The sequence below is a fragment of the Archocentrus centrarchus genome, chromosome 7 (genome assembly GCF_007364275.1).
Source record: "Archocentrus centrarchus isolate MPI-CPG fArcCen1 chromosome 7, fArcCen1, whole genome shotgun sequence".
In the NCBI taxonomy this organism is placed as follows: Eukaryota; Metazoa; Chordata; class Actinopteri; order Cichliformes; family Cichlidae; genus Archocentrus; species Archocentrus centrarchus.
In genome coordinates, this window is record NC_044352.1 from 9,278,422 (window position 1) to 9,340,828 (window position 62,407).

The 62,407-nt window shown below is 39.8% G+C and overlaps 4 protein-coding genes across 6 annotated transcripts in view; 3 read left to right on the top strand and 1 right to left on the bottom strand.

Moving 5' to 3' along the window:
• The window catches only part of pan2 (poly(A) specific ribonuclease subunit PAN2), a 15,681-nt gene extending 8,556 nt beyond the window's left edge, over window positions 1-7,125 (top strand). For 2 of the 3 annotated variants that reach the window (XM_030734487.1, XM_030734488.1), the window contains exons 15-26: window positions 74-172; window positions 260-348; window positions 1,317-1,461; window positions 1,865-2,002; window positions 2,088-2,147; window positions 2,246-2,336; window positions 3,357-3,514; window positions 5,201-5,344; window positions 5,465-5,644; window positions 5,775-5,868; window positions 6,492-6,695; window positions 6,808-7,125. In XM_030734487.1, coding sequence (XP_030590347.1) covers window positions 74-172; window positions 260-348; window positions 1,317-1,461; window positions 1,865-2,002; window positions 2,088-2,147; window positions 2,246-2,336; window positions 3,357-3,514; window positions 5,201-5,344; window positions 5,465-5,644; window positions 5,775-5,868; window positions 6,492-6,695; window positions 6,808-6,842 — 1,437 coding nt within the window. In that variant the 3' untranslated portion in view covers window positions 6,843-7,125. The remainder of the gene's footprint in view (window positions 1-73; window positions 173-259; window positions 349-1,316; window positions 1,462-1,864; window positions 2,003-2,087; window positions 2,148-2,245; window positions 2,337-3,356; window positions 3,515-5,200; window positions 5,345-5,464; window positions 5,645-5,774; window positions 5,869-6,491; window positions 6,696-6,807) is intronic. The other variant, XM_030734489.1, reaches the window with a different exon arrangement.
• A 5,956-nt stretch (window positions 7,126-13,081) lies between these two features.
• LOC115783335 (PAN2-PAN3 deadenylation complex catalytic subunit PAN2-like) lies at window positions 13,082-17,425 on the top strand. The gene is made up of 16 exons (XM_030734118.1): window positions 13,082-13,360; window positions 13,502-13,618; window positions 13,745-13,864; window positions 13,956-14,084; window positions 14,236-14,536; window positions 14,724-14,830; window positions 14,938-15,036; window positions 15,133-15,306; window positions 15,504-15,638; window positions 15,732-15,791; window positions 15,939-16,029; window positions 16,111-16,262; window positions 16,352-16,495; window positions 16,593-16,772; window positions 16,912-17,005; window positions 17,226-17,425. The coding sequence occupies exons 1-16, from the start codon at window positions 13,082-13,084 to the stop codon at window positions 17,423-17,425; spliced, it is 2,382 nt and encodes a 793-aa protein (XP_030589978.1).
• A 7,763-nt stretch (window positions 17,426-25,188) lies between these two features.
• On the top strand, window positions 25,189-31,414 carry LOC115783339 (PAN2-PAN3 deadenylation complex catalytic subunit PAN2-like). Its single transcript, XM_030734122.1, has 22 exons — window positions 25,189-25,452; window positions 25,547-25,716; window positions 25,921-26,041; window positions 26,155-26,232; window positions 26,318-26,582; window positions 26,739-27,057; window positions 27,308-27,410; window positions 27,556-27,672; window positions 27,799-27,918; window positions 28,010-28,138; window positions 28,288-28,588; window positions 28,776-28,882; window positions 28,991-29,089; window positions 29,186-29,359; window positions 29,559-29,696; window positions 29,790-29,849; window positions 29,997-30,087; window positions 30,169-30,320; window positions 30,410-30,553; window positions 30,661-30,840; window positions 30,977-31,070; window positions 31,215-31,414. The coding sequence occupies exons 1-22, from the start codon at window positions 25,189-25,191 to the stop codon at window positions 31,412-31,414; spliced, it is 3,426 nt and encodes a 1,141-aa protein (XP_030589982.1).
• Window positions 31,415-34,133: 2,719 nt separating this feature from the next.
• spats2 (spermatogenesis associated serine rich 2) lies at window positions 34,134-58,343 on the bottom strand. The gene is made up of 13 exons (XM_030734179.1): window positions 58,223-58,343; window positions 55,618-55,892; window positions 51,340-51,419; window positions 49,032-49,140; window positions 48,499-48,548; window positions 47,984-48,206; window positions 46,832-47,011; window positions 46,536-46,671; window positions 42,119-42,177; window positions 40,346-40,455; window positions 40,024-40,126; window positions 38,158-38,306; window positions 34,134-38,079 (listed from the first exon to the last, which is right to left on the bottom strand). The coding sequence occupies exons 2-13, from the start codon at window positions 55,640-55,642 to the stop codon at window positions 37,819-37,821; spliced, it is 1,485 nt and encodes a 494-aa protein (XP_030590039.1). The 5' UTR covers window positions 55,643-55,892; window positions 58,223-58,343; the 3' UTR covers window positions 34,134-37,818.
• Between the last annotated feature and the right edge of the window lie 4,064 nt (window positions 58,344-62,407).

Here is a 62,407-nt window from a genome sequence, read left to right on the forward strand (position 1 = left end):
CACACACCTCATCAGTAAATGGTAGATGGTTACCCGTTCTGCGGGCTGACGGTGTCTCTGTTGTACACTGTAGGTGCAGACACGCAACATCCGATGTCTACCAGACGTTCTGGTCATAAACTGTGAGGTGAACAGTGCCAAAGAGGCTGAATTCTGGAAAGTTCAGGCTGAGGTAGGTGACATTTTGTCGTGTTTTAAAAAAAAAAAATCATCTACTTGTTTATTAATTACTCAATAGTTTGTGTTTCTGTTTTTACAGTATGCTTTCAATAAAGCCATGCAGAAAGAGGCGATGGAACCTGCAAAACCTAAAGAACCACCACCCATGCCCACCGAGTGGTGCTTGGAGTAAGATTCCTTTTTGTCTCAAATAAATAGATTTGTCAAAAGAAATATGAATTACTATATATATAATTAAATATATTATGGCTATTTTTGGACAGGGGAAAGACAACTTTGAGACTCAGGTGGAAGACTCGCCAGTTACACTGGGGTTGCTGGGGTAGTAGAAAAGCTTCCCACTGGCACGGCGCCAGTTTTGGATGAGATTCTTTATGAGATGCTAAAGGCTCTGGACACTGTGGGGCTGTCTTGATATGAATAGCAATTGATAGGTTCAGATCATTTTAATAACTCAGAGAACAAACACACAACTCTTTTCAAACTTGCGCAAGGAGGAGAGATCCGTTCCTTGAACTCAGCTCGCAGCTGAGCGGAAGTTATCTGTCCCAAAGGACGGCTTCCTGCGCAGCGCTTTTATTCGGACTTTCACAATAAGATCACGTGTGTTACAACAAACGCAGTTTACAGCATGTAAAAAACAACATTCTTGGCTTTTTCCTTACCATATATGGTAGTAAGTATCCTGTGGAATATGCATGTAACATGGCGTATATGAGACACGTATCCTGTGTGTATTCTCTGCAGGCTGTTTTCAGCCTGCAGGTAACTACAACTTCCTTTGTAAAAAATGTCACCACGTGTTTCCATTTCAAACATAAAAACAACAGTATCATATGTACATAAAACAATTTATAGAAAATATACAAACAGAAGATATGATAATTCATAATAAACAAAATGAAATTTATACCATAATTCCAACACAATTCTTTACATTTAAGTTGCTGGAAGGATCGTTTGTTTTTACTGTATGCTTGAATTTTGTTTAAAATGTTATGATATTAAATTCACCTGGAAGTTAATGTTCTCTCTCCTGTAATAATTTTAGCTGGAAAAATAAAAAATATTTTTTATCAGTTAAATGTATCTGGACAGCACTTGTAACTTTATTTTCACTTTACGTTTTTGTTTAGTGGAGAGGAAATTTGCAATATGGAAGGCATCACCTTTGACACGCGGGCAGAGGATCTGCGCCACATCTGGATCCCTGCCACTCTAAAGATGTCCATCAGCAAAAGTCAGGGACTGGAGATCTGCAGCTGGCCTGAGGGCGAGGAGGTGAGGACTTTAGATTTTGAGCTGATTTCTACAGTGAAAGAAATAATTTCAGTCTTTAGTTGTCTTCACTGTCCAAGTTTTCATCATAATTTTAAGATTTAAATGCATAAGCCAGATAATCCATCCCTCTGCACCGGTGACATGGATCTGTTACCCTATGGACCCACCACCTGCAGGGACCCAGTGTAAGCTGGGTGGCAGGCAAAGGCAGGGACCTGGGTGTTGATCCTTGCTAACTGGTTTTTGAAGTGTGGAACATCACCTTACTGGTGTCGAAAGAACCCGAGCTAGAACTTGAGCTATTTTACTTTATTTAGTCTATTTTATCATAGGTTGGGTTTAATGTTTTGGCTGCTGTAACAATGTGTTTCTTATGTTTATCTTGCATTTTATCTGTAACTAGTTAAGTGTTGCTGAAGAGGCCGAGGGAGCTTCTCTGTATGACTTGGTGGTGACGGTGCCACACATCCTGGATGCTCGCACGGGTGGTAATCTGGTTGCACACATCAAAGTGGGTGAGACCTACCATCAAAGAAAAGAGGTGAGTGAGGCTCCAAAAAGAAATTCTGAGATAAACTCACTTCTGAAAAAGTAAAATTTAAACATTTAAAATGATCTTACTTTAGGGAGTCACTCACCAGCAGTGGTATCTCTTCAATGATTTCCTAATTGAACCCATTGATAAGGTAAGTATCTTTCTGGTTGTTTATTTATTCTAATGCTAATGTGTGCAGTCATGTAAAAGGTATTACTTGTTTTATTTGTTTTTTTTTTTTTTCCAAAGACTGAGGCTGCACAGTTTGATGTGATCTGGAAAGTGCCAGCCATCCTGTATTACGCCAAGAGGAACTACCACACCAAATACGACCTCCGCAGTAAGTTTCAGCACATTAAACAATGTTGTAGGGGTCGGGCGCAGTATGTATGTGTCAGGCGGAGGCTCTGGCGAACCATGGAATGTCACCTCTCTGGTTGGAAAGGAACCTGAGCTAGTGCGTGAAATACCGACTAGATATACTTGGGTTCACCTTAATGCATTGCCTGGGCTCTGGAACCAGTCTCCTAGAAAGGAACTAAACTCTGTTCCATTCTGGATATGCCCGTGGTGAGAGGCAGCGCTGGGTAGGTATCCTCATATCCCCTCAGCTTGCTGCCTTTACTTTGGAGTTTTCAGTAGTAGACGAGAGGGTTTTTACTGGGCAGGGTCCTCAAGGGTGCTCCATCTGGTGACTCTGTCGTCCTATTGGGAGACTTCCACACTCATGTGGGCAATAACAGTGAGACCTGGAGGAACTGCCTGACTGATCTGAACCCGAGTGGTGTTCTGTTATTGAACTTTACCACTGGCATCAGGACATCCTAGGTTGCAGGTCAGTGTTTGATTCTGAGACACTCGGGTGAAGAGAGCGAGAACTTGGTCCCTATTGCCGGCAATAATTCAGACTCATTTCTGGTGGGTGTTGGATGCCACCAGGGCTGCCCTTTGACACGGATTCTGTTCATAATTTTATGGACAGAATTTCTAGGGTGGAGTCGGTGTGGTTGTTAGCACTGTTGCCTCTCAGCAAGAAGATCCTGGGTTCAAATCCATCTTGGCCCAGACCTCTCTGTGTGGAGTTTGCATGTTTTCTCCGTGCTTTCATGGGTTTTCTCCGGGTACTCCGATACTCCAGTTTCCTACCACAGTCCAAAGACATGATTCTTAATTGCCCTTAGGTGTGAATGTGAGTATGAATGGTTGTGTGTCTTTCTATATGTTAGCCCTGCGACCTATCCAGGGTGTACCCTGCCTCTCGCCCTATGCCAGCTGCCCCTACAACCCAGCCCCGGATAAGCGGAAAAGTATGAATGGATGATGGATGATGTACCTGCTCACGCTCTGCCATTTGTCTCAGTTAAAAATCCCATAGATGCTAGTGTGCTGCTCACAGAGGCATCACTGGCCCGGAAGCAGAGGAAGACGCATGCCACTTTCATCCCCCTCATGGTCAGTGAGATGCCGCAGGCTGGTGACCTTGTGGGTTTGGACGCTGAGTTTGTAACACTCAATCAGGTAAGTCTGACCACAATACTACTGTCTGAGTACATTACCCTGTAAAACAGTATATACACATGTAACCACATTAATCAGATGGTCTTGCTTACTTTACTGGATTAAATGGCCCTTCCTCTTCATACTCCATACTTCTACTTTGTGTGGCTTCTTATTTTTCAGGTTTGGATGGATTTCTTTCAAACATGAAATGCTGAAACTCTTCCTATCATAAAGGAGAACTAAATTAACACATCAGTGTTAACTTGAACTGGTGATGTGGGGTTTGAAAGAAGTTAGAATGTCAGCTATGTCTCATTGTTTTGTGGTTAGTGTAAGCGCTTTGATAGTAAAGAGGAATCCATGGAATTAAACCACTTCTGTTTTTACTGTAGCAGTCTAACTTCAGAGTGGTGTACACTTTGAAGTCTTTATTTGAACATGTTTACCTGTAAAAAGCTGACAGGAAACTACTTTACATAAATTTCAATGGTGTGGAAATTTATAGTGAGCTGGAGAAATTAAGTAATTTCTAAGCATTTATGATTAAACCAGGGTTACCTTTACTCAAATAATTAAAATATAGCTTCCAGAACAAAATCTATAACAATAACTAGAAACCATGACCTGGTTAAAAGTGTGAAGAACACCTCCAAACACAGTGAGATAGTTAATGATATGGTTATGCTTCCAGGAGGAAAAAATATTCCAGGATGGACAGGATTGGAAATGAGTATATAAGAGGGACCGCTCAGATTGAGTGGTTTGGGGACAGGAAAAGCCGAGATGGTTTGGACATACATTCAGTATACCTCCTCTGTATCTTACAAAGGATGTTGAAGATGGAGCTTCCAGGGAAAAAAAATTATCTATAAATATTAATTTAGTAATTACTTTAGTAATTTCCTTCTTAAAAATTTAATGGACTTTAATGAGCTATCAAGTTTTACACATTATAGTGCTGGATATATTGGCTAACTCATGCAACTAATCTAAGTACAGTGTGAAGTCCATGCAGTTAGTGTCCTCCTAGTTAAATGGACTCCTTTTATTCTTTACATTTCAAGCTGTATCCACAGATACATTTTTAATGCTCACAACAAACAGATGCAGGAGCTGGGGGTTGAACCACTGACCCTCTGAATGGTAGACAACCTGCTCTAAATCCTGAGCCACCATAAACAACAAGAGGATGAGAATTTGGTAACCAGTAAGAAGTGTAGTGTTCATCCAGGAGATATGGCTGGAAAAAAAAAATTGTATTACTGGCACTACTGCACACCATGCTGATTTGTAAATTATTTTAAAAAGAAATTCTGAGTAACTTCACACTTCTAATGTGTTCTTCTGCATGGTCGATCATGTATGATTGGAGAGTAAGATCACTGAAAAAAGGAAAGTTTAGTTTTCTTGACCTGAAAAAAAAATCATGCCTTTGTCGAGTTTTTAAATGGCCAATGGGCTTTATCCAAAAAATAATGAGAGTCACGAGAGAGTAAATGTGCCAATTTTGGTACTTGTCTCCACATGTGAATGATTTCTCTGTAATGTTAAAAAGTAATCTGCAGCATTGCTATAAAATACTTGGTCCCGTGGTTAGCATTTTTGCCTCACAGCGACGGCCTTGGGTTGGAGTCCCCTGACGGGGGGGGGGGGGGGGGGGGGCTTTCTACAGTTGCCTTGACCCCTGAATGTGTTCATCTCCAGGAGGAAGCAGAGCTGCGCAGTGACGGCACCAAGTCCACCATTAAGCCCAGTCAGATGTCTGTGGCCAGGATTACCTGTGTGAGGGGTCAGGGGCCCAACGAGGGCGTCCCCTTCATCGATGATTACATCTCCACTCAGGAGCAGGTGAGAAGCTGCACATTGAAAACACCGAGATGACCTAACAGGGCAAAATTATAATCTCTAAAGGATGCATTTGCTGTTCAGTTTTAATTTGCAAACACTTAAGTTGGTTTGCTCTTCCAGGTGGTCGACTATTTGACGCAATATTCTGGCATCAAACCTGGAGACCTGGATGCCAAAATATCCTCTAAGCATCTGACCACTCTGAAGTCAACCTACCTAAAGCTGCGCTTCCTCATTGACACAGGAGTTCGCTTTGTCGGTCACGGCCTACAGAAAGACTTTCGTGTTATTAATTTATTGGTACGTTATTTCTCAAAAGTTTAAGTCACTTTATTGTGTATAATTTAAAGTACTGTAAAGGCAAATTACCTCAGTTACCTCACAACTGATCTCTCAGGTCTGCTGTGTTTTTTTATTTCCTCTTTTTAAGGTTCCAAAAGATCAAGTTGTTGACACTGTCCACCTCTTCCATTTGCCCCGCAAGAGGATGATTTCACTGAGATTTCTTGCTTGGTATTTTCTTGGTAAGTTGAGGTGAAAATGTAGAACTTGTAAGCCCTTTGGGCTTGGGTCAAGCATCCGGGATAAAACTAACTAATTAAAATATGTGTATGAGTTAAAGAAGAGAAATGTTGAAGTAACAGCAGTTTATAGTAGAGACCAACAACTCCATAAAGTCACTTTATTTCAAACAGCTAATTGCTGTTTTCGATCCACATTCAAAGGAGATAAACCCTTAAACCTCACAGTCTTAGAACCAATAATATTAAGAAGAAGAAGAAAAAAATCACAAAGTCCAACATACAGGCAAGTCTAAATTCCAGATGGTAGTAGATTATAGTTCATTTATTATTTTTTTGAAGGCCTTTTTGAGTGTCAGGTACCTTTCAGTCTGAAATTATAGACATTTCAAGCTGAAACACTTAAAAATTTATAAACATATGTTCCTTTTATTTCACTAGTCATCTATTTGTCATCAACGCAGACTTGGAAAAAAAAAATGTTGACTTCAGCACCTGCACCTTGAATAATTTTTTGAGTTCATGCACTAACGCATCTGTGCTAATCCCTCATATCCACACTCTAATCTCAAGATGAGCAGTTTAGATGTAGTCATTTCTTATTGTCTTCTTCATTGTTTCCACAGACCTCAACATCCAGGGGGAAACCCACGACAGCATAGAAGATGCACGCACTGCCCTGCAGCTGTACAGAAAGTACTTGGAGCTGAGTCATGGAGGTGGGAACGATGATGTGAGGAAGGTTCTCAAGGGACTCTATGAAAAAGGGCGCCAGTTGGACTGGAAAGTCCCAGAATCGGACGCAGGAGATGGTCAAGGTAGCCCAAAAAGTACGACATTGCACTGAATTAGATGTAGACTGAGATTGCTATGTGAGTTTAGATGAGAGGGCTTCATGAGAAACAGTCTGAGTGGATTGATGCACTCTCCTTCCTTCCACAGGTGCTGCTGTGTTTCCCTCTGTGATGGGGCTGTGAGCAACACTGTGACCTGAAGATGCTCTTGCTTGTTTTTTTCAGATGGTGTCACATTTTATACTTCTTTGCTTTGTGTACAGTGCTCATGTAGATCTGTCTACTGTCCACTTCTGCTGTAAACAGAGCAAGTCAGTGACTGAAGTTTCAGTCATGTCTAAATTTATGCTTTTTAGGGCAAAGATTTTCAGAAAAATGTGATTGTATTTTAGGATTTTTTTTTTAAACATTAATATTTTTTGCATGTAAATGAATACATGAGTGCTTGTTGTTTGATACCAGGAAGTGGGAAATGTACATGAATACATGAGAATCTTGATTAAAAGAGAATAAATCCACGCTGCATGACTCTTCAGAGAAGTCTGTTCACATTCAACAAAGAACAATTTAGTTTGGTCTTTTCCCCATCTTTCTGTAAAGTCTGTGGCATTGTTAGTTTTCCAGGTAAAGATTTCCAGGTAAAAAGGCATTTTAAATTACACATTTCAAAGTGCAGAACTATTTAATTTCCTGTTTTTAGTAAGTTTTAGTACAGTTGACTCTGCTAAACTATAAAGTAATCAAACTCAATCAAAACCAGAGACTGACATTTATAAAACACAATGGATAGCTGAAGTAAAATGAGACAGACTAATTTACTGGCTCCCATAGGAGAAAAGAGAGTCCCCACAATCTGTCCTGCCATTTTAACCAAACCGCATATACATGGGCATGTATATTAATAAAGGTTGAATCGAGCTAATCTGGGATCTACAAGAATATCTTCTTTTCTCTATTTTTGTACAGTCTTTTGTTAGATTCAACTCATTGTGCGCACAAGGCACACAACGAAATGATCATTCCAGATCACTCATCCAGAGACGAGCATCTGCGGTCATGCAGCCAGAGACCATTAGGCAATGTGGTTTAAGTGTCTTGCCCAAGGACACAACGCAGCGCAGGGACAGAGGCTCAAACCTGCAACCTTCCAGCTGCAAGGCAAGCACCTACCCACTGCACCACTGCCACTATATGTCTTGTGCAAATGATGCTTATCACACCAGTTTTTGAGCCTGTGAGCTCTGGCCGAGTTGTCCGTGATTAAAGTGAGCACTTTTGTTGGCTGATGACCTCTGATCTGGAAAGAAAAAAGGGAATGCTGTGCGGTTGGACTTGTGATGTTTTAGGTTTCCCCCTCTACACTTTTTAAAACAACAAACCGAGACCTGAGTGAAAACTGCAGTGATTGGAAAACGATCTGTATCCATTTCCCCCTGCATCTGCTGCATTAAAGGGACAAAGGGTGGATGCTCATATTAAACATGGCCAAAGTACCAAATAATGTGAGTCAGAAGTTTAGGCTTCAGAATGCTCTCAATGTTAGTTTTCTATAATCTTGTTTCTGTATGATATAATCAAGAGTGGAGATCTTACGGTTATCTCAGGCACACAATGTCCATTTGGAGGGACTCGGTCCTTATGTTGGGAACAGCAGGTCTAAACTGCATAATCGATAAAGTAGCACAAATCAGTTCCACCTCTACCTACAGAGGTTTACTGCAGTAAATATACTGTTACAATATAAGCCTGATGAGCCATTTTTCTGCATGATGAATACCATCAAAACACGTTACTGTGAAAATTTGAGCACTGTTCTAAAAGTCCTTCTAGAAACAAGTTTTGCACTAAGGATGTATGTGTTTGAATCTAGTAAAGAGTCAGAAACTGACTTAGGATCTGACCTTTAAGACAGTGACAGTGGCACAGTGGGTAGGCGCTCGCCTTGCAGCCGGAGGGTTGCTCCTGTCCCTGCGCTGTGCTGTGTTCTTGGGCAAGACACTTAAACCACATTGCCTAACGGTAGTGCCAGTCTCTGGCTGCATGACTGCAGGTGCTCGTCTGGATGAGTGATCTGGAACTATCATTTTGTTGTGTGCAGAATGACAATGAGTTGACAATGAGTTAAAAACATGGGTCTGTTGACTTTAGCCCAAAGTTAGTTTTTAAAAAGCTTTTTCTCCCCACAAGTCTACCGCCATAATTTCTGTTGGAGGATTCTCACAAAGATTTCACTTCAGGATGTATTCATAACCCTCGACTTATATTTGTAGATGAAACATCTCTTGATGCTGAGCAAGGGCTGCTCATCAGTGATGCTACCTGGGGTCAGTGGGTATCCCAGGTTTTTAAACACACACCCTCACCCAGGTGACCCAGGCAGGGCTGATCGGAGCCCACCTTCAGCCTTGCAGCAGCTACACGAGTACTTGAAAAGATGCGCTTCCTCTTAGTGAAGCTCTCTGAATCACATTTTAATGATTCTAAATGTAATAGTGCCCCCTGCTGAATGATCTGTCCAGTCTTTAGGTTTCCACACAGGTGTTTTTAAATGTTCTCGTTTATCTGTTCATCTGGCTGCGCCTCTACTAATAAAACCAAACACACGCAGTCAGGATTACAAACTGTATGATGGTGTATTAGAGCCACTGAAAAATTAGCAGCTGGGTACAAGAAAGCTACAATTATGCAAGAGCAATTCTAGGATCAAACCTTTAGAGGGGCTTGGCCCCCAGTCATAATGTCACCCATACTGTGCCTTTCCTTTCTTTTGCCTCAGGTTTGATGACTAAAGACTCGATCACATTGACCTGAATTTTCCAAACTAAGTTAAAGAAAAAATAGCAAAGCAGATTAGAGAAGAAACTTTGTTTCAGTCTCTTAACCGCATAGATGCCACTGAAAAATCTGAAAGACACTGAAAAATCCGACTGCCACTCCATACACCTGGAGGAGAAGTAAACTGGTAAGAGACATCAAGAACACTAGACATTAAAACCTGGCTTCATTCTAACTTCAGAAGATAATAATTATGACAATGCATTATTATTTCTAGTTATTTTTGAGGATGCTAAGGTGAAATTTAGGGGTGCTTGAGCATCTCTAAAAGGGTCTGAACTCGCCAGTGCAATAATGTACCAACAGTACATAGAGGTTAAGTGAGATGAAACACAAATTTCCCGCTACACAGACTACAAACTACAACCGTATTTCCATTAAAACCACACCCGCTCCACCCGGGCCAACGCTGGCTGTGAAACTAATGTGCAGGGACTGTTTACAAAGTGCAACAATGAAAAAAAAAAATCATTATATATTCATTTCCCCCAAATCACTTTACATATCAGGGGAATCATGTTGATCAGACTACCATGCAAAATAAAAAATGTACTTCTGGATAATTTGGGGGTATTTTTTTTTATTAAATTATTAAATAAGTTCCTGCTGCATGGAGTGAACATTTTATTTAGTATTTCCTCATAACTCACTTTTCTCCTGCCTTTTTTAAAAATTTGAATTTACAGTAATGGACTACAGAGACTATGATGAAGCGCCATAACCAAATTTAAGGAAGTGACTCCATAAATATTTCCTTCGATGCTTTGTGCCAAACACAGTGGAGAGCCCCTGAATTTTGGCACAGTTGTGACCACAGTTCTTGCTGAATATGTATGTTTTGTGTTTTTGGGTGTTTTTGTAGATGGTCCTTACACACTAGTCTCGCAGCCAGCTGCACATGGAGACCAGTGCTGTTAGTTCAGGTCAGATGATGATTACTTTTAATGGAAACAAACTTGTAATTTGTTGGTGTTCTAATAATTATACTTACTAATTATTCAGTTATTGATCCCAGCAGCTTCAATCTTTGAATTTCTTTCCAACATAAATCAACGACTTAATTAAAAAAACATCTTTTTGGATTTTATTTTTCTGTTTTTTTTCTCATAAATTTGCTGCTTTTTTCTCGTAAATTTGACAGATGTTTGTCATAAATCCTGACCACTGTCTGCACCACTTACTGTGCAGAAGCAGCTCAACTAGGACAGAAACATGCAATAACTCTTTATAATACCTCTATAGTCGCTTTAACTGCTGTGAGAAAAGAATTCCCCTAACGTGGGATGAATAAAGTATTTTTTATTATTTAAACTTAGTGGGGTTGTCTACTTGTAGGTGATCTTGGTAGTTGTTGACCTTCTCAGTCTTCCAGTCTTTAAGGTCACAGGTTTTAGGTTGTTAATCTAGGTGTGAGTAGTTAGGGTCAGATAATCCCAGGTGGGATTTATTTGTCCCACCTGGTCTCCGACAATCCTGCCACACATGGGACATGAATGCTTTTACAATTGTTCTTCTGTTTCTCTCTGATTAATCTCTGAGGATTGGCAGCCATTTTTAAAAACATGATGGCGGCTGCACTTTTGCTCAGATCAGGTCAGATTATTTAAATCAAAGCTCTCAGCCTGCTTTCATGTGTCCCTGAGAGTCTTAAATCTTCATTTCTTTGGGACTCACAGGTTTCAGGCTGTTAATCAAGGTGTGACTCATTAGGGTCACATAATCCCAGGTGTGAATTATTTATGAGACGTTGCCCCGCTCCGTCTCCGATAATCCTGCCACAACAATGCTGTTACAGTTGTCCTTTTGTTTCTCCATGATTAAAGCCTGAGGACCTTTTCTGTGTTTCTTGGTAACTCAATGTTAGACAGTGTTAGGCTTGGCCAGGACTCCCTCGTATTTTAAATCTCAGTGGGATTTTCCTGGCAAAATAAATTTAAAATAAATTAAAAATATTAAAGGATGAATTAAAGGTGATTGGGACATTAGGTTCACTGGAAACGTATAACTACACGCACCTTTCCTACTTTAATCATATTCTTGTTTCCATCAGTGGTTTGTGTGATAATAACACGGACAAATTTATGACCTTTTGATAAAAAAAAAACAGCTTTTCTCAGGACATGTAATGTTGAATTTTGCAACTTTTTGTTGTCATTCAGCTGCAGCTAAACATAACAGGACCAAGTCTGTGTGAGTTGGGTGGATCTTTGACTCCAGTGGTCCGTTTGACATTGAATTCTTGAACAATTCTGTCCACGTGCACTTTTATATGTACGCATAAAAGTTGTCTGTGTAATGTGAGCAAAGGTCCTCTCAAACATGCATTATTTGAGGACCCTTAGAGTTCTTCTGAGTTTTTGCCTTTTGGTTGTGCCAAATGTGCAAACATCCCATAAACCAGCTGGATGAAGCTAAGCCTTCCCCTAAATGGGTTTTCAAAGATGGTGGGTGTTAAATCCTTCATAGTTTTGTATTTCACAAACATTTTTTTTTCAATATTGCATTGATAAATATGAATCATCAACCAGTGTATGCCCCCCCCCCCCCCCCCCCCCCCCCCCTCTCCAATGGCAGCCATTTTCAAAAAACAAAATGGCGGCTGCATTTTGCTCAGATCAGGTGTGTTATTTAAATCAAAGCTCTCGGATGACCTCTATTGTGGTTGCCTGCTTTCATTTGTCCCTGAGAGTCATTGAGCTTAGTCTCCATGTTAATGAAGGTGTGAATCATTAGGGTCACATGAGCCCAGGAGACGTTGCCCCACCACGTCTCCAACAATCCTGCCACATCTGGGCCGAGAATGTTGTTCCACCTGTTCTTCTGTTTTTTTTCTGAGGATCTTTCTTGTGTTTCTTCAACTTTCAACACTGATAATATTAAAGGGTGAATTAAAGCTGATTGGGACATAAGGACCTGGAACAGTATAAATATACAGGGTTTATTTCCTCACCTCATAAGGGAAAATCTTTAATTTTGTTGCTATCACAAAATTGTCATAGCTGGTCTATTACATAAACCACTTTGTACTTAGGACAAGTGTTAAAATCATGTTTCAGTTGTTGGAATTAATTTGTTTTTCATTTGTTTTAGTCACACAAATACGTGTTGGGTTAACGGGGGAGTTGTAAAAGGCTTTGCGAATGAAACATTTGCATCTCAGACATCTTCAGATCCAGGAACCCCGGCAAAAACTGCTGCCGGCTCAACCCCCTCCCACTCCCCCCCATTCGAACCTTATTGTCCAGGTCTTCCAAAGAATTCACACCTGTTTTCGTATGACCCCAATCACCCTCACCTTGATTATCACCCTGAAACTGATGACCCCAGTGACTTGCAGACGGGGGGAGGCTCGTTGACTCTAAGGACCACCTCCAACCCCAGTAGAGGTTAAATACCTGGCTCTCCCCATCAGGTTTTTAGAACTGAAGAAGTCCAGTTACCTTCATTTCAAGTGCTCAGGATTGAAGCTGCAAGTATTACTATTTCCAGAAGTTGCTGTTCCTCTGCAGCATTTTAGCTGAACCCAAGACGATTTTTGAAATTTCATATCTGGAATGAGTGAATACTGCGCCAGCCTTCACAGTACTATGGATGCAGATCTGGGGAGTGCAATGAACTGGTCTCCTGAGTGGCTTCAGGAGTGGACTCCTGAGGGGCTTGAGGCCTCCACGAACCCACACCTGAACCCAAACTTCCTCCAGAATCATGAACTGCAGCCCTTCTGTATGCCGCTGACCAGCACCGGGCCTCTGCTGTCAGACAGGCGCAGATGGACTCCTGCGAGGGACCCACAAATCCTGCACGCAGTGGAAACTGTTGGCTTCAACAGTTATGTGGAAAATCCTTGCATCTGCCCCTGGAAACAGGCATGTCAAAAACTTACAATGATGCCACTTTAAATTGTTCTTTTCTTTTATTTTTTTTACAAAATCCCAACATTTTAAATGCTCTGAAGACAAGTTTAACAAATCTGTATTGAACTTTTTTTTTCTGTGTTTTGGTTTCAGGTTCAACATAATATAAATCAGACGCCTGCTTATTATTTTTATAACAACCAAGTCCCTGAATCCCCAACAGAGAGTGATGAAGAGTCTCTCCACGTTGTCCCCAAAAAGTACAGAAAGGTTGGACTTGCTTAATGTCATTTAATGGGTTTCATAAAGATATACAATTGTGACATTCAGGTTTAGGTGTTGCTTTAAGCTCTGATTTCCAGAACATGTAATGAAGATGTCTTTGTTCTGTTTCAGGTCGCGATTAAATACTCTAAACGTGGACTGGAGGGCTTCAACTTCAGCAGTTACAACCAGACCATGTTTGCTGGCCTGGAGCCAGACATTCCCAGTGCTTACTGTAACTCCATGATCCAAGTAAGAAGCTGGAGACTCCCAGTGTATTTGGTGATTTCTTTAAAATGAAGCAATGTGTCTAACTTGTGTGGTTTTTGTGTCTGCACGTCAGGTGTTATATTTCCTGGAGCCGATTCGGTGTCTTGTGCAGAATCATTTGTGCCAGAAGGAGTTTTGTCTGGCCTGCGAGCTTGGCTTCCTCTTCCACATGTTTGATTTTTCAGGAGGAGATCCATGTCAGGTACTGTTCTTGTTTTTGTTTTTATTTCTGACATAACTTTTCAATCCATTGGGCAGGGCGGCCCTTAAATTGAATCCTTCTTTTATTGTAACTGAACAATAATCCTCCGTGGAGATTTCCCAGAGTAACCTTTTCTGTCTTCTTCCCTCAGGCCAGAAACGTCCTCCGAGCATTTCGAAACATCCCCGACGCCAAGGCACTGGGCCTGATCCTTTCAAACCACGAGGAGAGGACAGGAAAAGCTAAAATAGGTCGCTTAATCCAGAGATGGAATCGCTTCATCCTCTTGCAGCTCCACCAGGAGACGCAGGAGCAGGAGAGCGAGTCTGTCATTGGAAAGCTGTTTGGTTCTGAAGTTGAGAACAGAAGTTTGTGTGTCTGTGGCAAAGAAACGGTCCGCTCCCCCCTCACGTTGCTGTTCAACATGCGTTACCCTGAGCACAACTCTCAAGGTGAGTTTGAGAGCACTGAGAGCATGGATAATTGTGCTCTTTATTCCTATAAATAAACCAGCCCAGTGATGCTTCATAAACGTTTTGAATTGTTCTGTACTTAAATATTCTGTCTTTGAAGCTTTAAATGTGAATCTGAATATACTGGTGCATGTACTGATGTTCATTTTACTTTGACACTCTGCAGCAGAAACAATAAAGGAGTACGACTTTGCTGAGATCCTGAAGAAAAGCATCTGCCTGGAGCAGAGCAGTCAGGCATGGTGTGACAACTGTGAGAATTATCAGCCCACAGTGAGTTACAGCTTTTATTTACACACAATCAGCTCATCAATAAATGATAATAAATGATAGATTATTACCTGTTCTGTGTGTGATTATTTCTTTGTGTTACACCATAGGTGCACACCCGCAGCATTCGACATCTACCAGACGTTCTGGCCTTAAACTGTGAGGTGAACAGCGCCAAAGAGGCTGAATTCTGGAAGGTTCAGGCCGAGGTAAGTGACTGATTCACTTTAAGCACAACTTAAAAAACAAACTAATGACCGACCTGTTACTTAGTTACATCATTATTTGTGTTTCTGTTTTTACAGTATGCTTTCAATAAGGCCATGCAGAAAGCAGCAATGGAGGCCTCCAGCATGGGGGGCATCGGGTGTGGCACTCAGGCAGAGGATCAGCGTCATGTCTGGATCCCTGCCACTCTTAAGATGTCCATCAGCAAAAATCAGGAACTAGAGATCATGAGCTGGCCTGAGAGTGAGGAGGTGAGGACTTTAGATTTAAGATTTAAATGTTTCCAGATCATCTTTGCAGTTAAACCAAAAAAAAAAAGAATTATATCATCAAGTTAAGATTGCCCTAATTAAACTGGTTTTGGCTTTTATGTGTGGCTGCTTTAACACATGAATTTCCCAAATTTTGCATAAATAATATTGATCTTATCCTGTACTTGTGTGACTAGTTAAGTGCTGCTGAAGAAGGGGAGGGAGCTTCTCTGTATGACTTGGTGGTGACAGTGCCACACATCCTGGATGGCAAGGCTGGAAATCTGGTTGCACACATCAAAGTGGGCGAGACCTACCATCAAAGAAAAGTGGTGAGTGAGGCTCAAATAAGAAATCACAGTGTGAGATAAACTCACTTCTGAAAAGTTTAAATTTTAACATTTAAAATGATCTGATTGTTTCAGGGCGTCGCTCAACAGCAGTGGTATCTCTTCAATGACTTCCTCGTCGAACCCATTGATAAGGTAAAGATCTTATTGATTGTCTGTACGTGCTAAAGTTAATGAAAAGCTGAAGGATCCACAATAAGGATCTTATTGATTGTTTATTCATCCTGATGTTAACGTGCAGTCATGTGAAGGTATTTCTTGTTTTTGTTTTTCTTGGCACAGACTGAGGCTGTACAGTTTGATGTGAGCTGGAAAGTTCCAGCTATCCTGTATTACACCAAGAGGAACTACCACACCAAATACGACCTCCACAGTAAGTTTCAGCACATTAAACCGGAAGGATTTTACTTTCTGTGCATTGATGTACCTGCTCACTCTCTGCTCTTTGTCTCAGTTAAAAGGCCCGTAGATGCTAGCGTGATGCACACAGAGGCATCGCTGACTCAGAGGAAGACAGATGCCACTTTCATGCCCCTCATGGACAATGAGATGCTGCAGGATGGTGACCTGGTGGGGCTGGATGCTGAGTTTGTAATGCTCCGTCAGGTAAGTCTGGCTATAAACTATATATAAACTAATCTGTTTGCATTAATGCATCGTAACCAAACTCGACCCCTGAATGTGTTCATCCGCAGGAGGAAACAGAGCTGCGCAGTGACGGCACCAAGTCCACCATTAAGCCCAGTTACATGTCTGTGGCCAGGATCACCTGTGTGAGGGTTCAGGGACCCAACAAGGGGATTCCCTTCATCGATGACTACATTTCCACTCAGGAGCAGGTGAGAAGCTGCACAGGGAAAACACCAAAATATGATTTTCAAAGGATGCATTTGCTCATTTTAATCTGCTAATACTTGTGTGTCTGTCCTTTTCCAGGTGGTCGACTATTTGACACAATATTCTGGTATCAGACCTGGAGACCTGGACGCCAAAATATCCTCTAAGCATCTGACCACTCTGAAGTCAACCTACCTAAAGCTGCGCTTCCTCATCGACTCAGGAGTTTGCTTCATCGGTCACGGCCTTCAGAATGACTTTCGTGTCATTAATTTAATGGTATGTTAATTCTGCACATCTTCAACTCACATTAGTGTGTATGGTTTAAAGTTCTCTGAAGGAAAATTCAGTCACCTTGCAGGTGACTTTCTCATAGAGAAACCGTGATTTTAATGCTTTTTTCTATTTTGTCTTTAAGGTTCCCAAAGATCAAGTTGTCGACACTGTCCAGCTCTTCCGTTTGCCCCACAAGAGGATGATTTCTCTGAAATTTCTTGCTTGGTATTTTCTCGGTAAGTCAAGATGAAAATGTAGAACTTACTATCAAAACCAAAACCAAACAAAGCATCAAAGGAAGCACAGCTGGTGACCAAAGTGCTGTACATCTACAATAATCAGATAACATAAAACATAGAACAAAATGAGAGAATAAAGAAAGGAAACATAAAGTGATCTGAAGCTGGAAAGTTTAAATGTTGTCATTCCTGATGGTTTTCTTCATCATGTCCACAGGCCTCAACATCCAGAGGGAAACCCATGACAGCACAGAGGACGCATGCACTGCGCTGCAGCTTTACGAGAAGTACCTGGACCTTTTTTTTGGAAGTGGGAATAATTACGTGATGAAGGTCCTCTACGAACTCTATGATAAAGGCTTCCAGCTGAAATGGAAAATCCCGGATCTGGACATGAGCCGGCCACTTATGTACTGAGTGGACTGAATGCACTTTCCTTCTTTCCACGGGTGTTGCTGTGCTTCCCTCTGCGATGGGACTGCGAGCAACACTGTGACCCGAAGCTGCTCGGACTGCATTCATTACCTCATATTTTATATTTACTTGCTTTGAGTTAGTGACTCAACAGTTATAATTCTGTCTAAATGTAAGCATTTTTTTAAAAAGAAATTGATTCATATTTTATAATTTTGAGATATTTTTTTATAAAAGAAAAAAGAAAAAATGTTGCATGTAAATGAATGCATGCTGAGCACTGATAGATGCTGTTGTTAATGTAGCAGGAAGTGGGAAATGGGCATGAATATATGAAAATCTTGAATAAACAGATTGAAACCACAACCCATGGCTATTCAGAGAGGTCTGTTCATATTTAACAGTGAATTAAGTTTGGTTTTGTTCCTCAGGCTTCTGTGAAATCTGTTGCATTATTAATTTTCCAGGGAACATTTTTTTTTAGATATCTCAGAATGCAGAAAGATTTTTTTGTTTCCTGTTTTCAGTAATCCTGATATTAAATTTTTTTGTTAAGTATAACATGTAAACAAACTCAAGTAAATCAGGCAAAGATTTAGAAAATGTAGCTGAAGTAAGTCAGTAGTTTCTGGCTGTCTGGTTGGACTCCTTGTGATGTTTCAGATGTGTGTGTTGTTAGCAGCTCCACTAAACAAGCATTTCCTCTCTAAACTTCCATCCATCCATTTTCCATGTGAGCCAAACAGGGATACTTTTACACAGACTTCCTGCTCTGCTTACTTGCACCTCTACAAGCAGACAGTTATAGTTTTTTTCACCTCTCGTCTCTGGGTGATGTTGTAAGACTGGATGTCTCTAACACGGTCATCTGCAGCATGCAGCTCAGAGCAACAGGTGGTTGGAGCACCTGTGCTGGAAATGAGCAATTTATATTGTGACCCCTTGGAGGGGCCCAACCATTAGTTTGGAAACAAGTGATCAAAACTACATAATATATAAAAATAATAAAAGGTAGTTCCAGATCGATCTACTGCAACAGTAGAATACTGCTTAGTCCATTTCCTTCATAATGAGTACTTTCAGTACAAGTTACTGTGAACATTTGAACACTTTTACCAAAGTCCTTCTAGAAGCAGGTCTTGCAACTCAGAAATGCCTCCTGTTGTGGTGACACCCCAGCACAGAGGTCCAGTTCAGTCCTCATGTTAAAGTGGTACGATTATCAGGCCTGTCTACTCAACAATGCATTTGATCACTTTACACCCGGCTGCGTCAGGTTTGCTGTCTTCTTCACAAAGCCTTCCCTGCTACCTTGTCATAAGTACCCCTGCTGGTCGGCCCCAAGAATACTTAGAAGAACACTTTGGTTTAACAACAGGTGCCTTCCAAATGAAATGGATCTTAGCCGATGAAGAGTTTAAGCCTCGAGTTGTATTTTGATGCTAAGGAAATGTTAATTTCTGAGCTCAGAGCCTCCAACTAAGGATCTGATTTTTTTTTTTGCATCACTGAGAAGAGGCTTCTGGCACTGGCATAAAAAACTGCATGAAATCACCAGTCAACTATTACCACTATGACCCAAAAAAAGGTTTTAAAAAAGCTTCTTTCCCCCCTGGAAGTTAGACTTTGATCATCAGCTCTGCAAAGCTATCCTAAAGATTTAAGTTCAGGATACTTTAAATGCCCTAACCCATAATGACTGTGCTTCAGGTCCCGCATTGACAGCCCTCAAGTGGAAAGATGAGAAACTATGCTTGAATAAATGTGCTTCTTCTTTGTAAACCTGTGAGTCAGAGTTCTAAATGTAATGGTGCCATCTGCTGGATGATCTATAAACTGCTAATGTTTCCACACAGGTGCTTATAAATGCTCTCATTTATCTGTTCATCTTCAGTTATGTCTTTACTTAATTGCAAAGGACCAGGGAACATTATTTTTTATTCTTCCAGACATTACTTGGCATACTTTAAAAGGAACTGTAGCTAGATTAATATGAAGGGTGTAAGATGTACACCATGATCTCCCTGGCTCACGTTAAAGCCCTCAAATGTAATTGTGTGAGCTCCTGGTCAGTTTGCATGCACCTCTACAAACAAAACCAAGCAGACACAGTGAGCAGTGATCCAGGAGAAATGTTCAAAAATCTACACAACACTGTGATCAATCCCTTCCATTTGGATAAAATGGGCTACGCGATGGTTACAATGTTTGAGGAATATGGAAACCCCTACACAGCACACAGTCAGTAATAATAAAATAAACATGTACGACTGTTTTCTACAAGACGTGATCAGCTACGCAGTAAAGGACTTTGTACCAAATGAAGGCTCTGAAAACTGCAGTGAATTATTTGTACATTTCTGTTTATCCAGTACTTTAAATATACATCAGACTGTCCCTCATTTGATTATCACACCTTTGCAAAACTTCCAGAGGGTTCTCTCATCAGCGGCGTAGGAATGAGTTTACTACTGGGAGGGACACACACTGGAAACCTGACAGATTCATAAATACTCTGAGCAAAGCATAAAAAAAAATGCTATTTAATCTTTTACTTTCTTTCTACATAAGCATCAATAATGGGAAAGACTTCTTTGAACAGTCTAGTAGGAATGGGATCTAATAAACATGTTGCTGGTTTGGAGGAAGCAACTATTGAAGTTAACTCTGAAAGATCAATTGGAGCCAAAGAGCCTAAACAAATACCAGCAGTGCTGAAAGCAGCCGAACATGAAGATAAATCTTTGAGATGGTTATGAATCAATTTTTCTCTAATGTCTAAAATTTGATTTGTAAAGAAATCCATGAAGTCACTACTAGTTAAAGTGAAAGGAATACTCGGCTCTGCAGAGCTCTGACTCTTTGTCAGCCTGGCTACAGTGCTGAAAACAAACCTGGGGTTGTTCTTATTTTCTTCAATTAATGATGAATAGTAAGATGTCCTAGCTTTACGGAGGGCTTTTTTTTATAGAGCAACAAACTCTTTTTCCAGGCTAAATGAGCATCTTCTAATTTAGTGAGACGCCATTCCCTCTCCAGCTTACGGGTTATCTGCTTTAACCTGCACGTTTGTGAATGATACCACGGAGTCAGGCACTTCTGATTTGAAGCTTTCCTTTTCAGAGGAGCCACAGTATCCAAAGTCGTACGCAGTGAGGATGTAAAACTATTGAGGAGATAATCGACCTCACTGGGAGCAGAGTTTAGGTAACTGCTCTGCACTTTGTTGGCAAATGGCACTGAAGAGCACAATAATGAAGGAATTAGATCCTTAAACTTAGTTACAGCACTTTCACAAAGACTTCTACTGTAATAAAACTTATTCCCCACTGCTGTGCAATCCATTAATGAAAATGTTACTAAAAAATGATCAGACAGGAGGGGGCTTTCAGGGAATACTGTTAAGTCTTCAGTTTCTATGCCATATGTCAGGACAAGATCCAGAGTATGATTAAAGTGGTGGGTGGGCTCCTTTACATTTTGAGAGAAGCCAACTGAATCTAACAGTAGATTAAATGCAGTGTTGAGGCTGTCATTTTCAGCATCTACATGGATGTTAAAATCACCCACTATAATTATTTTATCTGAACTGAGCGCTAAATCAGATAAAAAGTCTGAGAAATCAGACAGAAACTCTGAGTAAGGACCAGGTGGACGATAGACAGTAACAAATAAAACAGGTTTTTGATTTTCCCAATTAGGATGGACAAGACTAAGAGTCAGGCACACATAAATGTTACCAGTGCATAGATGGTTGTTACAAATGCACACACAAATGTTACCAGTGCATAGATAATTGTTACAAATGCACATATAACTGTTACCAATGCATAGATAATTGTTGGAAATGCACACACAAATGTTACCAACGCATAGATAATTGTTGCAAATGCACACACAAATGTTACCAGTGCATAGATAATTGTTGCAAATGCACACACAAATGTTACCAGTGCATAGATAATTGTTGCAAATGCACACACAAATGTTACCAGTGCATAGATAATTGTTACAAATGCACATATAAATGTTACCAATGCATAGAGAATTGTTACAAATGCACACATAAATGCTACCAGTGCACTAGCATGTTTAAAAAAAAAAACGTTTCATTACAAATGTATGTGAGCTTGGAGGGGTCCTGGTGGTCAGGGGGCCTTAGACAGCAACATATGTCGTCTATGCCTCGGGCCGGCTGTGTTCATGGCAACGTTCCGACAGACCGTTTTACCTCATTCCAGAATTTCTGACTCCTGCTGCTGTCTCCCGCCTCCCGAACACTCAGAGCCGTTCAGAGGGGGGCGGGGGGAGCCCAGTGACATGACTCTGTGTTGCGCCTTGAAAATAAAAGCACGCGACTTAAAGATTTCAAAATCAAGTATTTTTCTCCTCCGCGGTGTAATTTTTGGGTGGTACAAATGCGCCTGCCTCCAGTATTGGAGACGGTTCCTACGCCTATGTCTCTTATTGTCAATATTTCATGAAGAAAATATAAATGAAGGTTTCACGCACGTTAATACAAATGAGAGGAAGCCGAACCGAAATAAACGTGGTTTTCTAACAGGGTGAACTCCTCTGTTAGAACAGCTGTACCGCCAGAGAAAAACACTCCTCGTTATCAGATCACGCGCAGTCCGTTTGCCATCTTTATGTTAATGCAGATAGTGGTTTTTGCGGAAATGTACTCATTACCCTTGTTTTGTCTGCAGGGTGCGTGAGGCTGCTGCATTTTAACATTTCAATACTTTGTGTAGAGAGAGGTTTAAAATCAAAAGAAACTACATGCAAATCACTGTGTGTGCCTCAGACGGACAGTGATATTTTAATTACTCACTGAAATCCGTGTAAAAACAGGACCAAGACCCCTAAACTCAGTTCATCTATGCCCGTTTTTCAATAAAATACTATATTATTATTACTGAAGAGCAGCTCAGCTCTAAACATGCAGGGTGAGGACTGCATGAAAATTTACAGGACAGAATCAAAGTTTTGGCACTGGTTTAAGAGGTGGAATACTTTGCAATAATAGTTTGCAATAAAGCATCTCTCCTGCTTCCGCCCGAGCTCTAAGATATATCTGTAACTCTAACTTTGAGTGTGTGAAAAATGGTAGAATTCAAAATTCAGAGAACAGCGAGAGAGCAAAGTTAGAGAGAGCGGGCAGCTAAGCCGGAGTAAAGATATAAAAGTTTAAATAAACACTGACTGTTTGCAGATAAATTGTCAGCTTAATTTCCTACGATCTTTAAATTTGACAGACTCTGTCACAAAGTTTAGTAACTTGTATTATTATTATTATTATATTGAGGCTATCAATGTGAAGCAAGCACTTTCCATTGCAACTCAACTCAACTTCCCTTTGTTTACATAATATATAATGCCAGTTCATAACAACAGTCTTTTCAAGGTGTTTTGTATTGTAAGGTAGCGACACAGCTTGATTTCAAAATGTTGTCCAGAGGTGTTTGAATATGAGCTTATCTGAGTCAGGGTGGCTCTAGCTTATTGTGAGTATGTATTTATAAAGTGTAATTTGACTGAGACAGAGGTTGCATTAAATCTTAACAGTCACCAGATCACAGGTGAAGGTGTGTTTTAGACACATGTGAAAGGAAAACGTTTTCAGAAAATAAAGGCTTTTATCTTTCAAAGGTCCTTTCAAACATGCATTATTTAAGGGCCCTTACAGGTCTTTTGAATTTTTGCCTATTGGCTGTGCCAGATGCAGAAACATCCCATAACACAGCTGGATGAACTTTAACGTATAGCCTGTTTGCCCTGTTGCAATGCTGAAATTTTGTAAATGCAGTTGTTTTTCTTTTTTTCATGGCTGCCATTTTTAAAAACAAGATGGCAGCTGCAGTTTTTGTCAAATCAGATGTGTCCGATTTTTAAATGAAACCTCACAGACATAAAATCCAGCAATGTGTGAATATCAGGCTTTTTAACTTTTTTTGATCAGTTGTGGTTGAAATTGCAACTAATCTGCTGCACAATTTCTCCAACAGAGTGACTGAACTCTGCTGCCACAAGCACAGAGGCAGGAAATCTTTCAAACCAAAATTCAAAAGAATTTGAAAAATATGTGCTGAATAAACCTATTATGTAACCTCTTGTGAGGTTGGCTTGTCGCAGGTGGCCCTGCGAGTCATTGAGCTCAATCTTCAAGCCTTTAGGGTCACAGAGTTCCAGCTGTTGACCAAAGTGTGAATCGTTTGACTCACATAAGCACACGTGTGAACTGTTTTGCCGCTGTGTCTCCAACAATCCTCCAACATAAAGGCCAAGAATGTTGCTCCACCTGTTTTTCTGTTGCTCCCTTATTAATGTTTATTGGATCAGACATTAATCCAGTCCCAGTCAAAGGTTTGGATGCACTTACCTATTCAAATGGGTAAGTGTACCATTCATTTGAACTCACCCATTCAAATGAATGGCGTGTGAAACTGAGTGTGAAACGGAATTGAACTGAATCAATCTTTTTAATGTTTGTTCAAGTTTGTAACACTGACAATATTAAGGTGTGAATTAAAGGGGACTGGGATATAAGGTTCACTGGATCAGTATACACAGGGTTTATTTCCTCATCTGATGAGTCAAAATTGAAACTTTTTAGTAAATAGTTTTAAAATTCAAAATTGCACGTCCTCATAGATGTGTGGGGCAAGCATGTAACAGGAAGTTGACCCAAAAGCACCGGCTGAGGAAAAGATATAAGAAGGTTTTCATCATGAAGTCATAAAACTGTCAGAGCTGGTATATTGCATTAGCCACTGATGGAAAAGAGAATATGATTAAATCAGTAAAAAATGTTTCAGTTTTTGGAATTAGGTTGTTTTTAGATTGGTTTATTCACACAGGTACAGTTTGTGTCAAAGGGGGGAGTTGTAAGAGGTTTTGCTAATGAAAACAATCACATTTACAAGGTTGATCAATGCCAATCAAACTGATAACAAACAATAGTTGAAACTATTTTAAATCAACAACCGGCTTAAACGTAATTGAATCAACCAATGACAACATTCAGCGTTGACTGTATGGTTTCAGATAGGGGCTTAAAAACGTTTTTAGTCACCAGGTGAGGAAATAAACCCTGAATGGATTAAAATGTTTAGCTAATTAAATCAATGTGGAACTCTGACATTAATTCAATCAATTTTCAGCCTTGATTAATACTGAAACACTGAGATCACTGCTGGAGTTTCAACCAATATTAAACATATTGAATTGCTACTAATATTTCAAAATACTGAACTTTATGTACACTCGGGATAAATGTTATGTATTTAACTTCAAAAATATAACTTGATTTAATTAATTGAATTGAAGTTTGTTAGTTTTAACATGTGTAACGTTGTTTTCCCACATGTGGCAGGTTTGTTAGAAACCTCAGACAAAACCGGTCCTGATTCAACCACCCAATTCACACCTTATTGTCCATGTCTTCCAAAAAATTCACACCTCTTTTCATGCAACCCCAATCACCCTCACCTTTATTACCACCCTGAAACTGGTCACTCTAATGGTCAACAACTCTAAGGACCACCTCCAACCCAAGTAGAGGTTAAATACCTGGCACTCCCTATCAGGCTTTTAGAACTGAAGAAGCCCAGTTGTCTACATTTCAAGTGCTCAGGATTGAAGCTGCAAGTATTACTTTTTCCAGGAGTTGCTGTTTCTCTGCAGGCTGATTTAGCTGAACCCAAGACGATTTTTGAAGTTTCATATCTGGAGTGAGTGAATACTGGGCCAGCCTTCACGGGACTATGGCTGCAGATCTGGGGAGTGCAGTGAACTGGTCTCCTGAGTGGATTCGGGAGTGGGCTCCAGAGATGTTTGAGGCCTCCGTGGACCCGTACCTGAACCTAAACTTCTTCCAAGATGTGGATATGGACACAGAGGAGCTGGCTATATACTTGAAGAAAGGGATGTTTTCTGAGCTGCACAGTGTAGTTTCAGAAATTGGTATCCCAGTCACTGCAACATATTTTGACTTACAGAAGGAAATGCTCTGGGTGGGAAACCAGAGGGTAAGAGTCATAATTATGCTCCAGTAGAGACTGTTTGATTTATAATCACATTCACTGTTGCACTCTGTAATATTTCATTTTGCCTTCTCTTAAGGGTCACGTGACATCATTCTTTGGAAAAACAATGCCCCGCTACTCTTCTTTTCAAGTGCATACAATTGATGACATCCGACACATTCGGAGTTTGGGGACAGGCGTGCTGTTCCTTTCTAAACGCAACCTCAGTTGTTACACTCGTGGAGGCGTCATCATGTTTGATTACCCGTAAGTGTCACACAGTACTTAAAGGAAAAAACAGGAAAAAAATACAGATAAATCATGAAAATTACCTATGTTATGATAATGTTCCTGCAAGGATCAATATTTTCTCCATTAATATGTCAACAGTTTATCCCTGTACTCACACTCATTGTAGAGGACCTGTGGCTGTGAAGCTTTATTGAATTAATGGTCATTGTTGCTTTGCAGGATGGAGAAAGGAGCTAATATGAACAGTCTCCTCATGACTGATAACAACACACTGCTCATGGGTGGACTACAAAACTATGTGACTGAACTTGACTTGAATACAATTCAAGAAACTCAAAAAGTAAGACACTTGATTACAGTTATAAAAATCCACAACTATCTTTGCATATGCCACTGGGCCACATTAAAGCACTGACTTCAGAGCGAGTGTCTGACTGTTTTTTTTCCTTCCAGTTTACTGTTGAGGTTCCTGGAGTGACAATAATGCGGCAGACCAATCGTTCCTTCTTCTGCGGGCACCCTTCTGGCAAAGTAAGTATCACATGATTCTGTCAGTTTGAAGAAGATGTTTGTCTGGTCTGCACCACACTCACACTGACCCTCTGTTTAAAAACAGGTGACTCAACGGGACTTGCGTACCTTGAAGCTGGAGCATGTGTTTAATGCATTTTCTGGCGGCCTGTCAGACTTTGATGTTCACGGAAACCTTCTGGCTGCATGTGGGTTCTCCAGCCTGAGTGGGTTGGCGTGTGACCGTTTCATCATGGTGTATGATCTCCGCATGATGCGAGCCCCAATCCCCCTTCAGGTGGACGTGGATCCCCTGTTCCTGCGCTTCGTTCCTACCTACAGATCACGCATTGCAATCATCTCCGCAACAGGTATGAAGGCTAAATGGCTTTAGAGATCTTTAGACATTTTTTTTTTGTAGGTTTAGACTTATATTTCTTGGTGTGTTTGGCCAATAAATATAATTTTTTATACTAACAAGATTTCTAGCTTTGCTATAACTCCATGAATTCTGTATCTTTCTCCAGGTCGAGGCCAGTTCTGTGAGCCTACTGGCCTCGCTAACACAGCGGAAGTTTTTCACATCAACACAAATGGCCAGTTACTCACAAGTTTTGATGTTTCATCTAGCAAACAAGCCTTAGGCTTTGGGGATTCAGGGGGATGTGTGCAGCTCTGGTCTGATGCTCCAGATATTTCGTTTAATGTTTACTCTCGGGAGGCAGAGTTTGCCCGGCCCTGTCTTGTGGACACACTGATTGAGCTGAACGGGAATCATGACCTGCAGCCCTTCTCTCTCATCCCCACGCCCACAAGGCCCACTGCCCGGGCTGAACCCTGCTCCAGGTAACGCAATTATTAACTTATGGCACATAACTGAGTCTAAAGAGTTTGCATTAGAACATTCACATTTATTCATTTATTTGTTTACTCAGAATTGATAAAAGCTTGCAATGATTATATTAATTTAACTATATGTTTTACACAAGATATAATAAGCTGCTCTCAGAAAGAGAGCTTTCCCATTTTGCTTTTCCTAACTGCTCTCACTTATTTATTAAAGGTTTCCATCTAAAAACACATTTCTATTCTGCAGAAAAAAAATGGTTCCTGCGAAGGGCCCAGAAATCCAGCACACGGTGGAAACTGTTGGGTTAAAGAGTTCTGTGAAAAGTCCTCGTACCTGCCGCCGGAAACAGGCATGTCAAAAACTTACAATGATGCTACTTGAAATTGTTCCTTTTTTTTTTTTTTTAATACAAAATCCCAACATGTTTCTTAAAGGCTCTGAAGACAAGTTTAACAAACAGTATTTAACAATGTTTTTCTGTGATTTGGTTTCAGGTTCAACGTAAAAAAAATCAGACGCCTGCTTATTATTTTTATCACAACCAAGTCCCTGAAAATCCAACAGAGAGTGATGAAGAGTCTCTCCACGTTGTCCCCAAAAAGTACAGAAAGGTTGGACTTGCTTAATGTCATTTAATGGGTTTCATAAAGATATACAATTGTGACATTCAGGTTTAGGTGTTGCTTTAAGCTCTGATTTCCAGAACATGTAATGAAGATGTCTTTGTTCTGTTTCAGGTCGCGATTAAATACTCTAAACGTGGACTGGAGGACTTCAACTTCAGCAGTTACAACCAGACCATGTTTGCTGGCCTGGAGCCGGACATTCCCAATGCTTACTGTAACTCCATGATCCAGGTAAGAAGCTGGAGACTCCCAGTGTATTTGGTGATTTTTTTAAAATGAACCAATGTGTCTAACTTGTGTGGTTTTTGTGTCTGCACGTCAGGTGTTATATTTCCTGGAGCCGATTCGGTGTCTTGTGCAGAATCATTTGTGCCAGAAGGAGTTTTGTCTGGCCTGCGAGCTTGGCTTCCTCTTCCACATGTTGGATTTTTCAGAAGGAGATCCATGTCAGGTACTGTTCTTGTTTGTTTTTATTTCTGACATAACTTTTCAATCCATTGGGCAGGGCGGCCCTTAAATTGAATCCTTCTTTTATTGTAACTGGACAATAATCCTCCGTGGAGATTTCCCAGAGTAACCTTTCCTGTCTTCTTCCCTCAGGCCAATAACTTCCTCCGAGCATTTCGGAACATCCCCGATGCCAAGGCACTGGGCCTGATCCTTTCAAACCACGAGGAGAGGACAGGAAAAGCTAAAATAGGTCTCTTAATCCAGAGATGGAATCGCTTCATCCTCTCGCAGCTCCACCAGGAGACGCAGGAGCAGGAGAGCGAGTCTGTCATTGGAAAGCTGTTTGGTTCTGAAGTTGAGAACAGAAGTTTGTGTGTCTGTGGCAAAGAAACGGTCCGCTCCCCCCTCACGTTGCTGTTCAACATGCGTTACCCTGAGCACAACTCTCAAGGTGAGTTTGAGAGCACTGAGAGCATGGATAATTGTGCTCTTTATTCCTATAAATAAACCAGCCCAGTGATGCTTCATAAACGTTTTGAATTGTTCTGTACTTAAATATTCTGTCTTTGAAGCTTTAAATGTGAATCTGAATATACTGGTGCATGTACTGATGTTCATTTTACTTTGACACTCTGCAGCAGAAACAATAAAGGAGTACGACTTTGCTGAGATCCTGAAGAAAAGCATCTGCCTGGAGCAGAGCAGTCAGGCATGGTGTGACAACTGTGAGAATTATCAGCCCACAGTGAGTTACAGCTTTTATTTACACACAAATCAGCTCATCAATAAATGATAATAAATGATAGATTATTACCTGTTCTGTGTGTGATTATTTCTTTGTGTTACACCATAGGTGCACACCCGCAGCATTCGACATCTACCAGACGTTCTGGCCTTAAACTGTGAGGTGAACAGCGCCAAAGAGGCTGAATTCTGGAAGGTTCAGGCCGAGGTAAGTGACCGATTCACTTTAAGCACAACTTAAAAAACAAACTAATGACCGACCTGTTACTTAGTTACATCATTATTTGTGTTTCTGTTTTTACAGTATGCTTTCAATAAGGCCATGCAGAAAGCAGCAATGGAGGCCTCCAGCACGGGGGGCATCGGGTGTGGCACTCAGGCAGACGATCAGCGTCATGTCTGGATCCCTGCCACTCTTAAGATGTCCATCAGCAAAAATCAGGAACTAGAGATCATGAGCTGGCCTGAGAGTGAGGAGGTGAGGACTTTAGATTTAAGATTTAAATGTTTCCAGATCATCTTTGCATTTAAACCAAAAAAAAAAAAAGAATTATATCATCAAGTTAAGATTGCCCTAATTAAACTGGTTTTGGCTTTTATGTGTGGCTGCTTTAACACATGAATTTCCCAAATTTTGCATAAATAATATTGATCTTATCCTGTACTTGTGTGACTAGTTAAGTGCTGCTGAAGAAGGGGAGGGAGCTTCTCTGTATGACTTGGTGGTGACAGTGCCACACATCCTGGATGATGACACAGGTGACACTCTGGTTGCACACATCAAAGTGGGCGAGACCTACCACGACAGAAAAGAGGTGAGTGAGGCTCAAATAAGAAATCACAGTGTGAGATAAACTCACTTCTGAAAAGTTTAAATTTTAACATTTAAAATGATCTGATTGTTTTAGGGAGTCTATCAACAGCAGTGGTATCTCTTCAATGACTTCCTCGTTGAACCCATTGATAAGGTAAGGATCTTACTGATTGTCTGTACGTGCTAAAGTTAATGAAGAGCTGAAGGATCCACAATAAGGATCTTATTGATTGTTTATTCATCCTGATGTTAATGTGCAGTCATGTGAAGGTATTTCTTGTTTTTGTTTTTCTTGGCACAGACTGAGGCTGTACAGTTTGATGTGAGCTGGAAAGTTCCAGCTATCCTGTATTACACCAAGAGGAACTACCACACCAAATACGACCTCCACAGTAAGTTTCAGCACATTAAACCGGAAGGATTTTACTTTCTGTGCATTGATGTACCTGCTCACTCTCTGCTCTTTGTCTCAGTTAAAAGGCCCGTAGATGCTAGCGTGATGCACACAGAGGCATCGCTGACTCAGAGGAAGACAGATGCCACTTTCATGCCCCTCATGGACAGTGAGAAGCTGCAGGCTGGTGACCTGGTGGGGCTGGATGCTGAGTTTGTAATGCTCCGTCAGGTAAGTCTGGCTATAAACTATATATAAACTAATCTGTTTGCATTAATGCATCGTAACCAAACTCGACCCCTGAATGTGTTCATCCGCAGGAGGAAACAGAGCTGCGCAGTAATGGAACCAAGTCCACCATTAAGCCCAGTTACATGTCTGTGGCCAGGATCACCTGTGTGAGGGTTCAGGGACCCAACAAGGGGATTCCCTTCATCGATGACTACATTTCCACTCAGGAGCAGGTGAGAAGCTGCACAGTGAAACACCAAGATGACCTAACAGAACAAAAATATAATTTTCAAAGGATGCATGTGCTCATTTTAATCTGCTAATACTTTTCCTTTTCCAGGTGGTCGACTATTTGACACAATATTCTGGTATCAGACCTGGAGACCTGGACGCCAAAATATCCTCTAAGCATCTGACCACTCTGAAGTCAACCTACCTAAAGCTGCGCTTCCTCATCGACTCAGGAGTTCGCTTTGTTGGTCATGGCCTACAGAACGACTTTCGTGTCATTAATTTAATGGTATGTTAATTCTGCACATCTTCAACTTGCATTAGTGTGTATGGTTTAAAGTTCTCTGAAGGAAAATTCAGTCACCTCAGGTGATTTTCTCATAGAGCAACTGTGATTTTAATGCTTTTTTTTGTGTGTTTTTAAGGTTAACAAATTTCAAATCAACGACACCGTCCAGATGTTCCGTTTGCCCCGCAAGAGGATGATTTCTCTGAAATTTCTTGCTTGGTATTTTCTCGGTAAGTCAAGATAAAAAGATAGAACTTATCAAAATAAAAACAAACAAACCATCAAAGCATCTGAGTTAATTCCTCATATCCACACTGTAATCTGAAGCTGAACTGTTTAGTCATTCCTGATTGTTTTCTTCATCCTGTCCACAGGCATTAACATCCAGGGGAAAACTCACGACAGCACAGAGGACGCATGCACTGCCCTGGAGCTTTACACTATGTACGGGGACATACTTAGAGAAGGAGGGTTTGCCTATCTGACAGAAGTGATCCAGAAACTCTATGAAACAGGCTTCCAGCTGAACTGGAAAATCCCAGATTCGGACATGAAGTGGTCACAGACAGACTGAGTTGACTGAATGTGTTCTCCTTCGACAGATGTTGCTGTGCTTCCCTATAAGATGCAACTGTGAGCAACATTGTGACCTGTTGCTCTGACTGCTTTCATTAACTCATATTTTATATTTACTTGCTTTGAGTCAGTGACTCAACAGTTGTAACCATGTCTAAATGTAGAAATGTAGAAAGAAATGGATTTATATTTTATGATTTTGATTTTTTTTTTTTACAAAAGACATTGTTGCATGTAAGTGAATGCATCCTGAGAGCTGTGAAAGGTTTGTTGTTTGATGCCAGGAAGTGGAGAATGTGCCAGAATACATGAATTCTTGATTAAAACTGGTTGAAACTGCACTCCATGGCTGTTCAGAGAAGTCTGTTCATATTTAAGAGTAAATTTAGTTTGGTCGTTTCCCCAGCCTTCTGTGTACCATTAACCAGAGTATCTAACTTATGGAACAATTTTTGCTCCTGCTGGATATTGTCTGGTGCAGATTGGGGATTACAATTTTGAAAAGAACATGCCAGTCTCCCATTTAAGTCTGTTGTCTTAAATTTGTAAAAGGCAACTTAAATGCTTAAAACTTACTGAAATTTGACCTTAGCTGGAATTATGTAACTTGCGTGAATATACTGTACCTGTTTTTGTGTTACATACTATATGTTCACATTTCAAACTCAGTGAGGGACACTGACAGAAGAATGGAGAAACAGACAGGTTAAAGATGTGTGCAGTTACACTTGAGGCAAAATCTTTTTTTTTATTTTTATTCTTCTTATTTATATGTGTGTGTATATTTGGTTGCAGGTACAAAATACATTTCACTGTGCATTGTACTGTGTATAACTGTGCATGTGACAAATAAACACTATCTTATCTTATCTTATCTTAAATCTGAAGTCTTACTGACCTATTTTCTGACAGGGAGACAAGCTGAAAAAACAAACCAAACACAAATAAATCTTAACTCCACAAATCCGTCATCAGGTAATCTGCCATTAAAGTTACTATGCAATAATTAAATTTCCCAGGTAACATTTTTTTTTTTTTAGATATATTAGAATACAGAAAGATTAATTCTTTTCCTTTTTAATCATTTTTTAAATTACAGTCTAAAGTATACCACATAAAAACCAACTTGAGTAAAACCAGAGAAGGAAACTTATTAGAGATGAACAGGTATGAAATCACTGCCTACTGACCAATCAATTCTCCAGAAAATAGTATCACCATTCCCAGAGGATCCCTTGGACCTCTGTGGGGAGAGTAGGGGTTTTTCCCCAGTAGTGTCTAAGTCTCTGTGTTTCCCTGATGAGCATCAGGAATTAATATAGATTCTTAGAAGCAGTTTCCTTAATTTATTCCCCATCTGTTAGCTGCAAAGAATTTTACACAGTTTCATTGTTCTGTAAGTGTTAATATATGATCCTAAAAAAGGACACCTACACATATGAGGTTTGCAAGTACAGTACTGTACTTGCAAACCTCATATCAAATTTGGATGAAGACTAAGTCTACATCTGAATTTTGTTTAATCTTTAATAATCTTTAATTTATTTAATCTTTACTCTGAAACCCTTAAAAAGCACTGAGTCTGCAGCTGAGAGAATAAAACCTGAAACCGTCAGGACCAGGTTGTGTACAGTATAGATTTTTGGAATACATTTTACACATGCAGCTTGTTATTGTTTGTACATTACTAAAACCTCTGAATGACTCTCAGACTGTGTGTCGCAGTTGTCACAGGAATGTCCATGTATTAATTGGGCGATTTGTGACCTGTAAATATTATACTTGATTCGAATCTGCTGCTTATTCTCTTTTATAAAGCTGGAACTGCAGCTAATAACCAGCTTCATGTGACCGTTGATCCGGTTCGCCAATGTTAGGGTAAGTCAAAGACAAGATAACGGAAAGATACCCCGGTTACGTTGCACTCACTTTAGGGCTCCCTAAACTACATTTTAGTGCTTCTAAATATAATGGTGCCCTCTGCTGGTACTGCACACTCTTACAGTTTCTACAGGTGTTTTTTTTTTTAAATGTTCTAATTTATCTGTTCACCTTCACCTTTATTTACCTGGAAAAAAAACCAAACAAAACAAAAAAAAACTACAGAACTTTATTCATTCTTGCAGATATTTATTAGTATATATTAAAAGGAGCAACAGCTTGTAGAGCAGGCAGGTCATAGATGGCAATCCCTAGGCCACTTTTGTTAAATTTGCCCATAAAATGCAATTGTGTTGAGTTCCTGGCCTGGTTACATGCAGCGTGATGGACAGCTGCACCTCTACAAACAAAACCAAGCATACGCAGTCAGTATTGCAAACTGTTTATTTGTAGTAAATGAAAAGTGTGCCATTTAGTGAGAGGGAGAAAGAGGGCAGGGCAGTCAGGGACGGTCGATGTCTTTGGTCCATACTGTGGTGGAGGGGGACGTTGATAAATCAGTGGGAAAAAGAGAAAAGGCACTTGAGTTTACAGTTGTCTCAAAAGTTTTGAGAAGATGGACACAGGATCTACTGGAAGAAATTAATGAACTTGTTTTAACCTCCTTTATGCTTAATATGAATATCACATACAAAATGCCCCATGTGAGCACAAAATTATATACCTACATATATGTATATACAGAGGAATAAGAAATAAAGGATAGAAAGAAAAAGGTGGTGAATTGTTGGCTATACCCCACTGGGAGTTCTCTACAGGCAGAGGGAAAAAAAAAAGGGGGGGGGGGGGGGGGGGGGCAGCAAAGTTGCACAGGATGAGATTGTTTCTTTGGCGATAACTTAATATCCCTACAGTTTGGAATGAAAAACAAAAATGGTGGTTGGAGGGAGGCAGATCATTTTGCAGATGAGAATTACTTAATTGTTTAGCATTTGTCCTGCAGCTTTAATAATTTCCTACCACAGCCCGTCTTCGATGAGCTGGCTGAGGAAAGTTGTAAAATTTGGTACTTCAGTCTATAAAAGATCTTTGTGATGATATAACCTACCTAGCGATGCATGCACTTACAAAGAAAAACATTTTGGGAAATATGCTCGCTGTCTTATGGAGTGCTCCGCCTGTTTAGAGCAGAAGCAGTGTTAGCTTTGCTTAGTTAGCCAGTCTGGCACTATCCAGCTGTAACAAAATCCACCTAATCAGCACCTCTGATGCACCAAATCATTACATTTTCTATTTCAGTAAAAGACATATGGCTATTTTGCAGGGGTAGGCTATCTGCCAGACAACCAAAAGGGGTAATTAGTTCCTGAATTAAACATTTGTTGGTAAGACACCATTATATACATGACATTACTACATTTAATGATGGCTAGTTGGTCATTTTATTCATCTGCAGGAGGATATTTTACAAGCAACATGACAAATTCATCCAACAATGCATTGCTGAACTGTGGGTTTAAACTGTCAGTGCAGCTGTGTGTCCAGCAGTTGTAAAGCTGAAGTGATTTTTGTTAATGAGGTGCTGGTCAGAAGATTTTGTGACACTGGGAATGAAGAGAGATTCTTAGCCCAGTTTAGGATGGACACAACAAAAATATAATAATTTTTGTTTTGTTATTAATAATAATAATTAAAAAAAAAAAAAAGTCTTACTTCACTGTCACCATTTTTTCCCCTTAAGCAGTTGTGTTAAAAAGCTGCTGACAGGAAAACAATCTGGGCCATGATTCACACCAGACTAAATTAACTTGCTGCTCCAGATAGCTTTGTCTTACTGTAACAAGGAAGCCAATGAGCTCATTTCCCACAACGTTAAACCATCCTAGAACATATTTACCAAAGATTGGAAACCAGTTTGCATTCTTTTCTCAACAATATTCACTAATTATACTACTTACATAAAAGTGTTAATCTCAAAGAGGGGGTTAAAAACTCCCTATGACCAGAAAACCTTTTAAACAAAACCCCACAAAAACATCCCCCCGCACCCCCCAAAAAATTTCTGCTCAAAGGAAGACAACATGTTATGAAGATGCAGCAATAATGTAACAACCGGTTTTCCACTACAGCCTTGCAGCTCTGCATATGTACATTAACTACAAGATGATGAGATAAGGTATCGCTGGAAGGTCCTTGTCTCTTACTAAAAGCCCACTGCGAGAAAATGGCGTTGAAACAGGTTGTGTCGAACAATCACCGATGAGGTATTCACCTGCTTTTTGTTCACAAACTGGGCACTACGATGGGATTCAACCCCAACAGCAGCCTTGCAGCAGCTACTTGGCAGAAAAGAAAAGGGGGGGAAAAAAAAAAAAAAAAAAAAAAAAAAAAAAAGGATCTAAGAAATCAATACAACCCTCCAATGCATTCATAAGTTTGCTCAACTTTACTTCCACAGATGGACAGAGTGGGCATAAAAGAAGAAGAGCAACTGATGCTAGATATTTAGGGAGTGACAAACACATCAGCCGATACCCTCGATACATGCGCGCGCACACACATACACTCATAAACACAGAATATCAGATATATTGAAATTGAAAATAATGGGGGTCATTAAGTTTCCAGTAATGTATTTCACTTACTAGGTAGCAACTTCATGTGACGACACTGCTCGACTCCACACCATCTGCTCAGCGGTGCTGCAGGCAGTGCTGAGAGTTTTGTAAACAATGGAGTCACACTGCTGGACAAACTTAAATCTAGAGGACCCCGAGCATCTTTTTCTGCATTATGTTGTTTATTATAAACTGCTTCCATATCGGACAATACAAGCCGATATCCATAAATCTGTGAATGGCTGATATCTATATCAGTCAGACTTTAAAGAAAAAGGGGAACAATAGATCCTAGACTTTGTTTTTGCACATGTTCATAAATCACTTAACTGCTCTATGAGTACCATCTGTTTACAAAGCCATCATGATGCAGACATCCATGTTTTTAAAAAGGCAAATGTGAAGTCTGTGACTAAAGGCAAGCACGACATTAATATGCCATTCGTGTGCATATAACAAGAAAAACACAAAGAACAGATTGCCTGTGAATAAATGTTCAGAACTATGAAACAGCATGTGCACCACAAAGGAGTTTTCCTTTGCTAAGAATTTTTACATATTTAACATTATTCTACAAAAAGGTAATGAGCCCTCTCTTTGTTATAAAACAACGGACAGCTAGCCAAGGAAAAACAGCACACATGGTAACTCCAGCGGCCAGTGGGAGGGCGAAACATCACTGCCTTAGGCAATATTAAAAAGGAATAGTTTGATATTTGACTTTGGGAAATGCACTCATCACCTCCATGCAGTCAGATGAAAAGATGGATGGCACACTCATGTCTACAGTAAATATGAAGCTACAAGCAGCAGCCAATCAGTTTAGCATTAAGGCCAGAAATGACTAACAGCTAGTCTCAAGCTTAACCTCCAGAAAAGTAAATTTTTTGTGCAAAAACCAAAATAGAAAGAAAAGTGTGAATTAGTGAACTTCAGAGGTGCAGTTTGTCACATCAGGTAAGCTGAGCTAACCAGCTGCTGGCTTCATATTTAATGTACACACACACACACACACACACACACACACACACACACACACACACACACACACACACACACACACACACACACACACACACACACACACGTGTCAATCTACTCATGCAACTCGCGGCAAAGAGGGAGAGAGCATCAACAAATGTTAAACTACTCCTTTTAAAAGGGTAACATCTGCATCCACAGAGTTACTCTCAATACACCTAGTTCCCTACCATTTGTAGCAGCCAAATGAAAAGCTCTGGATTACGGTTTGATATGTTTCATTTTTTTACCTTGCAATGATTAATGACAGATTGTAGTGTTGTTTGCATGTCTACTCTTCAGATGACAGAGATCCCTGCTAATGCTAGAACTGCTTTTGCACTTTCACAACGCTTTTCACAGTGAAGGCATTGAAATGGTTCTGGGAGACAAGCAGAAAAATAAGATCTGAGGTTCAAATCAGAGAGCTGACAAAGCCACAGCAAAAAATAGAAAAGAAATACTACGAGTTCAACTTCAATAGCGCACAAATTGTTGCAGGTATTCATGTCCATCTCTGGTAGACTTTAACTGCAAAGACTAAGATCAGAGACTGACAATAGCATAAGAGTAAGATCTCTCAACACGGGCCTAAAGATAGAAACTGTTAACCGTCATCAGGAACAAGAAAAGAAAAAGGAAGCGCGATTACAGAACAGTGAGAGCTTTTCAAGTTTGAAGGATGAATGAATTGATGTGGAGAGGCTGCACTACAGCTCAACTGATGGAAATATGTAAACTTGAATTCTATTCTTCATTGAAAGGAGTTAGTAGGTGGGGAGGATGTGAAGGGTTGGGGAGGGTATGGGGAGAGGAGGAGTACAACAAGGGTTAGTAGATGGGTTTGATTGAGCTCATGATTTTTTATTTATTTTTTTAAATGTCAAGGACCATGCGTTCGCGGAACCCTTTGGGGCAGCCCATTGTGAGATGGTCGGTCTTGGTTGTGAGAGGACGTGGAGGAATGTGAGGGACCTCTCGAGTTGTTAGAGTGCTGTGATGTAGGTCCAGAAGAGGCACCATCACTCTGATGGCGATGGTTAGCACGACCAGCATTCCTGTCATTGTAGGAACCGCCGTTATACCGCTGACCACCTGAATGATAACCTTGTCCATGGAAGGTACGTCTGTTTCCTTGGAAAATCTGAGGAGAGGTTCAAATTTGTCAGTGAAGTAAACCAACATCTACTCGTGTTTGACAACCTACGGCTTTCCAGGTTACCTGTTTGACTGGTGGAGGACGGGTTTCACTTGGGTGGTTGCTCTGGATCTGGGTGGGAGCAGGGGTCTCCGGTAGGCTGGGGCTGGCGACAGAAGATGATGTGGAGCTACAGCGGGATCGATTTGAGTAGCCTGTACGTGGGTGGTAAACTGTGAGAGAATCAGCATAGTGAGTCAACACTCAGCGGAAACCTTTGGGGCTAAAAGATGAAGCAAATGCAGAAGTGCCAAAAACTACAGTTCCTCTAATGGTTACTTGAAGCTGACACCAAAAAACAGTCAATGATAGCATGTTTATACCCAGTTACAAAAAACTGTTTGGGCTCTATTAATAGTTTTCCCTTTCAACTGAACTGCAAAGTGACTCATTTTTTTGGACTGTTGACACTTACATTCAGGGGTGTGTCCCAAAACACAAAACTGTAGCTCATAGGCCTCACCTTCACTAATTAGCCACTGAACTGGATCATTCTGTTTGTCTTTTGGAGTATTTATAATGGCTTATCTAATTAATATCATGGCTTGCTGTGAGGTACAGACCTTCCAAGAAGTTTGTGCCTCATTTCTGGTGAGTGAATCTATCATTTTATTAGCCTGTTACATAACACCAATGAACAGGTTATCTGTGTTTGTGCATTGCACCTGCACAGTTTATGGCAGCAGCTCGCTAACAACGCTTACCAGACTTAGGGCCTTAGTTTTGCCTTAACTACAACACATTTCAGAAGGTGCAACTTTTGCGTCACACTTCAAGTTTCATTACCACTTAGTGGGTAGTTTAAGAGAGTTCTACAGACAAGACAGCATCTTCTGTAAAAATTATGGGCAACTGACAATCTGCTAGTAACCAAAGCAAATGCAAAGTTTGTAGTGCAGCACCTTGTGACTCATTTCAACTAGCAACGGCAAACAACCTCCAGCAACCACTCGCCAAATAGTCAGGCAATAAACATTTTTTCTTTAGTGACCAGAAGTTACCAGGCTGTCACCAACCAGTCTTGCACAGGTCTGTGCCACTGGGGTCTTAGCTGATAACTTAGCACTCCCAAATATCCCACTTGCCCAAATATGGTAAATTCTGACAAAAACAAAGAAAAAAAGTGGCAGTAACCAAAATATCAACATTGAGGCTTCAAAAGGTTAACTCCAAAACCTGTAGGGAAGTCGTAGTGTACACATCCATCCTTTAAATACAGGTTATGGTCAAAACTACTATGCCATGCAGCCTCTCCCATTAAGCAAAAATATAGTGTGCATAGAATAAAGCCCTTCAAAGCTTGTTTTAGCCATCTATATTAGGCACTTGGAGGTGTTTTCAGAAGCTTTAAGACTTTGAGAAAGCATGAAATCACAATCTTTGGTCCAGGATCGTACTGTCAGACAAGACCACTAATGAGTGGTCTGATTACCACAAACAGGCTGCATCAAAATTCAAATAAACCAAATGTCTGACATTACAAGATTGCTGCGTCATCGGCAAACCAGTCTGAATATACAGAAACTATTGGCAAGCTGACATAATGCTACAGCTAAAAACATTATGCCTCAAATTCAATTAGGAAAAAATAAGATTCTCTCTCTCATAACACCCAGCTTCACATACACCCCTTCCCTTCTGAGGTTTATTAATAAATAGAACTGCTATATTATCAAAGCTTCCTTATTGCTCGGTTATAATTTCCAACCATAAAAAAGGACTTCACTGATTTAGTGCTGCATGTTTGGCATAATTATTACTGCATTAGTCATTTCCAGTCTGTGGGTCTCTGTGATTCAAGGAAAGGTGTGTGTCACTCAAAAGTGGGGCCTAGTTTTTTTTTAAGGCAAATTAGTAGGAAAGATAAAGCAGATGAGCTCAGTGCTGTACCTGATCCAAACCCTGCGATGCTCGCCTTCAGCGGTTCAAGATCAAACGTAAATCTTACAGCTTTCCCAAGGTCCTCGTCGTATTTACGCTCGCTCACAAAGTGCTATAAAGAGGAGAAAAGCAATTACAACCACCCACAGTATGTTTCAGAATTTATCCTCTTCTTCTCTTCCTTAGACCACACAACTAAAAGAATCTGCTTTCAGCTGTAAATTATTAATGCCACCAAATTTCTCTTTTAGTCAGTTTTGAAATAAAGCACCAAGTCAAACACTGAGATTCTGAAAGAACATCGAAGTGAGCAGCTGTGTTGTGCAGGTACCTTGATGTCTGCGCGCAGTTCATTCAGCTGCTCCTCTGACATGGATGCCGATTTGTCTGTCAGCCGCCGGAGCTCCTCTGCCCTCTTCTGCCGGGCGTCCAAAATCATCACTGAAACACAGCAGCAGGAAAAATATGAACAGATGTGAAAGAAGTTAAGGAATTTAATATGCAGTTAAATGCCTGCATGTGTTAAGTCTTCCACACATTGAGCAGAAGTTTAAAAACAGAGCTAAAGAGATTCTGAGTTGTCAAACCCTAAACTTTAAATTAGTAGGAAAATTGTCAGTCCAGAGTTGGCTGCATTACATCTCACTGTGAGACACGTCCACCACCAGCCAATTTGGCGGACAAAGACGCTCCGAGGCCACCCACTACTTTTAAGACTGTGCCTTCTCTTAAAGACAAACTCGTGTGTTAAGAGGGAAAGGAAAAGACAATTTCCTTTTTTTGAATAATGAAAATGATTCAAAATACATTTCAAATGGACCTATTCTGCTTTTGCTTATTTACTCTTTTTTTAAACCATGTAAACACTGTTACAAGGGTAAATGTTCATATTAAACATGATCAAAGTTTAAAACAAATAGGTCCAGTATTCCTTCAAACAGCTCTAAATACTTGTCACCCCTCCTGTTTGTGACATGCAGCCAATCAAAAACACAAAATAAAACAGTGGCTTAAAGAGAAGGGGATGAGGGCTAAAACTGGTTGTTTCAGACAGATAAACATGGAGACTGCACCAAGGCCCAGTGTGAGATGATAATGAACCATGACTCATGCAAAGTTGCTCTACTAGAATCAAAGAATGAAATTATGGAGCTCAAAATTGAATAATGGGTCGCCCTGAAGAAATATGTAATTGCCATATGTAATTACTCCACAAAAGCACTGGTATAGGAATAGAAGTCAAAACAGGAAGCAAAGAAATCGCAGTGTTTTTTTTTTCTTCTTCTGTGTTTTCTCCAGAAAGTCATTTTCAAGCTGTTCTATCTTCCTCTGTATAATTTATAAAAAACATCCATTAATCTTTTTCAACCCAGCCGCACCAGGTTACAAAACTTAAGGGATGCTCAACTAGCCAAAACACCACCAATCCAAGGCAGTGAAAATACACTGCAGCCCTAAGCAGTACCTACTGGCTCTTAGCACTGCTGGCACCTGTTGTCCAACAGCCAGGAAAGAGGCTTAGCATATACTGAATTTTACTTTTAGTAACTCCTTTCACTTCCTTCTGGAGGTAGCGATTCTTAGAGGAAAGCAACTTTTGAGAAAACCTGGCTTTTGTAATGTTGGAGGAATAGAATTTCTTTGCTTTCCCCTCAATTCACCACACGCCTTGCACAAAGACAGCATTGAGGTCTCCCTTGACACCTGACACTATTCACTTTCTGCAGGCTTGGAACACACAACACTCGACACTGAGAGGACAGAATAAGAGAGAATGGCCTAGTTGTACAAATATCAGGCCCACACTGTCATGTTCCACACACACACACACACACACACACACACACACACACACACACACACACACACACACACACACACACACACACACAGTGGTATGCTTTAGGTGTATCAGGACCTTGAGGGCAACACTGCAGTTTTGAAGAAACTGGGACTTGCTGTTCCATAATATTTCTTTAACAACCTCCAGAAGTGATTTAGGTCAGAGTCTCTGGGCCCTTGAGTCAGGTGATCATATCATGGGAAGAACACGAGCAGCTGCAGGGTGGTATGTGACAAGCATACCGGAAAATACAATACTTACTGGCCTCAGCTTTCACTTTGTCCATTTCTGCCAGTAGAGTCACCTCTCTGTCCATTAAACTAGAAAAACAAAGAAGAGAGGGTTATTTTCTTGAATTCCCTCTGAAACGAGAGAGTATGCTGACTTTGCACTGAGATTGCAGAAAAATACCAATAACATTAAACAATAAGAGCAGTCGGGGACAGCAGACGTCTGCCAAGGCTGAAAATTCCCTCCACATCATGCATGAATTAAGTCCCCTGGACCCAGAAGGATATCTGTACTTGGATTAGTTTGTGATATTTTTTAGATCATCAAGATGCTTTATACACAATGTTTTTTTATTTATTTTATTTTTATTTATATCATGAAATGTCCAATTTTGCCATGGCTCCTGGGTACAGATCCATAACAACCCCAAAAGTTAATCACTACTAAGCTGGGCAAAGCTACACCTCTGGGAAAATATCCACGGAAATCTGTTCATGACTTTGAGTAATCCTGCTAGAGAGCAAACAAACCAAACCTGAGAACAGTCCACAGCTGCTGAGAGCCTTGGCATAAACACTTCTGTCTTTAGACATGGTCGGATAACATTTACTGGAGTTTGAGCTCTTGGTCTCTTGTGCAGCATTATAGATTCAGCTGCTCTGTAGATAACCATCTTGTAAGCCTAAAAGTAGGTTGTAAGCTACTGATGAGGCTACACCCATGGCAAACTGTGTTTTAATATCATCTATCACTGAGGATTACTCAGACACTCAAAGCAAACACAGACATTAAACTTTTCCTGTTTGGAAAATCTAATACAGCTTCAGTTTTATTTCTCAGCTAATGGCTGTTCATAGATTACAGGTAAAACAATGCCACAGACAATGTAGGTTTTCATTCTAAAAAGTTGAAACATGACACAGCGGTGCTTAGCACCCATTTCCTACAATAACCAGGTACCTGCTTTTGTACTGGCTGCTTCAATACAAGTATCTTCCAGTTTATTAATGATAAAGATTCTTTTATTAGCATTTCACAGCAAAGGAAGTCTTAGCCACATAAGCGAAGTAAGAGCGTCTTGAGAGATGTAGGTGTTGAACAATAACAAACCGATCTGTCTTTTATCTTTGTTAAAGTGAGTAAGTGTTAAAACTTTTATAAGCCAGTGCAGCAGTGGTCTGGAGCCAAGAGTGGAGCTGAATGAATATACTCAGCCAACCACAGCTTCAGGTTTCAGCTCTTGAAAAATGGACAATGGCAGTGCTCTATGAGAATTCGGAAGAAATACACTTCAAGAGAAACATTTGCATGCTGATAATCTTTTTGTTTTGCCAAGTTAGACCTAATAAGCTGAGGCTTTGTATCGGATACTCAGTACTGGCCAGTACTGGTTTGGACTAACCCCAGATAAGCTTCAACCTTCTACAACCAATTAACTATTAGTGAGCTCCTAATCTCCTGCCAGTAACTTCAGCATTTACTGAAGAGAATGATCACTAAAGTCAACTTATCCAGCTGAATTATGAGGGCCTTAACAGATTAATGCTAAGAGAAGCTGAATGTGTTTTTTTTTTTTCTAGTCCAGTCTAGTAGTACCTATAAAGTTTGCAATGAACAACCAAGAGTGGATAAAACCCTAAAACTGGACACTTTGACTGCTTTGTACATACAATACCAAAATATTGGGGTGCAATGGCAGTTCTTAAATGGCTATGTGTTTTTTGTGGCATTGTTTAGACTTAATTTTGCTTTCACAGTCTTAATTCACAATTTCGTCAAGCACCTGTGTTTGATGACAATAAAGGCTTCAGATTCTGATAATTACCATCTTGCTGCATTAAATAAAAAAAAAATAAAAATAAAAATCTCCAGGTGATGTCCAGCTAACATGAACTGCATGCCTAAGTAACTGTAAATATTAATTTAGGAATTAAAGACACATTACATAAACTGAAGGTGGTGGCATGGTAGAATGGGAGGCAGAGCCTTCAGCTTTCAAGGCCCTCTTATGTGGAACCAGCTTCCAGCCTGGATTCAGGAGACAGACACTCTCTACTTTTAAGATTAGGCTTAAAATGTTTTTGATAAAGCTTATAGTTAGGGTTGGATCAGGTGACCCTGAACCCTCCCCTACTTAAGCTGCAACAGGCCTAGGCTGTCAAGGGCTTCCCATGAGTGTTTCTTCTTCACTCACCTCTTTTCACTGTGTTTATATACTACTTTGCATTTAATCATTAATTATTAAACTCTGGCTCTCTCCCATGTGTGTCGTGTGCTCCCTTTGCTCTCTTCTTTCCCACTAAGCCCCAAACAGTGGCAACAGGTGGTTGCCCTTCCCTGAGCCCGGTTCTGCCGGGCGTTTATTCCTGGTAAAAGGGAGTTTTTCCTTCTCACTGTTGTCAAGTGCTTGCCTCATGAGGGCTTGTCTGATTGTTGGGGTTTTTGCTCCATTACCTTTACCTTGCAATATAAAGTGCCTTGAGGTACTTGACTGCTGTGATTTGACGCTATATTAAATAGAATAAAAATATTTAGTTTAATCTTTGTGATACTGGTCAATAAACAGTGTTCTAAATCAGTACAGAACTGTTTTCTGCTCACAGAAGAAACTCCATAAACGCGTTCAACACCTCTTTTGTTATTATGCAAAGTTGTGCCACCAAAGAGGACAAAGGTAAGAAATATGCTCTTTGACTTACTGATGGTAAAGCAGCACCTATAAAACATGCAATAATGCCTGCACTGCTTTAGTGAACATGCAACACAAATCTGAGAAATGAAACTAGGAACTAAAGATATATTTTTATATTCCTGTCTGCTTTTCTGCAACATCTCAGTGAAATGAACCAGATTAAAAAATAAAATAAAAGTGTCAGCTTCTCATGGTCTGAATAAAATGTAGTGACTGAATTAAAAAAAAAAAAAAAGTAACATATGCAGCAATGACAGTATAAGATATGCTAATGGTGATTTCTTTCTGCATTAAAGAACACAGGGAACAGCATGTGGTGCTCTCACCACTTGGTTCAGTGCACTGTTGGAGCCTGCTGCAGAAGACAGAACAAAATAAGCTTTCAAACCTCATTACATTCCATAACAGATCTGAGTTTAGACACACTGCTGATCTACCTCAAGCTACACTAATGTTAACACAAACTTTATGTGTTTATGGATAGAAATCTGTCAAAGAAATGGCCTTGATATAAACTCAAACTTGTGTTGTATAATTCAGCAAATTCAGGCAGCATGAACCTTTCTTAGATCCTGCCTTCCCTACTTGCTGCTAGCTAGATGCATCCTTTCTACTGGCCCACTGTAGCGCACACAAGAGCTCCGGAACTGCTGGCTGTACTTGTTCTTTGCTTACTGTTAGCAACAGGCTGACACTACATGGGTAGAAGTCACAGAATTCCCCCCCCCCTTCTTTTTTTTTTTTTTAAAAAAAAGGAGTGCAGTGCAGCACATTCCACGTCGAGCGAAAGCAACACTAAACAGGAATTAAACCTGTTGGTATAAATGTCCTCACAGACCTACACCGAGAATGGTTTTATGGGATCTTAGTGGAGCTACTCCAAATGGATCTCAATGTGTAGTGGGTCTGTAATCAAACATTCTGTTTTAAAGTTTAGGCAAAAAACTCTTTCAGGGTTGTCTAACAGATGTAAAGGCTTGCTGACATTGTCACGAGAGAAATTTCCTGATTCCAACTACATTTTTTTAAAAACACTGTTTTGCCAAACATGATCCTGCTTTATTGCAGATAAAGTTTCCTCTAAAAACACCAAATTGAAAGCAATGTTTATGCTACTTCAGCCATGAAGTTTAGATCAAACAGCAGCAGCCCAAATATATTTTTTAGCTAATTTGTTTTTAAATCTGTGAAAGAAATGTATAATTTGCTGATGAGTTACTAGCAAATAATGCCCTGGCTCTTATTTTGAAAGTTCGGTTGCTGCTAACCAGCTGACCCTTCCCATTTCTGTCTTCCACCTTAATATCCTTCAGCTCTCTGCAGCTGGCAGTGACAGTTCTTCTTGGGCTATGGGGAGCAACTCAGCCCAGAATCTGCAGCAGGTCAACAGATTCACATGCTGCTGTGCCAAACTGGCCAAGGGTGCAGAGCAGAACAGAACAAGGACAGTCATTCCCAGCTGCAGTCCAAGAAGTTGGTGTTTAAGTCCCCTTACTTTAGTAGCTGATTACTCCTATTATTTATTGCCAAAAATTATATATGCTATAACTTAACAGGGAAGTGAGCGCCTAAGCTCGTCCACAAACAATAATGCCCTCCATCTCTTTCACCTGAGAAACAAAAAAAAACAAACAAACAAACAAAAAAAAAATCTAAAAAGGTGTTTTGTAATACTTTAACATGCTCAAGCACCTTATCAACCCAACATTCAACCACTACATGACCATAGGCAGATTTTTAAATAAATTCACATACCAGCTCTGAAGCTCAGCAAATGTCTGCTTCATTCTCTTGATTGAAGAGTCCATCTCTTCCTTGACCACCATCCTGTAGCGAGTCAGTGATGCAGTACATCGCTGCAGGTCCTTCACAGAGCGATCAATGTTGGTAGCTGAGAAGAAGAGAATGTTTTTGTTTATTGAGGCTATGACATTTGTTTTCAGGTAACCTTTGCCTGGGTTATGGGCCACACAGATCTACTATAAACAATATAGACAGGATAAAACACGCTAACATTAATCTTCTGGAAATAAGAAGTGTCGATGTCTGACCCATCTTCTTTACTCCAGATAATCCGTGCTCATCTGTGGTAGGTGCTAACAAGGCAGTGGGTGGATGTGAATTTGAGTTTGGCCTTTGTCGGGACTTATTGCCTCTGGAACCCTGGTGATTCCTTCCTATTGGCTGAGAGGCGGGACTTGGAGCACTACCTTGACTTTCTGCTTCTGCACCTGTGAGAAGACAAAGTACTTGTTAGGACACAGTAAATAATTCCAAAACTAATCTCATATATAGAGGCAGAATCTGTTAGGCAAGGGACAAGGTTCTTGGTATTTTCCATTTGCAAAGCACTTGCTGTTGACAATGTTTGAATGGGCTTTGGTAGCATGTAGCACTTGTGAAGGGAACAGAGAGATGACAACTGCCAAAGTGCATTGAAAAACCTCCAGCCATCATATGATAATGATTTAGTTTTTTTTTTTTTTTTTTTTTTTGTGTATTTGCATTTGTAAACAATGACCAGTAGATGGGAAATGTGACTTTGGTCTGAATAGCTGGTGGCTAAACCCAGAACTCAAAAAACACCCACAGAGGCTAGCTCAGCAGACCAGCTGAAAGGTTCTCTTTCAAGGTTAACTCACCCACCCCCCAAAAAAACTACATAAACTGAGGGCACGCAGAACAGTCAACAAACTGGGCTGCAGTCACGTATTTGGGAAGGACTTTTTTTAAACCCCTAACACACACATACGCGCAAACACACACACACACACACACACACACACACACACACACACACACACCTCGTTAAATTTGGAATTTGATGAGATAATCTGAGGGGAAAAAATATTTTTTGATTATGAGAATGTTTTATGTTCTTATAAATGCAGCAAACACACCGCTTCACCAGCTTGTGGCTGTTCTATTTGTGGACAAATTTTATGCACAAGGATGTTACACAAGACTAACAAGACTTTCACACTGTGTTCTTGTCTCACTTAAGGTGAGTTTCCTGCAGTTAAATTCTAGAAATCAATATTTGTCCAGGAACAGATTTACTTTGAAAGGTTAAATAAGGAACAGGTTGTCAAAACAGGCCTTTGGACAGCCAGAAATTCTACACACACAGTGAAGAATTCAATCCTCTCGCTTTCTTCTTTCGCTTGTCATTCACCACATTTTAGCTGAAGAGTTGCATTTACCGGTGGTTTCGGATGTAGCAGGTTCAGAGTCCAGCTCGGCTGCATCCAGGGAGGCAGAGTCCAACTGTTCACTCAACGAATCAAGAGACTCTCCGTCCATTACTGATCCATTGGCATGAAAGCCATTAACCTCATCCTTGCCCTCCTCGGGAGATATGGCCTCAGGTGGCGCAGGCTCTGCTGGGGCCTCTGGCTGAGGTTTGGGCTTCCTTTTCTTCTTGGGCTGAACATTAAGATATCAGTGTCAAGCTCCTTTATTTATTATCTTTTTACTATCAGTGCAGTAACCACATCCTATTCAGTGCATGCAGAAAAGGGAAAGCTTTGATTTAAACTAAAATTAAAATGAAGGTTTTGGCGGCAGAGTTCAATACACAAATCCATGGGTTTTATAACCAGTGAGAGTAGTTTAAAATGTCAGTAAGTAGAAGATTTAGTTTCAAACCATTCATAAAGTGAGGCATAAATATGGTAACTCAAAGAGACATTTAAGATGCAGGCTTTGTGGTTCTTACTTTCTTTTTTCCGGTGACATTCCACTCCTTCAGGATCTCAACTGCACTGCCTGTGATGCAAGCCAAACAATGATGACGAAGGTACAAGTTGACACATAAGCAGATTGAAAGTCGTGTAATACCATCTCAACATATGAATGCCCTGAGGCATTGTTTAGACAGTTCTAAGTAAGGAAATAAAGGAGCAGTCTGACGTACTGGGGCAACGCTCTTACTATAATTAAACCTGCCAAACCAAAGGTATGCAAATGACAAGCAACTATGCAAAGCATGTTAAGCATGATGAATAAGTTTTACTCAGGGTTAAGGACAGAAATGAGTGCAGTGTACCAGAATGTGTTAACTTCTGTAAAATAATAGTGAGGTAGTAGGAGTGAGTGAAATAATCACCATTAAAACACTAGAACACAAAATATAGGTCAACATAAAACTTTCCCCTCTATGGAGATGTAAACATGCAAGGCTACCACTTACAGGAACATCCCGTCAACACAATAACTTTCAGAGATTTGAGCTCACAGATGTCTTCATACCTTCCAAGAAAGCCTGTACAGCTTTATCAACGGAGTTCTCAAAATGCTGTAACACCAGCACAATCTCATTGTTGCTTTTGTTGGGGACAACTGCTCTGACAGCACTGATCTGTGAAGAGAAACAAAGCACAAGGGCCCTCAAACATTTACTGTAAATTTTCTTTATAGTAAATAATTGTTTTGGTTTTTTTTTTGCTTTAGGACATGATGGGTTACTCTTAGCAATACACAAATCTTTCCATTTGGTCAGTGGAAGATGGATATTCAATGTCCACTTTAGTAAATACAACTATTCAGCTGCTTGTTAATGCAAATATATAATCAGCCAATCACATGAGACATAGATATGGTCAAGCTCGCCTGCTGAAATTTAAACTAAGCATAAGAATGGGGAAGAAAGGTAATTCAAATGACCCATCTTTTGATGGCTACACACCATGTTGCAAAGATGAAATGAAACTAAAACTGGTTTCTTGAACATGACAGCGTTCACTGCACTCAAATGACTACCGAAGTCAGCATACCTCAAGCCAAAAGAGCATCGAATGAGAGATTCATATCACGGTTGTGCAGACATTAAATCTGCAGCATGTGTGATGCCATTATGTCAATATGGATCAAGATCTCTCAGAAATGTTTCCAGCACCTTGCTGAATCTATGCCATCAAGGATTAAGGTAGGTACTAGCAAATGGCCAGTCAGTGTATACACCAATGAAAATGACCCCCCCCCCCCCCCCCAAAAAAAACCCCCAAAAACAAACAAACAAAAAAAAAAAAAAACATTTTCTCCACTTATTATTTAAAAAAATAATTTGGGGGATTCTACATGTAACTCATTATCACCATATTTTTCTAAAGCTGTTAAACCATATTTTAACAGCTTTTAAGAGGCTTCCTGACAGGGGATTACATAATAACATACATATACAGCAGTCATTATTCCAAGTTAAAATATCTGTTAAACAGCTCAATCATATTCAACATAACTCATGTGCTGACAATTTGCCCTGTCATGTTTACTGTGGCCAAAAAGCTACTTTCCATGAACCCGCTGTACAGATCTCACAGTAAATGAAGCTGAATGCCAAGTGTTAGGAGTGTCCAACTTAAGCAGCAGATAAGTATCCAATGATGAGAGATGGGAATCGAGAACCAGTTCCAAACTGCCCAATCCATCAAAATCATGTCTCCAATCGTATCAATCCCAATGCTGACATGCCTGGCCTTTTAGTTAAGTCAGCTAAAGACACAGATTTACTGGGGCATTTGAGTAGCATGCTAAGTAAGTTAAAATAAGTAAAATTTTATTTCTATAGCACCTTTCAAGATAAACGTCACAAAGTGCTTCACAACAAAATAACAGAGCATTAAAGCTATTAAAGTTGGTGTTAAAGTTGAGCTTTTATGCAGTGTACATTATATTATTGTATACACTGTAGATAATACAGTGGGGGCCTCCTTGGAACTGGACGATCGCTAGTGCTAAACTGTGGTGATAGCGATTTGTTCCAGTAGCTAACAGCTAAAATTCTCAGCCTAGCAAGCACGACACACACACACACACACACACACACACACACACACACAGAGTCATGTTATTTTCAAACAGAAAGAGGGTACCGCCAATAGTTCTCTCTCACTTGTATCTGCTCAAGGCAATACTATTGAAAAGTGTGGCCTCATAAATACTTTGTCATCAAGCACAATACCTATCTTTCCTTTACGTCACATATTGACCACCTGTCGAAGAAACTGAGGCTGAATTTGGAGTTCTTTTTCAGAAACAGTTTGTGTTTCTCTTACTGCACGGAAAGGGCTGATTGTTGCCACTTTTTTTTTTTTTTTTTAAACCCTGCCTGGACTACGGTGATATAATTTACATGAATGCCCCTGCCCATTCTCTCCATCTGTTGGACTCTTTATCATGAGGCTCTAAAATTTATAATTGGTTGTAAACCCTTAACACCACTGTACTTTATATTTACGGGGTTAATTGATTTTGCTTGTAGACGTTAAAAGATGCATAAATGATTTTGAATAAATGCATTTCCTGCAATGTAGAACTTGTGTCCCATTTTAACTTCATTCTTTTGACCCCATCTTTGTTTTCTTTACTCTCTTAAGTGATTTGAATCCTGCCTGTGAGAAGAGCTATATAAATAAATACTGCTTGCTTACATTATTCAGGTTCAAGAACACCTGGCTAGGCTTTTTTTTTTTTTTTTTTTTTAAAAACAAAAAATATGAGAATATGACCTATAAGCAGAATCAATAATTGAATTCTGAAGAGTGTGTAAAGTTTTTACCTTCTCCTTCATCCTTTCAGCTGTTCCTCCCTGGGACATGACCATTTTTGAGCGTGTGTCAAACACCACCCCAGATGTGTCTGGAAAAATATAGCGAAATATCAACTATATTGTCTGTTTAGCCCTTGAATTGTATTTGCAAGTCTCTGTAGAGCACCATTTGCAAAACAAAACCACCAGCAGACATCCTAAGAGATTCCCTGGGAAGAAGAAGGGGGAAAAAAAAAAAGTTGCTGGGTATGTTTATGATTGGCAATCAGGCTACACGAACTGTACCTGTGAAGAAGACACGTGAGATGCCAGGTTGATCTACATAAGCAAATAAAGTACCGTATTTTCCGGACTATAGAGCGCACCATACTATAAGCCGCACCTACAAATTTTTTGGAAAAAACTGGAAACGTACATATATAAGCCGCACCGGGCTATAAGCCGCTGGTATCTCCGCCGCTCTCGGTTTTCCACAATTACTCGGCACTCAGCAGAGGGGGACAGACAACCCCAAATTTGAGTTATAACAAGTCAATTCACCATTGATTCGTTCACGCCGAGCTTACGTGCAGCGGCTCTATTTCCCTCCTGTAGTGCCAGGTCGATAGCCCTCAACTTAAAAGCGGCATCATAGGAAGTTCTTTTTGTGGTTTCCATGATGAGGGAGTTTGAAAAAAAATCTCTTTTGTGCCTGCTGCTAGCACTTGTTGGCGCTTTCTTCTTTGATTTCCAACTTTGACGTCCCATGATTCATATCCTGCTAAAGAGCCCCCTGGTGGTTAAAGAAAAATCCACAGAAACGCCGCACCGGGCTATAAGCCGCATGGTTCAAAACGTGGGAAAAAAGTAGCGGCTTATAGTCCGAAAAATACGGTATTTATACCATATAAAATTTAGGAAAAGATTTGAAAATATGAAAATGAAGATGCCACTATAAGGGGACTGTGGCGGTGGAAGGATGTGTTCATACATGTAAGCGCAACCACTTCAGATATAAGCACAAAGAGTCAGCACTTAAAAGAAAAAAAAAAAAGAAAAGAAGAAGAGAAAAGACCTCATCACATCTGTGCCGTCTGGAACATGGATCTGATTTTAATGACTAATAACCAATGACGGTATCCAAAGAGACATTCTTTCAAGAGGAAAAACTTCAGGGTTTCTCTTAGCAAGCGCAGAATAAATCTGGCCCATTTAAACAAGCAGCTGAGTCAAGGTTTTAAAAAAGAAAAAGTATTTTTTTCTGTAAAAGTCAGATGACACTAATCTTTAAAATGACAAAAAGTCTTCAGCTGAGTGTGAAGAGTCAGAGTGAAGTCCACAGCTAATCTCTGGCCACTGGAGGACATGAGGGAGGAAAAACTGCTGAGCCCTTGTAAAAGTTGTTTTTCTCGTGCATGAAAGTAGGTTAATGTCACTGTAAATATTCACGTGTCCAATCCACTGTAAAAGTACAGCCATCTGCACGTACTTTCAGGACAACTCCATTAGATTCCAGCTGAAAACAATCAGGCACACATTTATTTGCTGAATAATTTACTGCAGTGACCTATCTGTAACTCTACTCTTCTTCAATTACAGGCTGTGCACCATATAGACACCGTACTGTACAGAAGTCTTGAATCACCCTTCATTTTGCTAGGAAAATGGGAAATAAGTGCAGCGATTTATTGAAACATGTGCATGGGGGAAAAAAAAAGAAAAAAAAAAAAAAAAAAAAGGCAAAAATCAAAGTTTGTACAATTCTAATGAGCTTGAAAGTCAATATTTGCTATGATCACCTTTATTCTTCAACACAGTCTGATCTCTTTGGCAAGCTTTCTTGTAATTTTTTAAGCAGTCTTTAGTAATAGTTCTCCAAGATTCTTGAAGGACATTCAAACCTCTTTTCTGAATGCTGGCTGCCTTTTGTTGTGTTCTGTCAGGATGAACCCACACTGCCTCAATAGTGTTGAGGTCTGGGCTCCGGGGAGGCCAATCCAAGATTGATAGTGTTCCATTGTGTGTATTTCTATCCAGGTCTGCTTCTACTGTATTGGCAGTGTGTTTGGGATCACTATAACACTCAAAAATGAAGCTTTAACCAATCACAGGTTTCAAGATTTCAAGAGGCATTGCATGGTGGATCAGAATCAGATAGCACTTTTCTGAGTTCATATTTCCATCAGTTTTGACAAGATCCCCAACACCACTGGCTGAAATGCAAACCATGACAGAGCCTCCACCGTGTTTTACAGATGGCTGTAGACACTCACTGTTGTACCTGTCGCCTGATGTCCTCCATACATACTGACCATGATTTGAACCAAAAAAAGTCAAATTTGGATTCATCAATTCATAACACCTGTTGCAGATTTTCAGTCCAGTTCTTGTGTAATTTGGCACCCTCACATCCCATTTCCCATTACTGGCTTCTTGGCAGACAGTAGATGGATCAACTGAAGGTCATACATCTCTCAGGTCCTGTGTCAGGCATTTGCAGGTAATGGGGTTACCTGCCATTATATCACAGATGAAATGTTCCATTTCTAAGAATTCAAGAAGCAACCTGGTTGTACACTTATTTGCTGTTATTCCAAATATTCTACTTCTGAATGAAGAGATGGAACTTAAACATGATTTTTTTTTTTAAATCCAATTCGTTGCTTAATCAAAAAAGAAATTGACCAATTAATCTAAACAAAATAATCGTTAGTTAGGGCCCTAATTGGGAAAAATAAACTTCAAAGATAAGTGAAAGTGAATAAGACTCAATATTAAGTTGCAAATCCTTTACTTGGAATAACTGCCCAATAGGTAAAATGCTTGCTCCATAGGGTTTAAGTCTGGAGATTGACTAGGCCAGTCTAAAATCTTCCACTTCCTGACCCTGATGAACTCCTTTGTAGTTTTGGGTCATCTTGCTGAATGATGAAGGATCTCAGAGTCGGTTTGGCTGCACCTTTATTTAAATTGACAAACAAAATGTTTCTGTAAAATTCTGAGTTTGTTATACTGCTGCCGTCATCAAAGAAGATTAAAGAGCCTGTCTCAGAAGAAACCATGCAAGCCCAATCCATGACATTACCTCCACTGTGTTTCACAGATGAGCTCATGTGTTTGGGCTCATGAGCAGATTCTGTCTCCAAACTTTAGCCTGTCCACCACCTTGGTGAAGGTTAACCTTTGTCTCAGACCATAAAAATTTCTGAGGCTTGTCTCTATAGTTCTTCCAAACTTCAGCCCAGCCTTCCTATTCTTCTGGCTAATTAGTAGTTTAAATCTTCTGGTGAAGCACCTGTACTTTTGTTCATACAGTAAATTGTGATACCTTCATTCCTGCCCTCTGGAGGTTGTTGATAATGTCATTAACAGTTGTTTTAGGGTCTCTCTTTACAGAACGTAGAATGTTTCTGTCATCAACTGCTGTTTTCCTTGGCCTACCTTTTCAACATCTGTTACTTAATACACCAGTGACACCTTTCTTCTTCAGAACATTCCAAACGGTTGTACAGGCTATGGCCAATGTTTGTGCAATGGCTCTGATTTTCCAACTTCTCTCAGCTTCATAACTGGTTGTTTTTCCACACAGACAGCTCTGTTTCTCATATTTGCTGCTACTCTAACTATAAATGCACAGTCTGCACAGGCAAAACCCAAATCTCAAACTGAGCGTAGACATTCAGTGCCATTTGTTGTTTGAATAATCAGTGTAACAGGACACATGTGGGCAACAAAACACTGTCGGTCACGTTCTAATACTTTTACTCACAAGAAAAAAATGGGTTGATTAAGACACCTTCTGAACTGTGTATCCAGATGTAAATATCTGGAAATTTAAAGCTGGGATCTTTTGATCTTTTCTCTCATTGATTTTTTTTTATTTTTATGTCAAACCTAAATTATTTCAGTCTACAGCAAAAATAAAGGGATTGGCCTCACTGCTCCAATACTTTTGGAGGGGAGTGTATGTGTAGACACAACGCTTAGTTCCTTTGAGTTAGAAGCCTTTTTTATGCTTGAATGATTCACAGGTCAATGTTAAGTGCTTCAGCAAAGAAAAAGAAAAAAAAAAAAAAAAAAAAAAACTTCCTCTGAAAATGGTCAGGTACAAGGACTGGACTAAAAATGAGTGAAAAAGCAGTCAATGTCCAAAGAAAAACTTTGAAACACCTTCAGGAAACCTGGAGAACTATTGCTCAAGACTACTTTAAAAATTACAAGAAAGTCTGGCTCCTTGGTAACAAAATATAAAATGAGTGGTGCCATAAATTATAGATTTACATTTTAAAAATCCATCTTAACCCTTACCTTTTTGGCTGTTTTTCTTTGCCATGTTGTCACACAGAAGTAACCGAGAACCTCTCTGCTGTATAATCCTTCAAATATATTCAAGCCAATGTACAAATGAAGGCTCCAAGTGTGATACAGCTTTCAGCCTGAACTGTTCTCAGTAGAGAAAGAGGTCAATGAGGTTCAGAGCTGGCAGGAGTCTCGGAAGAACAAGGTTCAGATCCAGACCGTCACCATTCAGGCAAAAAAAAAAAAAAATCTGGGTTTTCCCCTTTTCTCTACTCTCACCAAACCTGTAGGAAGAAAGAAAAAAACAAAAACAAAAAACAATTCAGCTGTGTTTTAAGAACTTTTTTTTTTATTAAATCAAAAGACAGTTTTGCATCAGTGTCTAAAATGCAGGAAAGCTGTAGAAAGAAAATGCATACAAAAACTAATTGCGGTCTTCCTGTACCAAGTAAAAATGCACAGGTACCATCTTTTCCCTTTTACATGATCTGAAGGGGACAAAAAAGAAAAAGAAAAAGAGAATGCAAACGAAATAATTTCCTCTGGCTATGAAATATGAATGAAAAACAGATTTCAATAAATTACTGTCTGTCTGGCAGAGAGTCCTCGAAAAAAATCTGCAGCTCATTTTGTCCTTGGCAGAAAAGCTGCATATAGTTTGAAGGAAAAGTTAGCAGGGCTGCGAAGTAACACATCTTTGAAGGGTATTTCCTTTTTCACGGTTGTCTGCAGGAGTGGTGAGTGATAATGATGTGAGGGCAGAGTATTTACCATACTGTTGCAGTCTGCAGCCTTTGATTGGGCTGATGATGGCTGTGTGCAAATATCTGAAAATGTTTTAAATCAAACAATTTTTATATCTACCTCAAATATTCTGAATTTTCCTGACAGCCTTGATGATGTCTATAGTGTGTCTGAAATTAAGTTTGTTTTTTTAACCTCTGAACATTTTCACAACTTATTTTCTTTACTGGAAATTAAACAGGAAGTCTGGGAGTCACGGATGTCAGAAACTAATGAAAGTGCAATTTTGCAATTTATTCACTTCACTGTAGGGAAAAAAAAAAGCATCCGTAATTCACTAAAACATTCTTGGAAATATTACAATCATCTTCCTTAGTAATCAATACAGCAGACACACTCTCTTGCCCTTCTGACTGCTCCTGTATCTGAACTTTATTTAATTATGGTCACTCTAGCCTTTAAAAAAAACCCAAACACATCAGCCAGACCTCCACTAATCTGGAAAGAGTTGTTACAAACCAGCTGTTTCCCGCTTTTAGGTTTCCTTTTCTGATCCTGGTTCTCCAGAAAGGGAAACTTAAAAGGCTGTAGAAGACAACACCCTCTTGATTGGCATGCCACAGTCCCAGTTCCACCACACCTTTACAGACGTCAGACTCACACAAGCACAAACAACAAGTGACACTGTAAGGGCCAGTTATGCAAAGCCACTAAGATGCATTGTGTTTATCAAGAGGGATGGTGCTCAAAGGCTCAAGAATGCCAGAGTGATGCCATTAAGATGAAAATGCCAACACAGCACTCATATGACGCAGAAAGAGAAGAGTTTGCACTTTAAGGGACGTGCCCGTGTGTGATAGATGTAGGAAAATCACTAACAACATACAAAACAGTCAATCACCAAGTAGTTTTTGTTCCCCCCACCCTTCTTTTTGGCTTTAGTTTCATCTCCATGAAATAGCTTCATCTCCTACCAGAGGAACCAATGACTTTTAGGTTTACGGTTAACATTACACCTGTCGGGCAGAACTAGAAAACCAAACCCCTCCTTTAATTAAAACAGGTTAAGAGTAGTTGCCTAATCAGAGAGAGCGATTGAGACCCCCCATCCTTTGCTGTAGTTCAACTAGCATCTTGCATTACATTCCAGCTCAACGCCTGAATAATGAGGATTGCTACGGAAGCGGAGAGGCTTCCCCACAACCTCAAAAAAACAAAAAACAAAAAACATTCTAATCTTTTGTGAAAGGAGCTCCACGACAAAGACGGGCAAAACACCCCCCCAAACTTCGCGTTCATTACAGCGAAACGATCCGCTCAATTGACCCTGTTATGCAACAGGACTGTATTAAAACGTTCGCTTTTCTTATATTTACACATTTTTTGCAAACTCCTGGCTGAAAAGCAACTTGCACAATGGGGGTCTCGGCCAGTCCTTCGTCGCAGAGCAGCTCACTGCACGTATTTGGCTCAAGTCCGGAGGTTACGTTACCGTTAGCGTGCTAACATTACCTAACATTTATAGCATCTCTGCAAGGGCTCTGCCTCACTGACTCCAAAAAAAAAACCCCGTGACATTAAAATAGTCCCCCCACCAAAACAAAACAAAACACGGAGGATGTGTGTATAGCTCAGTGCACCACAATACACAAACAACCCCCCTCACTGAATGGACCTTTGACTGCAGCTTTAGCTAACGTTAGCGCGCAGCTAGCAGACCGCTTGCTTTTATTAGTCAGTGCTGTGCTGGAAGGCTAAGACATCCCTCAGCTACTCAACTTTGGCGTTAAATAGCTCATTTGCTGCGAAAGCATGTGTATTTCAGTGTGGCAGTGGAAAAAAGTATAATCTTGAAATATTAAATACGTACTTGTTGGCGGCAGCAAAGTGAACAGTAGCTTCTAGAAACGAGTGTCCGCAGCTCCTACCGCCAGCCGTCTTTAATGCCAAGTACTCTGCTGTGGCCAATATTTCTCTCGACCAGACTCCTGCGTGGTTGCCAGGTTGGATTAAAAGAACGCCCCCTTTAAAATTCAAACAGGATTTAAAATTTCTTGTAATTTCGCTTTAAGTATTTGTTTTCATTTTTTTTAATAGTTTGCAAACGTTTAGTTTTACTTCAGTTTTTAATCGTTTTAGTCACTTTTTTATAATGCGGAGGGTTTTTGACATGTTAATAAAAGGTATTTAGGATTGTCCTTGCACATAAAAAAATGTTGGTGCTCACCAATTAGATTGTTATGGAAGCTTGTTTCTGCCGCTATTAATTAATTAATGAATTTATTGCTGTCTGTAAGTCAAAATTTTGGGTTATTATCTGAAAATTTCAACCTACTTAGAAGTAACACAAACTTTCAAGATACTTAGTAAGTCAAAGTTACTATTATGTCAAACTTGAAATTTTAGATAATGAACCGAAATTTTTAGACAATAAAATAAAAAACAAATAAACAAAGTTTGTCTTATGGAGGGGAAAAAAATTGGCGTTAACATTTCAAAATTTTGAGTCATTAAGTCAAAAATTTGACACACTGAAAAGTAATTCAGAATTTCAAGATACTAATTTTATTACAGTAAGTTGACATTTTCAGATATGTAGCTTGAAAGATAGACTTAGCTCTGCCTGGCATTTATTCATTTTGATTTTCATTTTATTTTTACTTTTTTTCATTGGTGGAAACAAGCCTCCAAGTTGTGGCTTTCCACCAAAGGTCAGTCACCAAGACTAATACAAATATTTTTACATGTACTGATTTATATCTTTATATTCTTTATAAAATGGACAAAAACAACAGGAAGCTGTTAAGTAAGGTTACACAGACGGTTTACTTTAATTTCATGCAGACCACTCGTGTTTATGTATGTAGTCACCCCCAAATGCCCTGATATTACAGAGCAAATACAGCACTATTTGAAGGCTGTAAACTCACAAACATGTAGAGATAAAAAAAAAAAAATAGGCAGGTCATAAAAAAACAGCAACACACATTTCCTGTTTTTTTTTTGTTTGTTTCAGTTAGTTTAGTTTTTAATCTTTTACACTGACTAAAATGTTTTTTTTTTCACACCTAGGTTTAGTTTTTATGTTAGTTTTTGTTAACTGTAATAACTTTGGTTTGTATATGATTCCCTTTGTTCACAGTAATGTAGCAAAAAGAGGAAGAGGGCCTCATTAGCTCCTGTTCCCCTTTTAATGCATCTCTTGTCACAGCTGGGAATGGCGGAGTGAGCGCTTGGATGGTGTTCTGTAACTGCAATTTCCAATGTGTGAACTTGTTCACCCACATGGCAATAAACTTCATTCATTCATTCAGCTTTACAAACTGTGTCAGTGGATGAGCACATGGATTTGCTGGGTTTTTTGTTTTTTGTTTTTTAAATAACTAGAAATGAAAAACAGTACAAAATCTGACGTCCAATCTCAAAATATTTCAGACCCCTTTTCCCCATAATACACTGTATTTCCCATGTGAAGCACAGACTAAACATTCATGTCAAAACAACATGCTGAAACTGCAAACATATTAAATAGCAGAATAAAAAGGTTTTACTGGCTATAATTTGTCATCCAGGGTCTCTTCGATCAGCAGATAAAGCAGCCAGTTGTTATCTAAGATAATAAAGTCCAGCTCTGTTTAGCTTTCTAACTCCAATATTACAGCATATTACAAATATACAGAGATATTAGAACTATAACTATAACACAATATTACAAAATTACAAAATATACAGTGCAGAGAATAATTAAAAGATAAAAGAATGTAAACTATAGTCCAGTAATAAGTCTGCCTGTTTTGAAACCTCTTCTGATATGTGCAATAAGTTTCTACACTTTTTTATTGATAAGGTTGCCACTATAAGGGCCCTCATTCCAGCCCCTGTCTCTGACCCTTCTGCCTCTGTCCCATGTTCTGCTGTTTTTAACCAGTTTGAGCCTGTGACTCTGGCGTTCTTAGAGGATGTGGTTCATCATATTAAGCCCTCAGGTTCTCCCTGTGACATTGCTCCTCCTCGATTTCTTAAAGAAGTTTTTCCTAGTATAGGACAAGCAGTCCTTACCATCATTAATAGCAGTTTGTCTTCCGGTGTGGTCCCTGTAAACTTTAGACATTCTGTCGTGCAACCTTTAATTAAGAAATCTGGCCTTGATCAATCGGTGCTTGCTAACTTTAAGCCCATCTCTAAGCTGCCTTTTATTTCTAAAATTTTAGAGAAGATTGTTTACACTCAGTTGAAGTCTTTTCTGGAGGTTTTCCAATCTGGATTTAAAGCCCTCCATAGTACAGAATCAGCACTGTTAAGGGTCTTTAACAATATTCTCCTGGCATCTGATTCTGGTGACTATGTAGGTCTTGTTCTGCTTGATTTAAGTGCGGCTTTTGATACAGTTGACCATGATATTTTAATATCCCATTTACAGTATCTTGTGGGTATTCGCGGCACTGCTCTGGAATGGTTTAAATCTTATCTAGCAGACAGAACTACCTCAGTTAGCTTTGCTGGCTCTGATTCCTCCTCTGCCCCCCTTTTATGTGGGTTCCACAGGGCTCAATTTTGGGGCCCTCGCTTTTTTCACTTTATCTGCTTCCCCTGGGATCCATTCTTAGAAAACATGGAGTCGCCTTTCACTGCTATGTTGATGATAGCCAAATCTACGTGGTTCAAAATGCCGCTGCACGTCTCCTGACTGGAACACGTAAAAGACAGCATATTACACCTGTCCTGGCTTCACTCCACTGGCTGCCTGTGCACTTTAGAATCCATTTTAAGGTCCTTATATTTGTTTTTAAATCCTTAAATGGCCTTGCTCCACCTTACCTTTCTGAACTGCTCTGTCCCTACACTCCTGTCTGAGATCTCAGGTCATCTGATCAGATGCTCTTACGTATACAGAGATCTAAGTGGAAGTTCAGAGGGGACCAAGCTTTTTCCATTATTGCCCCTAAGTTGTGGAATGAATTGCCTTTGCACGTTAGACAATTGCCTTCACTATCTATTTTTAAAACTAATTTTAAAACTTATTTATACTCTCTGGCCTTCAACCCAGCATGAGACATTGATCTTATCTATTTTAATGTTTTACATTCTTACTTTCTTTCTTTATTTTTAATTGTTTGTTTTCTTCTCTTAATATTTTTATTTATTTGAATTTGCTGTGGCTTTTTTTAAAGTACTTGATAAATAAAGCTTGTTGTTGTTGTTGTTTTGTTAGGCCCAAACACTTTGTATAGTAAGAGATAAGAGCCATCAGTAAAAAGTGGACAAAACATCAAAGTATTAGTTATTAGGAAAATTTAGGGAAGTCACTTTAGTTCCACTATTCCTCTCATAGTCACGCCGTGCGTGTGTGTGTGTGTGTATATATATATATAGAATAGAATAGAATAGAATGCCTTTATTGTCATTATACAGGATGTACAATGAGATTGGAGGGCCACTCCTGTTCAGTGCCATGTAACAGAAAATCAAACTCTCTAAAATAAAAATATTATAATCTAGTATGATCAATATAATCAAGAGATATACAAAAATAAACAATGTGTAAAATATACAAAAAAATAGAATGTATAAAAATATATACATGCATTGGTGCATCTGTACATTGTAAGAAAAGTAAATATGTGTATACATATAATAATGAAGATGATGAATATTGCACTTGGTGAATGAATATTGCACTAGTGAATGAATACTGGATATTACACAATATAGGAATGTCAGATATTGTTCAGTATGAATAATATAATATTGCACAGTTACAGTGGGTGAGTGTGTGAGTTCAGGGTGGTGATTGCTCTGGCGAAGAAACTGTTCTTGAGTCTGTTTGTTCTGGCTTTGATGCACCTGTAGCGCCTGCCAGAGGGCAGCAGGTCAAACAGGTCAAAGCCAGGGTGTGAGCTGTCCTTGATGATGTTCCTGGCTCTGCTGATGCAGCGGGAGGTGTAGATGTCCATCAGGGAGGGGAGAGTGCAGCCAACGATTCTTTGTGCTGTCTTGACTACCCTCTGAAGCCTGACCCTGTCTGCCTCAGTGCAGCTGCCGTACCATACTGTGA

Bases quoted from the DNA above. Each gene is read 5' to 3' on its own strand.
- LOC115783335 (XM_030734118.1), top strand. From the start codon at position 13,082: ATGGATGCAGATCTGGGGAGTGCAATGAACTGGTCTCCTGAGTGGCTT. The intron at 14,537-14,723 runs GTGAGTTTGAGA...GACACTCTGCAG, and splicing joins CCCTGAGCACAACTCTCAAG to CAGAAACAATAAAGGAGTAC. The intron at 15,792-15,938 runs GTAAAGATCTTA...TTCTTGGCACAG, and splicing joins TCGTCGAACCCATTGATAAG to ACTGAGGCTGTACAGTTTGA.
- LOC115783339 (XM_030734122.1), top strand. From the start codon at position 25,189: ATGGCTGCAGATCTGGGGAGTGCAGTGAACTGGTCTCCTGAGTGGATT. The intron at 27,673-27,798 runs GTTGGACTTGCT...GTTCTGTTTCAG, and splicing joins TCCCCAAAAAGTACAGAAAG to GTCGCGATTAAATACTCTAA. The intron at 29,697-29,789 runs GTGAGTGAGGCT...TGATTGTTTTAG, and splicing joins CCTACCACGACAGAAAAGAG to GGAGTCTATCAACAGCAGTG.
- spats2 (XM_030734179.1), bottom strand. From the start codon at position 55,642: ATGGCAAAGAAAAACAGCCAAAAAG. The intron at 51,420-55,617 runs GTAAGGGTTAAG...ATATTTTTCCAG, and splicing joins AAAGAAAAACAGCCAAAAAG to ACACATCTGGGGTGGTGTTT. The intron at 47,012-47,983 runs GTAAATGCAACT...GTCTTCTCACAG, and splicing joins TGCTACATCCGAAACCACCG to GTGCAGAAGCAGAAAGTCAA.